At 34.8% G+C, this 71,747-nt stretch overlaps 6 protein-coding genes and 1 long non-coding RNA gene across 17 annotated transcripts; 6 read left to right on the top strand and 1 right to left on the bottom strand.

Annotated features, from left to right (window-relative positions):
• The first annotated feature begins 9,179 nt into the window (after window positions 1-9,179).
• On the top strand, window positions 9,180-12,960 carry LOC111912370 (uncharacterized). Its single transcript, XM_023908104.3, has 6 exons — window positions 9,180-10,588; window positions 11,393-11,448; window positions 11,548-11,778; window positions 11,856-12,150; window positions 12,281-12,477; window positions 12,555-12,960. Exons 1-6 carry the CDS (start codon window positions 9,467-9,469, stop codon window positions 12,706-12,708), a joined length of 2,055 nt encoding a protein of 684 aa, XP_023763872.1. The 5' UTR covers window positions 9,180-9,466; the 3' UTR covers window positions 12,709-12,960.
• Window positions 12,961-33,113: 20,153 nt separating this feature from the next.
• Window positions 33,114-33,929, top strand: LOC111912319 (uncharacterized). The gene has a single exon (XM_023908042.1). It carries the CDS (start codon window positions 33,114-33,116, stop codon window positions 33,927-33,929), a length of 816 nt encoding a protein of 271 aa, XP_023763810.1.
• Window positions 33,930-36,281: 2,352 nt separating this feature from the next.
• LOC111912369 (uncharacterized) lies at window positions 36,282-38,891 on the top strand. Of its 6 annotated transcripts, none has more exons than XR_006189074.2 (4): window positions 36,668-37,379; window positions 37,480-37,843; window positions 38,199-38,252; window positions 38,336-38,891. It is a non-coding gene; the product is annotated as an uncharacterized LOC111912369 (long non-coding RNA). The 6 variants fall into 6 exon arrangements; XR_002857140.3 differs by having other exon boundaries at window positions 36,668-37,554; window positions 37,646-37,843; XR_006189072.2 differs by having other exon boundaries at window positions 36,670-37,843; window positions 38,336-38,506; window positions 38,681-38,891.
• An 840-nt stretch (window positions 38,892-39,731) lies between these two features.
• LOC111912368 (uncharacterized) lies at window positions 39,732-54,910 on the top strand. 5 transcript variants are annotated; one of them, XM_052769237.1, is made up of 13 exons: window positions 39,733-39,943; window positions 40,297-40,502; window positions 40,585-40,665; window positions 40,759-40,841; window positions 40,917-41,032; window positions 41,119-41,229; window positions 41,363-41,448; window positions 41,531-41,690; window positions 41,757-41,834; window positions 41,938-41,988; window positions 42,520-42,657; window positions 42,808-42,883; window positions 42,992-43,166. In XM_052769237.1, exons 2-13 carry the CDS (start codon window positions 40,336-40,338, stop codon window positions 43,018-43,020), a joined length of 1,176 nt encoding a protein of 391 aa, XP_052625197.1. In that variant the 5' UTR covers window positions 39,733-39,943; window positions 40,297-40,335; the 3' UTR covers window positions 43,021-43,166. The 5 variants fall into 5 exon arrangements, with proteins under 5 accessions (XP_052625199.1, XP_052625198.1, XP_052625197.1 ...); XM_052769235.1 differs by having other exon boundaries at window positions 42,989-43,166; XM_052769236.1 differs by having other exon boundaries at window positions 39,733-40,012; window positions 42,989-43,166.
• On the top strand, window positions 47,695-50,920 carry LOC111912367 (ABC transporter F family member 4). The gene is made up of 3 exons (XM_023908100.3): window positions 47,695-48,057; window positions 48,276-50,478; window positions 50,569-50,920. The coding sequence occupies exon 2, from the start codon at window positions 48,299-48,301 to the stop codon at window positions 50,468-50,470; it is 2,172 nt and encodes a 723-aa protein (XP_023763868.1). The 5' UTR covers window positions 47,695-48,057; window positions 48,276-48,298; the 3' UTR covers window positions 50,471-50,478; window positions 50,569-50,920.
• Window positions 54,911-58,883: 3,973 nt separating the features above from the next.
• Window positions 58,884-62,385, top strand: LOC111912365 (uncharacterized). 2 transcript variants are annotated; one of them, XM_023908097.3, is made up of 11 exons: window positions 58,884-59,022; window positions 59,258-59,486; window positions 59,869-59,941; window positions 60,566-60,690; window positions 60,774-60,882; window positions 60,965-61,028; window positions 61,106-61,161; window positions 61,226-61,333; window positions 61,405-61,554; window positions 61,629-61,799; window positions 61,882-62,385. In XM_023908097.3, the coding sequence occupies exons 2-11, from the start codon at window positions 59,260-59,262 to the stop codon at window positions 62,113-62,115; spliced, it is 1,317 nt and encodes a 438-aa protein (XP_023763865.2). In that variant the 5' UTR covers window positions 58,884-59,022; window positions 59,258-59,259; the 3' UTR covers window positions 62,116-62,385. The 2 variants fall into 2 exon arrangements, with proteins under 2 accessions (XP_023763865.2, XP_023763864.2); XM_023908096.3 differs by having other exon boundaries at window positions 58,887-59,044.
• A 300-nt stretch (window positions 62,386-62,685) lies between these two features.
• On the bottom strand, window positions 62,686-64,461 carry LOC111912366 (DNA repair RAD52-like protein 2, chloroplastic). The gene is made up of 4 exons (XM_023908099.3): window positions 63,867-64,461; window positions 63,717-63,754; window positions 63,171-63,262; window positions 62,686-62,987 (listed from the first exon to the last, which is right to left on the bottom strand). The coding sequence occupies exons 1-4, from the start codon at window positions 64,271-64,273 to the stop codon at window positions 62,847-62,849; spliced, it is 678 nt and encodes a 225-aa protein (XP_023763867.1). The 5' UTR covers window positions 64,274-64,461; the 3' UTR covers window positions 62,686-62,846.
• Window positions 64,462-71,747: the final 7,286 nt, after the last annotated feature.

Below are 71,747 nucleotides of genomic sequence, written 5' to 3'. Positions count from 1 at the left end.
GGGCCCATGGCAGTTGTGGAAATGCGGTGAGGAACCATGAGCTTGTCATCTCGATGGTTGGATGGTGTCACGATGTATCATGAACCAGTGGCGGAATGATTCATACGGGAGAAACTCGGTAGTCAAGTTTTGAGGCTCTTAGGTCTCGGATCGTTAGTTTTCTTGGAATGTTTTGGTGTTAGTGAGTTGTGGGAGTTAGGAGACTTGGTGACCAGTTGTTTTGGATCATATGGGCAGTTAAAGGTTGCTAAGAGTAACAATTGTGCGTTAGAAGTTCTTACAGAGTGTTGCATTATAAGTATCATTGCTTGCAGACTGTTTATTAGGAGTTTGGTTACCAATGATGGGTATCGATTATGGAACCTCAAATCATGAAGTTCATTGTGAGTGTCTTGAGTGAACTGTCAAGTGGAGCTATACTTGAGCTGATAAGGGATTTGGATGCCACGTGAGAATTTTTGGATTGACCATCTTTTTGCTCGTAGGAGCAGTGGGTTGGAGATGACTTGTTAGGGAGTCAAGGGTGTATTTAAGGTTTTTGGTACAACTTCTGGATTTGGGATTGGTTGAAATTCGTGATCAATGTGTTTTAAGTATTTGTTTTGCATGTTTTGATGGAGTTCTTAGTCATGGACAACGGTTAGGTTCAACAAATGGATGAATGTCAGTCTTAGTATGGTTTCTAAAGTTTAGAACTAAAGGGATCCCAGTCCCAGGAAGCATATTGATGGATTTGGTTTGTGGTTACAGTTTTGAGACCCCCGGCTGTGTGGTTCTCAATGGAAGTTAGGTCTTAGAGTTAGGGAGAGAAAGATAGTCATTACGGTTGAGTATTCTCAAGTTATGGGGTTGTGTGTTGGCAGTTGTGGGATTCAGAGTGGTCTCTTGAGTTTTATTCATAAGATGCCTTGATGCGAAGTGGTTAAAGGGAGTTGTAGAATATGTTGGCGTTGTACGTGTCTCTCTACAACGATTATTTAGATGAGACTCGTGTTGGGACTCGCCATGTTTTCGAATGAAGGGTTCAACAACAATGATTAGTCAAGGGTTTTGTTTCCTAGTGGTATCAGCAAGGTAATTCGAGGTCGAAAGGGTTCCATATGGTTCAGGTTGTAAAGTGAAGTTTTATTGACTGTGTTCCGAGATGGTTTTGCCTGCTTGGGAGTCAGACAAGGTATTGGATTTCTGGATTTCAATCAGAGTTGTGATGGTTATTCTTCATTGGTAAAATTTAGTGGGTCAAGGATTCATTGTTAATCGGGGTACGTGAGTTTCACTAACATTGGGTTGATTATAGTATGAGAAGGCAGTCTCCCGTATGAGTCGAATTTTTAGTTCGGATCGGGTTTTGGGGAGGATTGTCTGAATTAGGGGTGCAAACGAGCCGAGTCGAGCCCGAGCTTGGCCAGGCTCGGCTCGGGCTTGTTTAAGTTATATGAGGCTCGAGGTTGAGCTCGGCTCGATTGGAGCTTTCTTGTACTGATCTCGGGTCGAGCTCGTAAAGAATTATCCAAGCTCGGCTCGGACTCCGAATAGCTGGGGGTGTAATAGGGAGTGATTTCGAGGATGAAATATAATTTAAGTAGGGAAGAATTGTAACATCCAAATTCTTGGAGGTATTTAAATTTAATGTATTTTGGATTTTAGGAGGGACCACGTTGTGGTGAAGGCATCCCATGACGTGGTGATGGTCGATGTATTGCAGATTTTTAATGACCGTTATGACGTGGCAGCTTATGGCCACGACGTTGTGACTGTTTAATGAGAAACTCTAATATTCAGGGTTTGCGCCCATATTTAAGGAAATGTGATGGTTGGGGTTGCTCACCCTCATCCTCCATCACACTCTCTCAACCTCAAAGCAAACCCTAACCTCCATTTTGATATTTAAGCCTTTTGTGTTGATTTTTGGGGATTAGAAGAAGAAGAAGGTGTCATTTGGACTTAGATTCAGCAAGCAACTTTTCTCGTCATCTTGTTGTGCATCTTCTAGACTATAGTAAGTCCTCAAATTCTATTTTTTTGGGTTTTTGTGCATAGATCTATGATTATATGCCTTATTCTTCATGTTGGGACTCATTGGAGTGTTGGGATTCCCATAAAGTTGTCAATTTTATGGATCCCCATAGTCCCTTTGTGGTTAAGATTGTTGGTTCTGGAGTTTTATAAAGTTTTGAACTCTTGAATGAGATTTTGGCCCATTTTTTACTCTATTTGACCTAGCTTGAGCTCAAGACATGCATTGGGGATGCATGTCTACAAAGCAACGATTTTTATAGTCAATTGGATGAGAGAATTCCATCTGGGAATATTAAATGGTTGGTTTATGGATTAAGAGCTTATTTGATTAAACTGATCTGAACCATCCCCACTGCATGACGAATGGGTCACCACGACGTGGCGAATGGTTGCCTTGCGACTGTTTTATCCGGTAGTCCCCACGACATGGCTAGAGTCTAGCCACGACATGGCGACTGACTAAGTTGACTTTTAACCAGGATTTTGACCAAGTTTTACCTAGGTTTTTCTTGGGTATTTTGAGTTGTAGTTTGAGGCTAGGTTATTGTTTGTTGTATAGGTGATTTGTAGAGTTAGCAGTTGGAGCTATGATCTGTTCACTATCCTTTTCAGATTGTCAAGTGAGTTTTCCTCATTGTACTTGTGGGTCGAAGGCACCAAGGTCGGTCCACTGGATTATGTATCCTAGTTATTGGATTGATTTTATGTTGGTTACATGATAGACTGGTAGATCGGTATGATTATCTTTGTTCAATGAGTATGTGTTAGACTGGTAGATCTGTATAGTTACCTGTGTTAACTGAGTATGCGTTAGATTGGTAGATCTATATGATTACATGTACTTGCTGGTTATTGATAATGTTATTGTATATGTCCGCATGTTATGGTTGTGTTGGTTTGAGGCGGTCTTACTTTGTGTTGAAGGCCAAGATACTCAGGGCGGTCTGGATAGGCTGAAGGTCCGAGAGGCGGTCCAGCCAGGCCGAAGGCCCGGAGTGCGGTCCATATAGGCTGCAGGTCTTGCGAGGCGGTCCAGTCTGGCTAAAGGCTCATTTTTACATGTTGTTACCTGTTTGGTTGTGTGTGATACTTTAGGAGAACTCAATAAGCTTCAGCTTACAATTTAAGTTTTATGTTTCAGATACTTCAGATGATCGAGGGAAAGCAAAAAGGCATAATTATACACATCCTTCAGTTTTTATGAGTTTCGATGTTGGGATACTCTGATTTGTGATTTTACACTTAGAAATTATGTTTTGTAAACATTTATAGTTTTGGATTGGTTTTTGAAAAATAGAAAAAATTTACCTTGATTTTTGGGATGTTACATTTCGGAATTGAGTTTTAAAAGTATTTATTAACTTATTAGTTTTTTAAATCTTCGTTAAGCTTAAAAGAAGTGTTTGAAAAATACAATAGTGTCTTTAAAGACAACTTTTTACTATCCTAAAAAATGAATTTTAAAAAAAGCACCCTCAACACTTTTGAAAAATAGTTTATAACTTCTTGACTTAAAATAATTATAATACCCCGTTAAATTAACATGCTCGTTTCCACCCTACCTTCTTCACCTAAGCATACATTTTTTTTAGTAATTTTAATATTTAAGATAATTCAAACACTTTTAAAAATGACTTATCAACTTATAGATTACTATCACCATATAGGTGAATCCAAACACTTTGTTTAGATACTCATATTTGTCAGCACATAATCATTTTTTTAACGGCATTGTCACCACATAATCTTTTTTTTAATGGCATTGTCACCACATAATCTAATAAACATTTTTATAAAAAAAATGTCTCTTTTGTTCAACTTTGACTTCAAATAATTTATTTTTTGTTATATAATTTTTTATGCAAGATATATGAATAAATTATTTTTTAAATGTATTTTCATTATTATAAAGTTCATCAAAAGTTATATAACATAAATAAAGTTCTTTTTGGTCAAAATTGACATGAAAAGACTTCAAAAATCAAACGTGGACAATAATTTTGGGACAGATGGAGTATTAAAATAACATCTTTTACTCTTATATAAAATTATGTTTTTAACTTTTAACATATTATATATTTAATTTAGTTTGAATATATTGTTGTGTATGAACAAGTGTCATTTTAAAGTCATAAATTTTAAATAATTTGTACAAAATATTTAAATTGTTAGCTTAAATATAATGTTAAAGAGTTAATTTAATTTGAATTTCAATTAAATTTAAAAGAAAATTCAGAGATTATTTTGTAAATAACTGAAAGTTATAAATTATAGTATTAAATGCAAAACCAAAATTGCAATTCCAAATTAACCAGAAGATTTTCTAAAACTATCTTTATAATCATTAAGAGTTCCACATAAATAGCTAAAAATTAATTTACAACAATAATAATTAAAAGTAACATTATATAATAAAATTATATTGTTTACTTTAAAAATAAAAATAATGTTTAATGTTTTAAATAATTACACCCATAGAAATTAAAATGTTAAACAAATAAAATTATTTTATCGAAGTTAACTTTAATGCCATTTTAAAATATAAAAATATATATATTTATAATTATTTCCTATAATTATATTATACGCAACGAACGAGTGTTCGCTTACTAAATATATATAAGTGGTTTGGGGACAGTTAAATGATACCGAATATTATATCAAGTAATACAATGGGTATAGCCTAACATCATAACCATCTCAAACACATGAAATTTTTACGAAAGATTCACATATCCGGTCTCATAAATTTTACCCGGCCTAAAACTTTCGGGTTCGATTTTTTCCGATCGGGATCAAGTAATGTTCGACATCCGTAATCAATGGTTCGGAACGCTCTAACATATTATTCAAGGAAGGTGGGGAAGTTGGTTTGATTTAGGTTTAGTTTTGGTTTGCTAAAGAAATGTGGATTTATGTTTGGTTTGATTTGAGAATTGGGTTTAATTTAGGTTAGATTTTGATTACATACTTTGATTTTGGTTGAAATTTAAGTATAAATTTATGTTGACGTTTGAAGTTTCAAATGAAGGCGTCGACGATGAAATGGATAAAACTAAAAATTAATAATGAGTTTTCCAAATAAACATAAGTCATGTCTAAATAATATGGGTTTTCCGAATATATATATATATATATATATATATATATATATATATATATATATATATATATATATATATAGTTAGGTTATTTTGTTTTTGTTAAGTATTGTGTGACTATGTAAATGATTCTAGGCCAATCATTTGTGGTAAATTAAGAAAATGATTTTCTTTTTACATTAAATAGAAAAAAATCAAATAAATGGGCTTTAATCAATTGACCGGTCAATCAAGGGTAGAATGGTACATTGTCTCGTCATCTAATTAGGAAACGGTGGATAACTATGGAAGTGATCAACCAATAATCCTAAATATCTCGCATACTCACAAAATTAAAAACCCAATTCCTTTGGAGGTTAAAAAACATTCTGATTTCTTGTAATCAATCTTCAAAATAGGAAGATCCTTTGAAGGTTTTTCGTATAAATATCGACATTTAACCCTAGAAGACGGAATCGGCATTTGAGGGCTTATATTAACAGTATTCTGCAACAATGAGGAGTACACAATCAAGTTCATTCAAGTCAAAGTTCAAGAACACAACAGAAACGACCTTGAATCTTGAAGATGACAATGATGATTTCGTTGCCGAACCTGAAGGTAACAATTTTTTTTGTGGTATTTAATGTTTTTTTAGTTCGAAAAATGTAGTATAGTTTAGGAAGTGTATTTGAAATCATTTATGCATGTATGATTTGTGGTCTGGAAGAAGAATGTGTCATTTTTTGGTATTTTCTTAGGAATCATTATTGTTAAGTAAAGTATGCGTTGAATTTTGAATATTATGATACAATGAAATTATGGTGTATGTTATCCTGCCAGAATGTTTTATTTATATGAACCTGAACATGGTTGTTATTCTGCTAGAATTAGTCTAATTGTTTTATTAGTTAAAATTATAAACTAAATTTCTCTATACAAGTAGTTAATTAGCATGTTATAATGATTTTGAATTCTAATGAAATCAAAGTTTGTAGATGATTAATGACTTAAACTGAAAAAAATCATAATTCTTGTATATGGAATAAGTTTACATGTGTAATATTCTAATAGAATGTAATATTGTATATGAGTGTGAATACCAGATCATATGAATCTGGTAGAATTCTAAATTAAATGTATTTGATTCTTGTATAATTAGTGTACTTGTGTTATTAGTTAAATTTGTAATGAAAATTTCTCCGTCTAAGTAGTTAATTAGCATGGTATAATGAATTTGAATTTTAATGGAATCAAAGTGTGTAGATGATTAATGGCTTAAACTGAAACAATCAAAAATCTTATATATTGAAAAAGCCTACATGTGTAATATTCTAAAAGAACGTAATGTTGTATATGAGTGTGAATATCGATTATATGATTCTTAATAAAATTTATGATGTTTTTGTAGTGTATTTTTATATTCTGTTAGAATTGATTATATTATAATATATTTGTGTAATGTTTATTTTTTATTCTGTTTGATTGTGTATTTTTATATTCTGTTAGAATTGATTATATTATAATATATTTATGTAATGTTTATTTTTTATTCTACCAGAATGTTTTATTTATATGAACCTGAACATGGTCGTTATTCTGCTAGAATTAGTCTAATTGTTTTATTAGTTAAAATTATAAAGTAAATTTCTCTATACAAGTAGTTAATTAGCATTTTATAAAGATTTTAAATTCAAATGGAATCAAAGTTTGTAGACGATTAATATATTTGTGTAATGTTTATTTTTTATTCTGTTTGAATGAGAATTTTCTGTGTATGATGGTTATGTTTTAAAACATTAATATCAAATATCTAATACTAAACATTATACTATCTATTGTGTGTTATATCAGAACAAATTCAGGATGAAGAACATATGAAACGAGAAAGAAGGTCAAAGAAAAAACTTGATAAATCAGATGAACGAAAGACAAGTCCTAAACCTTTAAATGCACTACTTTTGGAAAGAGAGATAAGGTCGAAGAGGAAATATGATAAAGTTCCAATTGTAAAAAATTTAAAGAATAAGGGAATTGTTGAATCTGTCAAAGAGGAACAAGAAGATAATGTTAGAAAAACAAATAAGGAATACCCATTTGGTTTAAGATACCTTCCAACCATAATGAAACGTGATAACATCACTGCAGCTGTTATGGGGATGTCGCCGGAAAAGAAACAAGCAATACAATAAGGGGTTTCATGTTTTTTTATGTAGATAAGGGGTTTAGTAGCAGGGTATAATGATTTTGTATTCTATTAGAATGAGCTTTTGTATATGATTTTACATTCTGTTAGAATCAAATTCTTAGACAAGGATATACTTGTAGAATTTGTTGTAGAATGGAACGAAGTATATGAGTGTGCAGTGGCGGATACATGCCTTTCAAGTGGGGTGTATGGCCCCACTTGATAGTGGCTCCCACCATATTTTATACTAAACAAACCTCCAAAAATTCCACTTTTTTACTAAAACCCCCTCCTTGGCACCCACTTATACAGAAAATACCCTCATTGATATTTGCTTTTACTGAAAAAACCTCAAAAATACTTTGCATTTTCAGAATTTTCCACTTTTATACATTTTTTATGTATAATGGACCCAGGTTAAGTTTTGTTCTGGATCCGCCACTGTGAGTGTGACATGTATAGTGGCTTATTTATATTGAGCTGGCATTTATAATATTTTGATAGAATTAGGGTTGTTCACTATTCGGATAAAACCGAATTATCCAATTGGACAATTTGGATTGGACTATTTGGTTCGGATATTCGGATTTTTGGATTGGTTTTCAACAAAACCGAATTATTATTTTGGATTTCGGATTGGTTTTTGTTTATAAATTAAGAACCGAATAGTTCAAAAAAACTGAATAAACATTTATTATTTATCTATTTATAATATATATTTATAATTATTTATTAATTTTGTATTTTACTTTTTCAAATATGTTCAAAACGTTTCACCCGATAAAAAAACATTAATATGCATTTTCTTTTGAAAGTTTTATATCGATAAAATATTTTACTATAATATATTTTCTTATTAGTTGTTTATAAATTTCAAATCAGAACTAAATTATTTGTTTTTGCTTCTTGTGTAAAGTTAGGTAATATTATAATTATATGTCGTTTTAAAATGTTTCGGTTTTTGAAAACCGAATTATAAAAACCGATCCAACCGAATTGTACTTGAATCGGATCGGATCGGAGTTGAATTTAGTTTGGACAATTCGGATCCATGTTTTGAAAACCGAAATCAATTTGGATTTACTTGATTGGATCGGATCAAACCGATCCATCCAAACGAACACCCCTAGATAGAATTCTAATTTGTAGTATTCTATTAGAATTACAATTATATGAAATTTTTGCGTATTTTGTCATTTTGTCGACATTCTGTTTGAATGGCAACTTTTGGGTATATTATAGTGTTGTTAATGAAATATATTTTAATTTTGTTAGAATAAAAAGAATATAGTATATTTAAAAAAATCAAAGAACAAAAACTGAGCAATACAATAAGAGAGCAAAAATGATTACATGGAATCGATTTTTGTGATCTGTAAGTGGAGAACGTTTCAAAGGACTATATAAAAGATTAAATTAATGATAATCACAATCAGTCATAATCATTTCCTAATATAAAGGGATAACAATCAGACTAAATAAAAAATTAACATGACAGATTACATAATTACCCTTACATATTTAATTAATCATTTAATAATTTGCTAAATTGTGATTGGTATATCAATGCATACAATATTTATCAAAAACATTTGAACCTAACTCTCTTTCTCTTTCTATATATATATATATATATATATATATATATATATATATATATATATATATATATATAACAAATTGGGCACATGCAGTAGTACGGGACGGAAATACCCATTCCCGCCCTGGTCATGAAAATAAAACGGGGTTTAATCCTACTCCTGTGTTGCCCTTGCCCGAATATTTTAAAAAAATTAATCTCGTATGGAATAGGAGTCTCGCGATTTACAAAAGTTTTTAACATAACTGCCCTTATAATTGTTATAGGAAGTGGATTTGAAATGTGATATTTATTTTATGATATATGGTTGTAAGAATAATTTATTTAAATGAAAGATTTGGGTTATTAAACTAATTACTCATCATCCGTCACCTAGTATCTAATCTAATCGAAGTACCGTCGCCGGACCCCGCCGGTCACGTTTGTCAGTTTTCACCTCCTTCTGCTGACCAAGCCTTCTTGACTCTCTCCCCCCACACGCTTCTTATATCTCCCCCCCCGATATCCCCGCCGCTCTCAAACAACTCTTTCACCCCTTCTCCGCCCCCATTTCATTCCATCATCAAGAAATTACTAGCCATGGGGTTACCTGAGGGAGGAGTGCAAATAACAACCGCTGTTGATATCAATCTCAATCCTAAATCGCCAGAGTTTTTTGATTGTGAAATAAACAAGAAGGTATCAAGCGGCGATGATTGCGGAGAACAGGAAACAGAACAAGTTGATTCGGATGATTCTTCTGTGAATGATTCTAGTAACAGTGATGGTGGTTCCGATGAGATTGAACAGAGAGAGATCCATGTAGATAACGAAGAAAAGTCAGGCGACGCCGAGGGTCTACGAAAAAACAGAAATGACGATGATGCCGAACCGACTGAGGTATTTCATCCAAATCCACAGCTTCCGAGACCTGAAGCACCACCAGGCGTCGTTGCCCTTGACACAGAGGAGGCGGAAAAAATACAATCGTCTCCGTTAATCAAACGATCAAACTCATCGCCGGAAAGTGCCGCCGCTGCCGTACAGATACCAGCGTTTGGTAAATTCTTCCGAGAGAAGAGCAATAGCTTATCGGCGGCGATCACGAAACGATTATCGTTATTAACAGATGACAACGACGACGCTTCGGAAAAGAAGAAGGTTTCAAACATTACGGAGTTTCATTTATCGGGACTCAAAGTGACAGTAAAGCTCAAAAATGAAAAAGAAGAAAAAGAACAGTTCAAAGGACGCATCACTTTCTTTTCGCGATCAAATTGCAGAGACTCGACGGCAGTTCGATCATTTCTCAGGGATCGGAAATTACGCTACGTGGAGATCAACATAGACGTGTATCCAACCAGAGAGAAGGAGTTATTCGAACGAACCAGAAGCACCGCTGTACCTCAGATCTTTTTCAACGAGAAGCTCTTCGGCGGACTTGTGGCGTTGAATTCTCTAAGAAATTGCGGATTGCTGGATGAGAGGATGAAGGAATTGCTTTGCCGGAAGTGCCCAGACGACGCGCCCGCGCCGCCGGTGTACGGGTTTGATGACCCGGAGGAGGAAAATCCCGACGAGATGGTAGCAACCGTTAGAGTATTGCGTCAAAAGTTGCCGATTCAAGATCGTTTGATGAAGATGAAGATCGTGAAGAACTGTTTCTCTTCGTCGGAGATGGTGGAGGCTTTAATTCACCAGTTTGACTGCGGGAGGAAGAAGGTATCGTGATTTCTTTGACTTTTGCCTCCTAATATTGCTTCCCTGCATCGCAGCCTATCATACGTTCGTATGTTCATTTCCTGATCATCGTTAAGTCGGCAACCGTTACCGATCTTGGTGATCACAATTTTTTCGAAATAATATTCTATAATTTGAAACAATCCCACCATTTTTTGAAATTGAATATCTATTTTTTAAACTATTTTTATAGAAAAATATTTAAAATATAACATTATCGAGGAGTATATTATTTTAATATACTGCAAAGTAGGTGATGATTGTCTCCCTATTGTCGTTAAACTTTGCATATTCCGAATTACTTAAACAAAAAGAAAACATGAGTACTCACCTACAAAATCTTGAACGTGATTTCTATATTGAAATACAAGTCTTTTAAAGGACTATTTCAAGATCAATAATATTGTTCATATGGTAACTATTACTTTACGAAATGACATCAAAAGGTATTTTTGGGATTACAGAATTGGTTTTTTCCTTTTCACCAAAGGGTAAAAAATGGTTATGTTTTATTTAAAAGTCATTAAAATCATCATTAATGACACATGGTTTCACCGCCCAAATTGATTCTTTATACTCAACATGAATCATGAATCATGATCTCATTGCATGCTGCTGGATCTTGTGCTTTTTATATAAAATAGCACAAACCATCATCAACTATATTGTATACATTTTATTTTATTAATTTAACTGAAAGTCTGAAACCAAATCATTTATTTATATTACAAGACATTTCCAATAAAACTATATATTATATTCGAGTTGTTTGTATTCTTTATATAGGCCGTGGAGATTGGGAAGCAACTAGCAAGAAGACACTTTCTCCATCACGTGTTCGGGTAAAAATCTCAATGTTCTTTTTCTTACATATTAAAAACAAAAAGTGTTGGCACTTAGCATTTACATGACCTTTTTTTTTTATGATATGTTGCTTTCAGGGAAAACGAATTTGAAGATGGAAACCATTTTTATAGATTTCTTGAACACGAGCCATTCATTCCACGATGCTATAATTTCAGGGGTTCCACAAATGACCTGGAGCCAAAATCTGCTACAACAATTAGCCTAAAACTTGCCAAGATAATGTCAGCAATACTTGAATCCTATGCCTCTGAAGATGGTTACCATCTTGATTATTTGGGTATTAGCAACAGCGAGGAATTCCGGAGGTATTTTTTAATTATTATTATTATTATTATCAACTGTGGATAAATTGCTGACTGGATAAATGATATTTAATTTACAGATTTGTAAACTTGATGCAAGAACTTCAAAGGGTGGATATATCGACACTTTCGGTTTCTGAGAGGCTTGCTTTCTTTCTTAACCTACACAATGCGATGGTGATCCATGCGGTTATCAGTATCGGGCATCCTGGGGCTTCTGTAATCGATAGGAAATCCTTCAATTCGGATTTTGTTTATGTGATTGGTGGCTCTCCATATTCGCTTACAACAATTATAAATGGTGTTCTTAGAAATAACCGAAGACCACCTTACACGTTTACAAAACCTTTTGGTTCTGGCGACAAGCGTTTAGAGGTACAAGTCCCACAAACTGTTAAAGCTGACCAACTAGAGCACTATTTTTTATTATGAGAATGAGATATACTTTTTGTACAATCGTATAGTTTTAATGCATGTGACCTTATGAGTTTTTTTGCTTTTGCAGTTGGCATTCCCACAAGTGAATCCGTTGATTCATTTCGGTATCTGTAACGGGTCGAAATCAAGCCCGCCCGTGAGATTCTTCACCCCACAAGGGGTAGAATCGGAATTAAGATTTGCCGCACGTGAGTTTCTACAGAAGGATGGAATCCACGTGGATCTGGCCAAGAGAACAGTGCACCTCACTCGTATCTTCAAGTGGTGAGCCACAACACATTGCTTCAATTTCAATAATTAATGATCATGGACTAATAATATTATTGTATCAAAATTTTCAGGTTTAGTGTTGATTTTGGGCAAGAAAAGGAGATGTTGAAATGGCTAAACGGGTACTTGGATGCAACCAAGGCGGGGCTGTTGTCGCATCTTTCAGGTGACGGTGGTGCTGTGCATGTTGCTTACCAAGACTACGATTGGTCTATCAATTGCTAATTGGACTCCACTCCCTCCCACATTCAGTAAATAGAAACCATAAAATTGAGTTTCGTTAAACAAGATTTTTTTTTTCTACAGTTGGGTTTGGCAGTTTATATAATAGAATTTAGACGAATGATATGTCTTTGTGAAGAAGATACGTATTTGTTATTGGATTTTATGGCATGCGTTAAAGTGTACTTTTTCCTATTATTATGAAAGAACCCATTTCAAAAGAATTGGAATGGAGTGGTCCTGTTTAAGATTGTATCTGTTTATGTATTGTTGGATAAATTTTTATTCTTTACTGAAAATACTTGATCGAGTACTTGTTATTTTCTTAATCGAATTGCCACGTGGCTTTGTGCTCGACTGCTGACAAAGACAAACCATGTATGGGCTTCACTACTCTCGAGGAGTCTCTCTTGTTGTTGACATGCGACCATTGGCACATGATGGTGACATCTCTTTGTCTAGTAGGTGGTTAGCATTGTCTCTTCTTGCATGGCATCCGGCTTGGTGTGTCGTCGTTGTCTAGGTACTTTCAAGACATGAACAAGAAAGCAAAATATTATAAATTAACTTTGTTTTCTCCATCTAACTCTTACCTACTGTTTTGGTCATTTGGTTGTTGCTTTCTCATATTCTCTGTTTTTGTTTGTTCAGACTCAATGATAGGGATGAGCAGTTTATCTCAAATCCTGATCCCGTATCGGAACCGGTACTGAGTCATACCGAATGTAAAAATATGGGACGGTACTTGGTACTCCAAATACATGAAATTCGGGAATTGGTACCGTCGGTACCGGTACTAGTACCAAAAACCGGTACCAGTACCGATGATGTTAATTTGGTTCGGTACTTGGGATTGACTTTCGACCAAATCCGGTTTTCGGGAAATCGGGAACGGTACGGGTCGGAACCGGTTCCGTCCCACGCTCATCCCTACTCAACAATGATGGTGTACTATCACCATCAATCCTTCCTAGTGATAATCACTCAGATAAAACACTTTGAAATGGTGTAGTAAAGCTGTTAAAAAAACTTATGGAGTACCATGAAATATTTGATATCGAGTCGAAGTAACTTATACAAGTGTTTACACCTCCTGAAATAAATTACTACACCTAAAATATTTGATGACACTAAAATAATGTAATGGTATCGAGATCCCCTATATATAAATAGGCAATTTGGCTTACAAAGTTATTTCTCATTAAAAAATCCTAAGAAATACACATGCTATTTTGTTATAATCTTTGTTTTTACTATTCAAACTTATTGCTAGTTTGATTGTTCTAACATGCTCTTCTTGTGATAAGATATTCAATGTTTACTGAATTTTAAAAGGCAGTTGTAGTTTACCAAGAATTAGGTATGTCACCAACAAATGCTTAAGAGTCATCCTTTTTTGTGGGAGTTTGTTTGGTTTGTTTGTCATATGAAGTTTTTATGGCCGGTGTCATCATAAGCTAGCATCATGGAAACAACATGGGCGTGCATATTTTATGGAATCTAGTGTTGTAAAAGAATGGTTAATACCTTAAAAGTCATTATTTATACGTCTTGGTTTCGATTTAACCTCAAGTTTATTTCTGTTCTTTATTTGCCATTATATTTTAGAAAATGTTTCATTTTCGGGCCATTGACTGGTCACCAACAGGTCATGATTACGGTTTTGCATTTTCCTCAATTTAAATTTAGCCCTCATATTTACGTATAAGTTTGTATTTAGCACCAATATTTTTATTGTTCCTCATTTGCCATTGTTTTTTAGAAAAAAAAATCATTTTAGTCCTTCGCTAGTCATTAATAAGTATTTTAAAATGTAATAACTTAAAATGAAAAAGGAAAAAAAGGAGACAAGAGTCGAAACTGCGACTTCTCCTTGAGGACCGGACGTGTTAGCTAGTAAGCCAGTGGTTCTCTTTTTGTATTATCAGTATTTGTTGTAATTAATGTATACATATATTTTAAAATGAAGGGAAAAAAGTCTAGTGTAAGTCTCAAGTCTGAGACATCTAATAAACGATGTGACATGCTAATCTTTGAGTCAATCAAAATTTTTATTTCTTTGTTTTCTCAACAAACATGTCATTAGAAATATTTGGTTTCTTAACAAATATGTAATTAGAAATAAGAAGTTGTTTCTTAGATGAGTTGTGAATGAATTAACAGTTTTGATTGGTTCAAAGATTAGCATGTCATATTGTTTATTAGATGTCTTAGACTCAAGCCTTATACTTGGTCTTTTTTCTTTCATTTTAAAATGTACGTGTACATTAAATACAACAAACACTATATATATATATATATATATATATATATATATATATATATATATATATATATATATATATATATATATAAAAGAGTCATTGACCTACTAGCTAACACGCCCCGCCCCTCAAAGAGTAGGTGCACTTTTGACTCTTTAGAAATATATGGTTTTTCAACAAATATATCATTACAAATAACCAATTGTTTCTTAGATGATTTACGAATGAATTGACAATTTTGATTAGCTCAAATATTAGCATATCATATTGTTTATTAGATGTCACGGTCTCAAGACTTATATTAGGTATTTTTCCCTCATTTTAAAATACATGTGTAGATTAAACACAACAAACATTGATAATACAAAAAAAAGAGTCATTGGCTTACTAGGTAACACGTCTCACCCTCAAGGAGAAGTCGCAGTTTCAACTCTTATGTAACAACGTAAATTTTCAAAACAAAATTTTCATTTTCAAAACCATCATTTTTCACAAAATAACATCAACATATTGTTTCAAACGTATTTATCACAAGACATCTCCCCAGAATCCAAAACATAAACTCCACAAGTGTGTACGGATCATGCCGGCGCCTTCCCGCGCTCATCACTGGTACCTGAAACACATCACACAACAACTGTAAGCATAAATGCTTAGTGAGTTCCCCCAAAATACCACATACAACACATACGCCACTCAAGGCTATAATATGACCCTCCACTCGATGCGTCTCAGCGGGACCCTCCAGTCCCGTAGCTCGTTGGACCCTCTGGTCTGGCCATAGCTCGTTGGGCCCTCCGGCCCGGTCTGTATCGTTGGACCCTTCGGTCCGGTCTATAACAACATACAACATACACATAGCACATAACACATAATCTCATACATAACACATAAGACCCTCTGGTCTACACAATATACCACTCTAGGTAAGTATAGTGAGAAGACTCACCTCGATGTCTCGGTAAATATCTGTCTCGGAATAAATGTGATCTAGCCTTCGCCTAATCACACAAAGTAATACACTCATAAATACAACTGCACTCAACCCTAAAGGTAAACAAGGTCAACGGTCAACTTTGACCGGACTCGGCGAGTGCACTAGGGCGACTCGGCGAGTCTATACGTGTCTACTGACTCTCTTGGATCCTCTCTTGACACGCCGAGTACTTCTTTGACTCGACGAGTTCCACCTGACATGAATCGCGGGGCCACCACGACTCAACTCGCCGAGTCTCAAGAACAACTTGGCGAGTTCCGGCTTGACTTAGTCCCCTGACTCCCCCTGACTCACTGAGTCGACCCCTCAACTCGACAAGACCACTCGCTGAGTGGTTACGGGCAAACTTCATGCTACTCGCCGAGTTTATTCATCAGACTCGGCGAGTTCATGCCATGCATAAACTCAAACTCACTTCTGAGGTCAGATCTGTTCCATACAATCATAGATCTGGCCTCCCCAAGCATGATAATCACGTAAAGTCCAAACCTTGGTGCTCAAACAACAACTATTTGCTCCTATATGATGTTTTAGCCCCATATCTCATAACCCTTGGTCAAAACTCCCTTGAATCCTCATAAAGCTTAAGGAATAAAGCTTCTCTGGACCTCTATGGATCCCATTTCAAGCCTCATCACAAATAGGGACGAAATGGACATCAAATCTAACCAACAAAGGGGTCAAGAAACCCTAAACCCCCATGTTCATCATAATAACAGAAAAGGGAGCCAAAATATACCTCCAAAATGATGCTCTGAGCTCCAAATTCGAAGGATGTCCACCTCCCTTGCCTCCTCTTGGCTAGAAACTCCTTTGCCTTGCCAAACAAAGCTTCAAAGGTTAACAATGGCCTCCTCTTTCTCCCAAAACGCTCAAAATCTCTTTAGGGTTTCTCTCTGGGGTTGGTGGTCGCAAATGACGACCATAAGCCCCTTTAAATAGGTCTCAAACCCTGGAAATTAGGGTTTCATTAAACAGCGTGGACTCGTCGAGTCCACTTTTGGACTCGCCGAGTCCAGACGCGAACCCGCGCACAAAACCGCGATCCTACTCGGCGAGTTTAGACTCCAACTCGCCGAGTCTCCTCACATCATTCAAAAATTAAAAGAATAAAAATAATACCTGGGAATCCGGGTGTTACAATTCTCCCCCACTAGAATCAGACTTCGCCCTCGAAGTCTCACTCTGCAAATAACTCTGGATGCTACTCACGCATCTCACGCTCCGGCTCCCAAGTTAACTCTGACCCTTTCCGATGCTGCCACTGGACTTGCACCAGTGGCACCTCTTTATTCCTCAGGACCTTGATCTTTTGATCTCTGATCGCCACCGGTCTCTCAGCGTAATTCAGACTCGCATCCACCTGAATATCTTCTAGTGGCACTATTGCCGACTCGTCGGCTACACACTGTCGCAACTGCGACACATGGAAAGTGTCGTGAATCTGACCCAACTCTGCTGGCAACTCCAGACGATAGGCTACCCTGCCTACCCTAGCGACCACCCTAAAAGGACCAATATATCGGGGCCCTAACTTGCCCCTCTTCCTGAATCGAATCACTCCTTTCCAAGGAGAGACCTTCAGGAGCACAAAGTCGCCGACCTGAAACTCAAGCTCGAACCGGCGTCTGTCCGCATAACTTTTCTGACGACTCTGAGCGGTCAACAACCTTTGTCTGACCTGTTGGATCTGCTCTGTCGTCTGAAGCACGATCTCGGTACTACGCATCACGCGCTGCCCTACTTCTCCCTAGCAGATAGGGGTCTGACACCTCCTCCCATACAACAGCTCAAAGGGCGGCATGCCAATGCTCGAATGATGGCTGTTGTTGTAAGAGAACTTCGCCAAGGGCAAAAACGTGTCCCAACTTCCGCCGAAATCCAACACACATGCTCGGAGCATGTCCTCGAGCGTCTGAATCGTCCGCTCACTCTGCCCGTCGGTCTGGGGGTGGTACGTAGTACTAACATGCAGTTTTGTTCCCAATTCCTCATGAAACTTCTTCCAGAATCTGGAAGTGAAACGTACATCTCAATCTGAGACAATCGAAATCGGCACTCCATGCCGTGATACCACCTCTCTCACGTACATCTCCGCCAACTTCTCCACGGAAGAGCTCTCACTGATGGCCAGGAAATTATCACTTTTTGTCAACCTATCCACAATCACCCAAATTGCATCGACACCCCTCGCGGTTCTTGGCAATTTGGTGATGAAGTCCATGGTAATCTGTTCCCATTTCCACTCGGGAATCTCCAATGGCTGCAACTTACCATGTGGACGCTGATGCTCGGCCTTAACCCTGCGACATGTCAAGCATCTCTCTACAAACCATGCGACATCCCTCTTCATACAGGGCCACCAATAATCCTTTTTCAGGTCCAAAAACATCTTAGTGGTCCCGGGATGGATCGAGAATTTCAATCGATTAGCCTCATCCATCAAAATGGTACGCATCCCGCCCACGGACGGTACCCAAATCCAACCCTGAAATGTCATAAGCCCCCAGCTATCGGTAACGAACTCCGATACCAGCCCGACAACTCGTTCCCTTTTCTGGCTCTCAAGCTGCACAGCCTCAGCCTGGGCCCCTCGAATAGCATCCAAAACCGGGGTCATCACTATCAATCTCAAACATACATCTCGCAATGGGGCGCTCTCCGCCCTACGGCTCATTGCATCGGCTACAACATTAGCCTTGCCCGGGTGGTACAGGATCTCACAATCATAATCCTTGACCACGTCCAACCACCTCCTCTGTCGCATATTCAGGCTGGGCTGATCCATCAAATACTTCAAGCTCTTGTGGTCCGTGTATATCGTACATCGAACCCCGTACAGGTAGTGTCGCCAGATCTTGAGAGCGAACACTACCGTCCCCAACTCCAAATCATGTGTGGGATATCTCGACTCGTGAGGCTTAAGCTGCCTCGATGCATATGCTATCACATGCCCTCTCTACATAAGCACCGCTCCCAATCCGGATATCGATGCGTCACAATAAACCACAAAATCCTCCATCCCTTCCGGAAGGGCTAACATTGGGGCTTCGCATAACTTCCTGCGAAGTGTCTCGAACGAGGTCTGCTGCTCCGGACCCCAAGAAAACGCAACACCCTTCTGGGTCAACCTGGTGAGGAGCACAACGATCTTGGAGAAATCCTTAATAAATCTCCGATAATAGCCGGCCAATCCCAGAAAACTCCTGATCTCGGTACCTCCCACCTCATAACCGTCTCAATCTTGGCCGGGTCGACTAAAATCCCCTTCTGGTTAACGAGATGCCCCAAAAACTAGACCTCTCGTAACCAGAACTCACATTTGGAGAACTTGGCATAAAGCCTCTCCGATCTCAAAACTCTGAGGATCTCCCTCAAATGCTCCTCATGCTGCTCTCTGGATCTCGAATACACCAGAATGTCGTCGATGAACACGATCACCGAGCGATCCAACATTGGTCTGTACACCCTATTCATGAGATCCATGAACACCACTGGTGCGTTGGTGAGTCCGAAAGGCATCACCACGAATTCGTAATGCCCATAACGAGTCCGAAAGGCTGTCTTCTGTATGTCCTCCTCCCGCACCCTCACCTGATGATACCCAGACCTCAAATCGATCTTGGAGAACCAAGATGCTCCCTACAGCTGATCAAACATATCATCGATCCTTGGCAACGGGTAACGGTTCTTGACCGTTAGCTTATTCAGCTCACAATAATCGATGCACATCCGGAGCGAGCCATCCTTCTTCTTGACAAAAAGGATAGGCGCTCCCTAAGGCGAACTGATTGGCCTGATAAACCCCTTCCCCAGCAGTTCTTGAAGCTGCGAGGACAACTCCTGCATCTCCGGAGGCGCAAGGCGATACGGCGCCTTAACGATAGGCGCAGCTCCTGGAACCAACTCAAGACCGAACTCTACCTGCCTCTCCGGAGGCACACCCGGCAAGTCCTCTCGAAACACATCCGGAAACTCACGTATTATCGAAACCTCATCAACTGATCTCGGTCTCTCAATATCAGCCCTCGCATCCATCACATATGCCACAAAACCCCTACAGCCCTGCTGTAGACTCTGTCTCGCTCTGGCGGCCGAACAAAATGCTGACCCTGAACGTGTACCTTCGCCGTACACCGAAAAACTCCCCCACTAGGGTCTCGAATCGACACCAATTGACGCTTGCAGTCTATCACATCTCCATAACGGCTCAGCCAATCCATACCCACTATCACACACACGTCCCCCCATCGCGACCGGGACCAGATCTATCGGAAACTCCACACCGAAGATCTCAAGGACACATCCTCTAATCACATCCGAAGCATACACAGCTCGCTCATCAGCTATGGAAACTCGCAGAGGCCAATCCAATGCCTCTCGACGGGTACTAATATGTTGACTAAATGCTATGGAAGCAAACGACCGACTCGCACCCGAGTCAAATAACACCAATGCAGGCACAAAATTCACAAGAAAAGTACCTACGCATATGATCATATAAGCATAAAATCTCAACTCAAATAAAAGATGAAAAGAAAATACATACCAGCCACAACATCAGGCGTTGCGCGGACCTCCTCCGCGGTCAACTGAAATGCTCTCCCACGAGCCCTCGGGGCCTTGGCCTTCACCGGCCGAGTCTCGGTAACCCTAGCAGCAGGCGCAGATCCCTACGCTGATCCCTGTAGAAGCTGCGGGCACTCGGCCTTTTGATGGCCGGTCTGGTTGCAATGAAAGCAAACCGAGAATCCCTTGGGGCATTCCCTCACGATATGCTCCTCCTTCCCACACTTGTAACATACTCCAGCCCTGCAAGACCCCTCATGACTCTTACCGCACTTCCCACAAGTGCGGCCCTTCGCGCCCCCAGATCTCGAATCAGCGGGTCTAGCCCGCTTGGCTGCCGGCTGAGACTGGGTCGGCCGCCGATCCATCCTCTGAGACTCGGCCTCCTCCCTGGCCTGAGTCTCCAGCTCGATCTCCCTCTTCCGGGCATTTTCCTGGAGCTCAGCAAATGTCCGGTATGTCGAGTTCGCCACGAACTCTCGTATATCTCTCCTCAGAACACCAAGATAACGGCTCATACGAGCCTGCTTCGTCGACACCTGATCAAGGCAAAACATCGCCCTCTCATGGAACTTCCTGGTGATGACAGTCACTGAATCAGTACCCTGCTTGAGGGTCAAGAACTCCTGGATCAACCGTTCCCTCTCTACTGGGGGAACATACTCCTCTCGGAACATAGCGGTGAACCTCTCCCAGGTCACCTCAGAAATCTCAGCCAAAGTAAAGTTCGCCGTCACGAACTTCCACCAATCCTTCGCTCCCAGGCGGAGCTGGTTCAAGGTGAACCGAACCCTCAAGTGCTCTGGACAAGAGCACGTATAGAAACATCCCTCGATGTCAGAGATCCACCTCAAAGCGGCAATCGGGTCCTGCGTCCCGTCGAACTCTGGTGGCTTCGTGTTGCTGAACTCCTGGAACAACAACGAGTCACCTCCCTGAGATCTGACAGCAGCAACAGCAGCAGTACCTGCAGCTGCAGCAGCCTCAGTCAACGCGGCGTACTGCTCATCAAAAGTCTCGATCAACGTGGTCTTGATGTCTCCAAACATCTTAGGAATCTCAGCCCGGATGGCAGCAGCCACCTCCTCATGAATCATCTGACGGATCTCCTCGTCGCTGACACCACTAGTCTCAGGTGTGTGTCGAGTCCCAACCATGATGTCTCTGAAATACAACAAAAATTATCATAGATTTGATCGAACATGCTCATACTCGATGACGCAACCCTACTTGTCCTCCGTCGTCTAAAAGATTCTTACTTGAAATGCCCATTGATCCGGTGTCTTCAGTAGTACGGGCCCAATACTACTGACCACACCGCACCAGCATTCACTTCAAGTCCTCCTCCTTGGATCTTGGATTACAAGTACTCTATTCTCATGAGCTCCTAACTGCTATCACTCGCTCTCAAAGCATCTCAGCAGTAGAAAACTCCTAGGCTAAGGCATCACAAATCAGGCCACTCTAGTCCTAATATGTATACTTAGCGTACTCTAGCATGCATAATATAACATATCTCATAACACATAAAGTAAGGGTACTTTTGGGGAATTCGTCGCTCGGGCGCTGGCTGATCGTACACACGGCTCTGCTCTGTTCGTCTCAAAACTATGTTACTCTTTTTAAAAAATTTATTTTATTATAAAAATTCTCCTCAATTCCTCGGTTTGAGTTCAGATACGCCCGAAGATGCATCCGAATCCCTCAAACCAAGGCTCTGATACCAACTTGTAACAACATAAATTTTCAAAACAAAATTTTCATTTTCAAAGCCATCATTTTTCACAAAATAACATCAACATATTGTTTTAAACGTATTTATCACAAGACATTTCCCCAGAATCCAAAACATAAACTCCACAAGTGTGTACGGATCATGCCGGCGCCTTCCCGCGCTCATCACTAGTACCTGAAACACATCACACAACAACTGTAAGCATAAATGCTTAGTGAGTTCCCCCAAAATACCACATACAACACATACGCCACTCAAGGCTATAATACGAGCCTCCAGTCGATGTGTCTCAGCGGGACCCTCCAGTCCCATAGCTCGTTGGACCCTTTGGTCCGGTCATAGCTCGTTGGGCCCCCGGCCCGGTCTGTATCGTTGGACCCTTCAGTCCGGTCTATAACAACATACAACATACACATAGCACATAACACATAATCTCATACATAACACATAAGACCCTTTGGTCTACACAATATACCACTTTAGGTAAGTATAGTGAGAAGACTCACCTCGATGTCTCGGTAAATATCTGTCTCGGAATAAATGTGATCTAGCCTCCGCCTAATCACACAAAGTAATACACTCATAAATACAACTGCACTTAACCCTAAAGGTCAACAAGGTCAACGATCAACTTTGACCGGACTCGGCGAGTGCACTAGGGCGATTCAGCGAGGCTATACGTGTCCACTAACTCTCTTGGATCCTCTCTTGACACGCCGAGTACTTCTTTGACTCGACGAGTTCCACCTGGCATGAATCGCGGGGCCACCACGACTCAACTCGGCGAGTTCCGGCTTGACTCAGTCCCCCTGACTCTCCCTGACTCACTAAGTCAACCCCTCAACTCGACAAGACCGCTCGTTGAGTGGTTACGGGCAAACTTCATGCTACTCGCCGAGTCTGTTCTTCAGACTCGGCGAGTTCATGCCATGCATAAACTCAAACTCACTTCTGAGGTCAGATCTGTTCCATACAATCATAGATTTGGCCTCCCCAAGTACGATAATCACGTAAAGTCCAAACCTTGGTGCTCAAACAACAACTATTTGCTCCTATATGATGTTTTAGCCCCATATCTCATAACCCTTGGTCAAAACTCCCATGAATCCTCATAAAGCTTAAGGAATAAAGCTTCTCTGGACCTCTATGGATCCCATTTCAAGCCTCATCACAAATAGGGACGAAATGGACATCAAATCTAACCAACAAAGGGGTCAAGAAACCCTAAACCCCCATGTTCATCATAATAACAGAAAAGGGAGCCAAAATATACCTCCAAAATGATGCTCTGAGCTCCAAATTCGAAGGATGTCCACCTCCCTTGCCTCCTCTTGGCTAAAAACTCCTTTGCCTTGCCAAACAAAGCTTCAAAGGTTAACAATGGCCTCCTCTTTCTCCCAAAACGCTCAAAATCTCTTTAGGGTTTCTCTCTGGGGTTGGTGGCCGCAAATGACGGCCATAAGCCCCTTTAAATAGGTCTCAAACCCTGGAAATTAGGGTTTCATTAAACAGCGTGGACTCGTCGAGTCCAGACGCGAACCCGCGCACAAAACCGCGATCCTACTCGGCGAGTTTAGACTCCAACTCGCCGAGTCTCCTCACATCATTCAAAAATTAAAAGAATAAAAATAATACCTGGGAATCCGGGTGTTACATCTTACCTCCGTTTTTTCTTTTTTCATTTTAAGTTATTACGTTTTAAAATACCTATTCGTGACTGGCTAATGGGTAAAATGAAAGCTTTTCTAAAATATAATGGTAAATCAAGAACAAAAAATAAAATTGGGATTAAATCGAAACAAAAATGTATAATAATGGCTTTTAAGGTATTAACCCAAAGGAATTGGAATGAAAACCTCTTTTAGTGAGGCGTCAGTTTGAAATGTTCAGATTTTTAAAAAGCTAGCTATAAAATAATTCTTGGTTTGAAAAGGCAAACTAAAATACTCAAAACCAGTTAGCTTAGACTAATCGGTATGGGTGGATGCTATAACACCAAAAACCTGTCACCTCAGATGCCACCACAACACTATTATACAATAAATAGAAATTGGGTGTTCACATGTTATAACATGTTGTTGAGAGAGAGAGAGAGAGAGAGAGAGAGAGAGAAAGAGAGCGAGCGAGAATGTGCGGAAAGCAAACCACCAATGAAATTAAATTTATTCCCATTTCAAAATGTTAGAACGCCAACGAATTATACACTAACAAGTTTGGGGGTGGTGTTCCTTTTGCTTTAACGCCATTATGGAGGTGTCATATAGACTCCTCCACGACGTTTTTGGCCCACACCCAACCGTCTTATAATTTAAGTGTGCAATACTAATCATATGTCAATGTCAATTAAGGCTTTATGATATTGATCAAGACTTTACGAAAACCAATCGCTTCTTGATCTTTGAGCAATATTCCAGCAGTCAAAATATAATTGTGACATCGAAATTTAATCTTAAGTTCATTCATCTTTATGCATTGCATTGACATGTTATTAGTTTTCAGTTAGGTTAAGTAGTTCTAAACATCCCGATAATCTCAACTCGCTAATAAATCGGTAAAGTTTGGTTGAAAAAGTTGAGTTTGTTTTGAAATTTAATTTTTATCAACATGAATACTACAAGATTAAATGAGACATTTTCTCTCTCTCTCTCTCTCTCTCTCTCTATATATATATATATATATATATATATATATATATATATATATATACACACACACAAACACACACACTATACTATCATATACTATAAAATAAATTTTTTTATCATATTCATTTGAAACTCTCATGACTTTGCAATTTATTTTTAATGATAATTATAAAATTGGTTAATATTGTTAAATAAGTGCAACACCTACATTGTAATCCTAAATTAATTAAACATTAATATTAAAATATCATCTTTTACTTTTACTTATAAAATTATGTATTTAATTTTTAACATATGACATTTAACTTATTAGTTTGGATATGTTTTTGTATGTAAATAATATCATTTCAAACTCACAACTTTTAAATAACTTATACAAAATATTTGAATTCTTGATTTAAATATAATGTTAAAAGGTTAACTTAAATTGAAATGTCAATTAAACTTAAAAGAAAATCTATAGATTATTTTGTAAATTGTCAAGTTAATGCAAAACCTAAATTGTTATCCGAAATTAACTAAAAATATTTCTAAAATTATTTTTATAATTATTAAGTGTTTCCAAATAAATAACTTACAACATCAAACTTACAAATAATATTATATAAAAAAAATATATATTATTACTTTTAAAAACAAAAACAAAGTTTGATGTTTAATGTAATTACGATGATAGAAATTTAATATATTTTTTTTTAAAAATAAATAATCACAACAAAAATTCTAAATAACATTAAATCATATATTATATTTAATTTTGTTTATGAGTAACCTGTGAGTATATGACATTGAGACGATTGAGATTATATTGTCTTGATAAATGTCGACTTTATCATATTATTCAAAATAATCAGAGTTTTATATTAACATGAATTATTATACTAATGTTAATGTAACGCTCGTAGATCAGGGCTAGTCAATTTAGAGACGATAGGCGTCAAAAATGAATTTTTGATGAAAGATTATTTAGAATGAATAATCTTAACTAAGTTGTAATATATGTTACAAGGATTCCGTACATATATAGAACGCCAAAATCTGACTTCGTATGAGGAAGTTATGATTTTCTGAAGTTTCGACTTAGCAGTATGCAGCCTGAAATACTCGATTTGAGATCCAACGGTTTTTAGCCGAAACAATCTAAACGAGAATCGAAGATCTCGTTGTTGGTATTGAAGCGATGAAAAGTTAGGCGAGAACGGACGTCAAACAAAGAAGTTATGAATTTATAACGAAGTTTTCCTGTCCGGGCCTACTAAAAATAATTAATAAAAATAAATTCAAAATTAGCCGACGGAGTCTAAACGAAAGTTGTAGAGCGTAGTCTCACCTACGCGTGGATATAAAGAACGTCGAAAACGGAGTTCGTATGAAGAAGATATGAATTTTCGAAGTTTATTAAATAATTAATAATTAAATTTAATTATTAAATCCCGGTATTATCCGAAGACGAGTCATCGGACTCATCCGAAGTACGCCCCGCATACACCGAGGTATGTCGACATCCGCACTCGAGTATTTCGGATACGTAAGCCATGACGATCCGAGGCGTACGCCCCGCGTACTCCGAGGTTCCAGCCTCTATAAATAGGATCCGAAGGCAGCCGACTCATTTGCTATCTTTCTCTCTTCTCTCTCCCGTTTTACCTCGATTTGCGTGCCAGAAGTACCCCGAAGCCCCGGTAATATTCTCGAGCCCCGAAGCAAGTCCCGAGATCCCGAAGATCCCGAGAAGTGCGATTCCCGAGCCGAAGCTCTGCCCGAGAGAAGTTCGATTTTTTTGAAGATCTTCCAGATCTGCTGAGGATTACTACTTCTGCAAGTCGTAGTGTTGTCCGATCATCTTCTGATCAAGTGAGTGTATACTACCTTTCATAAACACGATAATAATACAAGTATGGTTTGAGTGTATTAAGTATATTGTGGTTTATATGTGTGAGTGTGTAGTTACTTTCTTCTAACACATAAATATTAAGTATTTTCTATAAAATACGTGCTATGTGTATAATATGAAGTTGTTTATATGTGTGGGTGTATAGTCCCTTTCATAAACACGGGTATAATACAAGTATTGTTTGAATGTATTAAGTATATGTTTGGGAAAGTGTGTGGTTACTTTCTTCTAACACATAAATATGAAGTATTTGTTATAAAATACGTGTTATGTGTTTATATATTGTTGTTTATTTGAGATGAGTATGGAATGAATGTTTTATATAGTTTTTAAATGAGTTAAACTATATATGTATTTAATATCTACAAATATGTTGGGTAGAACATGGATAGATGAGATAGTTGGTATGTGATAAAATGATGAGGTATGAAAGATGATTAAGAATGATATTGGTAGATGCACCAAATAAAGAATGTCATAAACTAGCATATGCGCTTGAGAATAATATCGGTAGATGCACCAAGTAGTGAATGTCGTGATCTTGGCAGATGCGCCAAATAGAGATTGTCATAACAATAGTAGATGCACTTATAGGATAATCTTGGCAGATGCGCTTATAAGATAATGTCGGCAGCTGCGCCTAAAAGAGAATGTCATAAACCTGGCAGTCGCGCCTCATAGTGTATGACGTAATCATGGCAGAGACGCTTAAAGGATAATGTTGGCAGATGCGCCTTATGTAGCATTGGAAGTTTGTGCTAATTCCTTAGGTCAATCCTTAGGAATGAATGAATGACGGGTAGTTGAATTCCTAGGGTAAAATCCTAAGAAAGATAATAGGGATGAGTAATTGATTTGATTGTTTAATGGTTGAATATAATAATTATATTATTGTGGGTTGAAAACCCTATATGCTCACCAGGCTCCCAAGCCTGACCCACTCAGTTTTCTTTGCATTACAGGTAATGGCACAAGAGTATAAGTTGGTGGACTTGACGAGAGATTTTGGATTATAGGCCAGTAGTTATGAATAACTGTTGTAAGGTCTATTTTGTTCTGTTTATGCTTTTGGTCTGTATTTAACATGACATCCCGAGATTTTGTTATATAATGAAAATACATTTCTTTAAGGAAATGCTTTGATAATTTTTATCATATTTTGTTTTGGGAACAAATTCCACAACTGTTTTCTTTAAAAGATTACTCTGATTTTATAAAACAAAGCATAAACAAATCGGTCTTTTCTGGCCGTGAAAATGGGGATGTCACAGTTAACAACATCATTCTTATATTTAAAAAACTTATATTTATAAGGGAAAACTATAATAAAGTCCCTACATATTGGTCTCATAATCAATTTAGTCCTTATATATATTTTTTATTCAGTTAAGTCCCAAATACCGGTAATCGTATTCAATTTAACCCTTTGACGCGGTCAACAGGTCATCCAATTTTCAAAAATTATATTTTTGGCCCAGATTTCAAAATTTATTACAAATCTGGTCCAAAATTTACATTTTTGACCTATATTTTAAATTTTGTTACAAATTTGGTCCAAACTTTACCCTTTTTTGCCCAAATTTTAGAATTTTATTATGAATTCATCCTAACTTTAGTTTTCGTTACAACTTTTTTTTTCAAAGAATAGTTTCTAATATGTTTTTTCTTTATAAAATCATATTTATACAAAAAAACGTATTTTCACTTAAAAATCTTATATTTTCTATATAAAAACTTTTTTTTAAAAGTTTTTTGTATATGAAATATCTAGTAATAAAAATAAATATTTATTAAGTATATAAATATATACAAATCGGTTTTTATAAAACTGTATACAAAAACGTATTTTACAAAAAATGTATAAAACACCTATTTTATCTATATTTTTTTTATAAAATCGTGTTTGTTTATATTTTTTTTTATAAAAACATATTTGAATAATTTTTTATATAATATGTGTTTGTGTATATTTTATAAAATGTATACAAACACGATTTTATAAAATATATACAAACACGTAATATATAAAAAATCATTCAAACATGTTTTTATAAGATGTATACAAACACAATTTTATAAAGTGTATACAAACACATATTATATAAAAAAAATTATTCAAAGACATTTTTATAAAAAAATATAAACAAATACGATTTTATAAAAAAATGTAGATACATACCTATTTGTGTGAATATATATATATATATATATATATATATATATATATATATATATATATATATATATATATATATATAAGGTGATAGGTGTTTGTATATATTTTTTTATAAAAACAAATTTGTATATATTTTTATACTTAATTATATATATTTTTATAACTAGATATTTCATATAAAAAAAATTTTTAAAAAAAGTTTTTATATAGAAATTATAAGATTTTTATGTGAAAATACTTTTTTTTTTTGTATAAATATGATTTTATAAAGAAAAAACATATTTGAAACAATTTTTTGAAAAAAAAAAGTTGTAAAAAAAATTAAAGTTAGGATGAATTCATAATAAAATTCTAAAATTTGGGCAAAAAAGGTAAATATTGGACCAAATTTGTAACAAAACTTAAAATTTGGTCCAAAAGTGTAAATTTTGGACCAAATTTGTAATAAATTTCAAAATTTGGGTCAAAAATGTAATTTTTGAAAGTTGGATGACCTGCTGACCGGATCAAAGGGTTAAATTGAATACGATTATCGGTATTTGAAATTTTATTGAATAAAAAAAATATAGGGACTAAATCGGATCATATGTAGGGACTTTATTATAGTTTTCCAAGTTTATAAATATTTCAAATAGTTATTTTTTTACACAAATTTATATTTATAAGACACGAAGCTTCTTTGATTTCATGATTTGTTTTAGTGGTGGAAAATGGACTGGAGCCCACTGGTAAATAAGGAAAAGGATCGAAGCCTGTTATTGGTTAAAGCCCCACCCATACTTTGACTTGTAGTTAATTGGATTTCTTTATTGCGTTGTAATTTACAATCATGAAAAAATGTTTGGTGTCAAAATTTCAATTATAAGGTTGTGACTTGTGAGAGTCTATTATGAATATTAAGGTTATTATTTTGAAATACTATTTTCAGTTATAGATTTTTTTTAACACCGGTTCTTTGGTGTGATCCAATTTGGAATCGGTATCTAAGACTATGTTTTGTGTATTAACTGATAGTTGAAAAACTAGTTGTTATATGAAAAAGTAATTGATATTGAAAAACTAGCTAATAAAAAAATAATGTTTGGTAAAATTAACTGATAAACTAATTGAAATATATAAAATAACATTTAAAGAATATGTTTTGTATAATTAATTAGTATATTTGAAAAAAAATTAAAAAAACTACTGAAAAAATAATAACTTTTTAAAAAACTAACTTATAAGCTACTTTCTGGTTTTCCATACATGATAACTTAAAATAAATAAATAAATAAATAAAAATAAAAAATAAGATAATTTATCCGCTAGCGGTGGTGCATAAAACACGGCCTAAATAGTCATTTTTAAAAATGTTTTTCAAAATGTATATATTTAATTAGATAACCTTACGATTATATTTAATTTATGCTCTAAATTAAAACAATTTAGGCTTTTTTTAGTAAAAATGATGATTGGATTATCCGATGTCAAGATGGAGTTAAAAAAAAAATAGATTAGTTTATTTGGTATCAAAACATATAAGTTGATAAGTTATTTTTTAGTTTATTGTAAATTGTGCTTATTTATATTTATATATATATACTAATTTTGAAGTGCCAGTTGAACAATACCTTCTTGTGATTGACTGATTTTTTTTCTCTTTTGTTTTCTTTTTCTTCAGCACTATTTCTATTTTTTTTTACGGTCAAACATGTTGTTCATCACGTACACAAGTCGACTTCTCCTTTACCGCCGCCACTTTGATTACTGTAATTAATCCACGTAACAATCCACCACGTCAAATATCTACACCTTCCCATATTTTGCCTTCAATCTTCATCTTCTCTCATATGCACACCCATTCCACCGCTTCACCGTTCTCTCTCAGTTTACCATCCACCTCCACTGGGGTTGGTTAATTCATTTGATCAGGTGATATGTTCTTTCTAAAACCCTCTTTGTCTCCCACCTTTTAGTCTTCCCACCGCCTCCAACCCCTTTGATCATCGTTGTACCCGTTGTTGCTTTCCTCAATCTTTGCAAAGTTGGGGTTGAAGACGATGGAAAAATTGCCTGTTAAGAAGGAAGATTAGAGAGTTTGGGAGTAATGGTGGTGTTCAGGTTCTTTGATACGCTGATTGACATCAATTACAATAGATTCCCCTCGGATAACCAATAGTTCAATCACTAGTATGAGCGGATGGAAAGTAGTTCGCCGAAAACAGAGGCCGACGACCAACCAAGAAACCACGTATTTTGCTACGAACATGCCAAAGGAAGCAAAGAAAGGAGAACTGTGGAAAATATTCGAGAAATATGGGAAACTTTCAGACGTATACATGGGGCAAAAGCTGGGGAAGAATAAAAAGTACTATGCGTTCATTAGATACAGAGGGGTTGACAATGTAAAAGAGCTAGAAAGAAGATTAGACGGTGTGAAAGTCGGAGAAAATATACTTGCAGTCAATATCGCCCTACATGAGAGAAAGATACCAGTAAGTAATCAAACCCAAGGCGAGCAATATAGGAGGAGCAATGTTGAACGGACATCCATGCCCCCAAAATCATGGAATTAAAACAGGGTCTACTCTAAAGGACCATCGGTCATATGCCGACATATTGAAATCGGTAAATGCAGCACAAACAGATCCCCCTGAACCATTAATCCCGGTACCCGTCATCCTCCACCCTGAACCGGCCACACGTAGTTGGCTGCGAAAAATATCACTAGTTGGAGAAGCAGCATCGCTAGATCACTTGGGCAATCTCCCAAAACTCCTACTGGATAAGGGGGGGGGGGACATGTGCTGAGGTGAAATACATTGGAGGCTTAAGAATCTTAATGTTGTTCGATCACTCCATAGCTGCTAAGGAATTCATGTTTGATGATCTTAAGTGGAAGGAATATCTAAAGTGGGTGCGGTGGGAAGATCAAGTCGATTCACATGAAGAACGTGTTGCATGGATTCGAGTTACGGGGCTTCCACTACACCAGTGGGGGCAGCGTAATTTTTAGTCTATCACTGATGGTTTTGGGAAGACGATTACACCATTTGAAGATATTCCCCACAGAGTGGATCTATCCCATGCTAAGATCGGGCTACTAACCTCCAGGAGGACTCGAATTAACGATGAAATACAAGCATCGTTTGAAGGTAAAGTATACAAACTTGGCATCATCGAATTTGACGAAGATTCGTTTCTTTTCAAATTCGTTCCCTCTGAAGATGGCAACGAAAAGACGGTATCAGAAGATGAGATGGCTGAGCAAAACGATGAAAGGGAAGAAGGGGAGATAAGGCCGGAAATCAATGAATTGGATGATCAAGAACCGGGGAAATCTAGGGTTCCAGCGAGTGAACCTACCAGGACGGAGATGGAAGTCGAAGAGGCTCATTGTGAAGCGACGGTTCAAACGAAAGTTCCGACAGAAGAAGCTGAACCGACACCTCGAAATATGGAGTTTCAAATGACTATCAGTATGATGGAGCAAGCTAGCCATGGAAACGACGCATGCCAGCTGGACCCTGGCTCTCCAAAGTCAAAGATAATACTCGACGGGCCTGGCAACGGCCTCCCCCCACTTGGCTGCTTTGGGCCTTTTCCATCTCCAACTATTTGCAACGAAGCCCACACTTTCATAGTGGGTAGGTCCAATGGGAAAAGGAGAAGAATGTTAGATACAACTCCTAGTATTAGTCCAGTGTTTGATTCGGGTGATATAGATCCGATGCCACATACTGTCCCATTGCCGGATTCTCCTCGTAACTCTCCAGTAGAAAATCAAATTGACCTCAATACCCCTCCTATACAGCAGGCTGTGATCATAGATGAATACCCCCAAAACCCCCGGCGAGCCGAACTTGTAAAAACAACCGAGATAGGAAAAGAACTGGGTTTCGACATAAACCCTGATGACCCTATTCTTCAGGAAGCCATGGGAGAGGAAGGTGAGCACCGTGAGTTGTAATGAATTGCCTAAGTCTGAATGTAAAAGGGATCGGCGAGGCTCATAAAGTCAGATGGATTAAAAGACTTAAGGTCCAAAATCGGATCTCATTCCTGGGAGTGCAAGAAACTCAAATTACAAACATTGAAGCAATTGATGTTCGTGGGTGTTGGGACTCAGAGGAATTTGGCTTCTCGGCAATGCAATCGTCAGGAAAATCGGGGGGATTGTTGAGCATGTGGGATGTAAACATCTTTGAGGTGCACGAAGTTATAAAATCAAGCCGGTTCTTGATAACAATTGGTGATTGGGAGGGAATCCCAGATAACACGATATTGGCAAATATATATGGTCCTCATGACCTGGATGAGAAGAAAAGATTATGGGATGAGTTGCTACAGATTAAAAGGGAGAGGCAAGGAACATGGATTTTGTTTGGAGATTTCAACACAGTTAGAAGAAGAGAGGAGCGTCTTAATTCTCATTTTTGTGCTTCCTCTGCGTTTTATTTCAACAAATTCATCTCAGATGCAGGCCTTCACGATATCAGATTGGGGGGGAGTAAATACACCTACTGCTATAACTCACTCAACAAACTCAGCAAACTCGATAGATTCCTGGTATGTAACAACTTTGTCAATATCTTTCCATTTACTTCAACCATTGCCCTGCCTAGGGAGCTGTCAGACCATAGCCCGATAATCCTTCAAACATCCTTCGCGGATTTTGGAAAACCCCCATTCCGCCTGTTTAATTCATGGCTTGACCGAGAAGGTTTTGAAGAAGTAGTTAAAAGCACTTGGAAGGAATTTGAGGGTTATGGAGCTCCGAATATGTATTTGATGGCAAAAATGAAATTTCTAAAAAATAGGATAAGGGGCTGGCGGGCCACAGACCACCCCAAGGAGGTGAATGAAATACTGGAAACTAAAAAAAGAATACATGAGCTCGATCTCCTAGCAGATGATCGACTACTTTCAGAAGAAGAGATTAATGAAAGAAAGGCAGGATTCTAAAAATTGGTGGAAATGGATAGATTCATGACAAGTGACATCAAACAGCGGGCGAAAATTAAATGGGTTATCGACGGGGATGAGAACTCTTCTTTCTTCCATGGCTTTATTAACAACAAAAAAAGAAAGAACGGGATTGCCGGGCTGCTTATCGACGATCAATGGACTACCAACCCTGAAAGAATAAAAGCAGAGATCTTTAACTTCTATCAATAGAAATTCCGAGAAAGGTGGCCATCCAGGCCAAAGTTCAATAGCTCCAGATTTTGCATCTTGGATCCATTGACAAGCTCAAACCTTGAAGCCCCATTCACAGTTGAGGAGATAAAAGAGGCAATTTGGTCATGTGGAAGTGACAAAAGTCCCGGTCCGGATGGATTTTCCTTTAAATTCCTTAAGAGAAACTGGGAATTAATGAAGTATGATATAGTGAACATAGTTAGATACTTTGAAAAATACGGAGTCATTAATAGGGGCTGTAATGCCTCATTTATCACCCTTGTTCCAAAAATAAAGGACCCGCTCACAATCGGAGACTATAGACCAATAAGTCTAATTGGTAGCATGTATAAGATAATTTCAAAAGTTTTATCTATTAGGCTGAAAAAGATCATTGGCGAGTGCATTGGGAATGTTCAATCGACATTCATAGATGGGCATAACATTCTTGAAGGTCCACTAATAATCAACGAAATGTACTCGTGGGAAAAAAAATCAAAAGAAAAAATGCTACTTTTAAGGTAGATTTTAATAAAGCTTTCGATTCGGTCAATTGGGAGTATCTTGACCATGTCCAAAGACAAATGGGCTTTGGCGAAAAATGGAGGGGATGGATACATAGTTGCCTGAAATCTGCAACATTGTCGGTCCTAGTTAACGGATCGCCAACTAGGGAATTTGAAATGGGGCGTGGAATAAGGCAAGGTGACCCGTTATCCCCCTTCCTCTTTCTAATTGCGATGGAGGGGTTGAATATTGTAATGAAGGAGGCCTGTGCAAAAGGTATATTCACAGGAACAAGAATCCCCAATAGTAACCTTACCCTCTCTCACCTGTTCTATGCAGATGATGCTCTCTTTGTCGGTGAGTGGAGCGAGGAAAACATAAATAACCTCGCTAGAATTCTCCGCTGCTTCCATGTATCGTCGGGGTTAAAAGTTAATTTCAATAAGTCACGAGTATTTGGAATTGGGGTGGAAAAACAGGAAATAACAAGTTTAGTGGAACCGCTTGGGTGTAAGCCGTCCGACTTACCATTCACATATCTCGGTGTGCCTGTAGGGGCGAATATGAAATTCAGAAGACACTGGGCACCTGTGATAGAGAGATTTCAATCCAGGCTGAACCGTTGGAAATCTAAGACCCTATTAATCGGGGGTCGACTAACTCTTATGAAGGCTGTTCTCGACAGCCTTCCCATCTTTTATTTCTCACTGTTTGTTGCTCCTACAGGTGTTATCAAGAAACTGGAAAGCATAAGAAGAAGATTCATATGGGGAGGTGCGGAGGACCAGAAGAAGATTAACTAGGTGGCATGGAAGTCGGTGACTGCTCCAAAAGAAATCGGCAGATTGGGGTTGGGTTCTCTCAAGGCGATCAACCTCTCTCTAATCACAAAGTGGATTTGGCGGCTGAAGGTCGATAGCTCGGGCTTATGGTGTACGATTATTAAAGGGATCCATAATCTCTATAATAAGCCTGCACATCATATTTCTAAAAAATCAATACCTGGAATTTGGAACCGGATTGCTGGAGTACAAGATGAATTGAAGCTATTTGATATTGATATAGAAGAATTAATGGTTAAAAAAATTGGAGCTGGAGAAGAGACCATGCTTTGGCTTGATAGATGGATTGGGGATTCGACTCTAAAGACATCCTTCCCTGAAGCATACAAATTAGAACGCTACAAACACTGCAAAATCAGTGATCGTTTACAAAATGGTGACTTGATCTGGGATTGGAAATCAGCACCAAGAACTTTGGAGTCGGTTAGTGAGACTGCCCTGCTTGTCTCCATAATTAGTGATTTCCAAACTGTGCAGGGAAATGATAAGTGGGTGTGCACCCTAGCTAGTGATGGGGTATTCCACGTTGGTAGACTTAGAAAAAAAATTGATCAATTGAACTTACCTACGGTGGAGACTACACTAAAATGGATTCATGAAATTCCATTGAAGGTCACCTGTTTCATGTGGAGGGCAAAATTGGAAAGAATCCCAACTGCTTGTGCTCTCCTCAAACGCGGTATCCAGATCACTTCCCCAATTTGTTCTTATTGCGAGAATGCAGAAGAGGATACATCCCATGTGCTTTTTCGATGCTCAATGGTTGTAAGGGTATGGGAATGGGTGCTTAGCTGGTGTAACCTCCCAAATATTCACTTTGAATCCGTTGAGGAGATGTTGGCATTCACAACGCAGTGGGGTTCATGTGAAATGAAAAGGAGAGTTTTAATTAGTATTTGCTATGGGACTACATGGTTTCTTTGGAAGGCAAGGTGTGATTGGGTGTTCAAAAAATTAAGAACATCCCCTGCCAAAGTGGTTGACTCGATAAAGTCCACGGTGTTTCTTTGGATGAAATATAGGAGAAAACATTGCACTTTTCAATGGATTGATTGGTGTATCAATCCTTTTATTTGAATGTAATTTTTCTTCTTCTTGTACTCTTTGCCCCTCCTAACGTCTTGCTAGGGTGGTGGTTTTTCTAAATAATATTTGCCGGTTCAAAAAAAAAAACAGACTCAACTAATGTCACCACATTTCCCAGGTCACATAAATTTTGGGACGCAGAAGATCGCTTCGAGAATTGTTTAATCGATTTATTGTTAACATAAATGCTTATATCCACTGTTCATCTTGGTCCAGGTGATGACTTCTAAGATTGTGCTTCCGTTCTTCATCTATTTCTCTTTTCTTTTGCATATGCGGTAGGTGTAAGGAATGATTCAAAACCATAGAATGCAACTACAAAAAATAAGAAGCCCTAATTTTCAAATCGCTCAAATCAATCTGTCAGATTTGCAGCTCATTACATTCTAGGTTAATTTCTTGAACTCAATTTTTTGTATTTGCAATATATTACCATAACCATTTTATAAATTTGCGTCCACAACTAGAGCTTATCATCCCCAAATTTTCCCTGTTTATGTGCTCTGAATCTAGAAATTGATCTTAAATTAATTAACTGTTTTTAAAGCAAGCAAATCTCCATAAATTCATTGATTTGTATGACGGAGAGGCTTTATTAGCTTAAATTATGTGAAACCTCTTTATATATAAATTGAATTATGGGATTTTAGAAGCTACATACTCCAATTCAATGACATATTAGGATGACCCGGTGTATTTAATTGCTTACAATATTTAAGAGCTGGAGTGTGTATCTCTGGTGGTAATTGTAGATTTGATCATCCAATTTACAATGGCCAAGTAAACCAAAAGTGTGCAGGTAATCCATGATGTATTTTCCAAATATCAGACTTTGGTTTTTCTTTTCTTCCAATTTTACCCTTTTACCTGATTTTCTGTTGTATGGAGTTTTCATTCAGAGTTACACTCCACATGAATACATTTTTGAATTCATGCATCCATGTTGGTTTTCTGTTTCATAGTATAATCATCAGGTTACTGTCTAAAATTTGGAAAAAATTCTTAATTTTTATAATTCTTAACCCTTTTTACTATTCAGATAGCATTTTAAATTTTCGTTTGCAGTACCCAATTAGAAGTTGCTAGGTTTAGCAAGTTGTGAATGTTAATGGGGCTCAAGAAAACAAACGATAAAGTGAATTATATTGGATTTTCATGGAAACTCATCAGGCAAAATACTAGATATCTGCTTAAGGTCAATGATCAGAGAGATCTCTGCACTTTTGGAGCACTCTTACCAATCAGATTGATACCATTCTTGAGGTATGGTTGAATTTTTTTTAATGGGAGAAGATGATGTTTAGGGTAATTTTTTTACTTGGATTCAACGAATACTCATACTCTCAGTTATTATCTTTTTTTTTCTAACTTGTAATCATTATTTTTTACTTTGTTACCCATTAACTCCTGTCATAACATCAGAAATCATTGACCTTATTGTGCATTATGAAGGCTGGTAAACTCTTGAAGCAAAATAGTGTAGTTGTCAAAACTTGATAATTACCATTTTATATCACATGGACCAAATTCATAATTTTCCCTTATATCTAATTAAAGTTTACAATATTGCTAAATGGAACTTTTTTTCTGAAGGAATATTGGTTTTATTTTTAACCAGATACAAAGCCCTAGATTTTTTTTTCCATTCGATCTCTCTTGAAAAGGGCATTAGGTAACATGTTATTAGATCTGTTACTTTCTTGGTCTTTTGTTTTATAGTAATGTAATCGTTTTAACAAATTTGTTTTAATGTAGTGTAAGATGGCAAATTAAATCGATAAATGGAAGCTATGAAGGACAACAATAATCTCCAGAGCATTGCCAGTTGATGGAACCACTGATTTGGATTGGAAAGCAGAACTATAACTAGAACGAATTACATAATGTTTTATCCATGTTATTAAGTGCATAGCAGCTTGCTTTTTGGTATGATGGAATAAAGGAAGGATAGAATTTTTCATTCCATTGCTAGATGGAATTGAATGGATCATTTCGTTCTTTCCATGTTCCCTACAAACTCAAAACCTAAGTACATTGCTATTATATGACTTCTTTATGTTTAAACTAATTTATTCAATATTATGTTTCGGAGAACTCTAGGTGGGGGTAAACTGTGGGAGACACCGCTTCACTCAGCTTGCCTTAATGGCCAGAACGTTGAAAAATGAAATTTGTCTCACACTTATCCATCTTTTAGGTTATTAACACATTGATCATAGCAGGATCAGTTGTATTAAAGCTTAAACAACTATGTTAGATTTATGTATTAGACTAATGTATTTCATATAGCAACTACATGAGATCTTTTTCATGTCTTTAGTGTGTCCAACCCCGCAAAGCGGGGATCTTCCCTAGTATATAATAAAAAGTAACTTATCAAAAACTTCATAAATAATTAAGGAGAAAGTAACTAATCTAAAATTTATTATTTAAGTCAATAAATTTTATAAAATCTTCCTTTCCAAAACTTTAGAACTCTTTATTGCCTAGGCCTTAACGGAGAAAAAAATAGACAAATTTGTTAATCTTGTTTTAGAAATTAGACAAAAAAAATCACAAAATGACTCCGTTTTGTTGTATTTTCTTAGGGACCCCTGCGGAAATATTGGTCCAATAGTTTTTCCCTGTATAATAAACCTAAATTTCATATTTTCACTTTATCTTTTTAGAAAACTTCAAACATAATTCTTTCAAGGTATGATCAAATACTTAGATTTATATAACATCGATATGGATTCAAAGTTCATATTTAAAACATATTGATTTCATATCCATAGACCATACGTTGTATGACGAAAACCTATGAAAATAAACAATTTTGCAAGAACTCCTAATGAAATATGATATTTTGGCAGGAACTAGTTCATGCAAAAATCTTGGGTTCCTACTAAAAAACAGGCGAAAATTCTATAAAATATACTGTTTTTGTTTTTATTGTGAAAATCTTAAATCTAAATAATACACAAAAATTTTGGGAATTTTTTTTGGAAAGAATTTTAGAAATAAATAGTAGTTCTTTTGGTGGGTTAATTACTTAGATCACGGCCCATCACATAGCAGACCCCAACCATTTTGCAGGGAAATGAAGTGGCCCAACCCGCAGAGTCCTTGTGAAAATGCAGGTTATTTTTCTCCCAAACACCCCTAAAGTTGTTACCATGTTATTGGGGGTCATAATCCAAGTGAAAATCTTTCTCAAACTTAAACCTATCTCTCGGATTGTTTTGAGAAATCGAATCCGGAAGGGATTATAAAATTTTAATTGCCTTATTCGTGAAAAATCTTTGCTATAATAAATTAATAATGAACATAACCCTCAAATTCAGACCCATATCTCGGCTGCCGTTGCATTTGATTTCAAAGGTACATCGATATTGAAAGATCACCCATTCTTTTATCGTTATTGTTCCTAATTGGGTCGATTTCCAACAGGTTAAACTCGTTCTTATCAATATCTCATAGTTAATATCTTAGATTTCTCCTCTTACGGCTGCAACTCAATTAGGGTATTCGTAATTGTAGCAGTATCTCTTGATTTGCAAATGTTTTGGAAGTTAGACTTCGTTATACATATATATGGGGCTTCACTTCGTAATCAGAACAATTTCTGTTAGTTTTTGTGTTGTAACGTATTGCCACATTACCAAACTAATATCAAGTTCTGTATTAAAACAACTTACTGGTGTTAACATATGCATATCTTTAATGGTGTACAGGATTTGAGAGTTGTGCGCAGCTTAATTCTCTAATTCAAGATGGGAAGAAGAAGACAGAATTCCTATCAAGATACAGAGATTCGAAAAGGTGGAAATTTTGCTACAGATTTTGACAGTGACAGAGATATCAACGAATGCACAACTGCAAGTGCTCAACTAGGGTCAAAGCGTTTGAACCACTTCTTAGAACAGTTATATGAGAAAAGGTTACTTTTTAAGATAACTATTAGAGTGTAAAAAGTTTATGTTCTATGAACTTAATTGCTGATGACTTATCTGACTGTTTAGGGGGTCTGTAAGGGAGGCTGCACTTTCTTCAATAATCTTGAGTTATAGCCTTGGCTATCAATACCAATTTTCTGAAAAAAAGTTGGTACTTCTTCTATCTATATATAAAGCTATATAATAATTTGTAGTTAGTTTAAAAGGAAATTGAGACAAAAGTTTCTTCTGTTTTTGCAGCTTCACTGAATTACTTTACCAATGCTTGAAATCTTTCAAAAGGGATTCGATTAAAGAGAGTTGTTTGGCTCTTGAGGTTCTAGGTAATTTGATCTATATGACTGAAATATTTTTTTTTATTTTCCTTTATCCACTTTGGAATATTTTTAAACCATCAGGATTACTAGCTATCACCATTGGATGTGGAGAAAAGAGTCGTGAACTATATAAAGAAACAGCCCCAGTTCTTTCAGAAGCTCTTAACACCGAATCTCAACCACAGAAGTTAAAACTAGTATGCCCCTTGTATTCTTATTATTTATTTCAAATCCTTTGATTTACTATTTTACTTATTGTTACTAATTCAAGACTTTGTGGTAGATATTGGATAGTTTGGCTATTATCACATTTGTTGGGGGAAATGAATTGGAGGAGACAGAAAGATCTATGCAAAGTATTTGGGATTTCATGCATTCAAGACCAGATTTCAAGGTATTTTCATGATAAAAAATTACTAGATCTTGTATACTCTTAATGGAAACTTAGGCAAAATGTTCATTACATGTCATATCTTTCTTTCATTCTTTGGAAATTGGATAATTGTAAAATTTGGAGTTGGAAACAGGAAGCTCAAAGTGAAGCAATTTTGTGTTGGTCCCTCCTTCTTAGTAGCATGGATAGTTGGACTCTCAGTTATAAACATTGGCGAGGGTAATTAATTCAATAATATATATATATATTTTTTTATCAGATCAATATCAGTATTAGTATTAAGAAAGTGTTTTGTATATAGGGCGATTCCTTTCTTCAAGAAGTTACTAGAATCAGACAATGAATCCACTGTCAAAGGAGCTACGCAAGCATTAGCCCTAATATTTGAACAAGGGTGCCTTGAGAAGTTTGAAGGTGACACGTCAGCAATGGAGGAGATAAATGTTGAGAAAATTGTGGAGGTAAAGTTTCCATCTTTTTAAGTTACTCTATAATTATAATATGATCTGTTTTTTAATAAATGATAGGATGGTCATATCCCGGAAATTTCTGTAAAGATTGGTAAACAAAGATTAAAAGTCAACACGTTACCTCATCAAATCCAGGTATATTTGTTTTAGCTAAATAATATTCCTAAAAATGTTTTTTTTTTCCTATTTTCTTCAGTGTATAATTTTTTTCCCTTTTGTATCTTATCATCTTATGCAGCTTAATTTTGTGAAGCGGTTGCTTGGTTCTGGTTTCATTGTACATATGAGGGTGGAATTTTCTTTACCCTTTTTGCTTTATAATTTATTAATGGGAAATTTCTAGAAAAATCCTTATATTTTGGCCTCATAATCGATATTAGTCCTTATATTTTTTTTATTCTATAAGTCCCAAAAAAGGCAATTGTTTGCATTTTGATCCTTTTACTCGGTAAACCAGCCACCAACCGAATATAAAGAGACTTTTTCGCAGATATGATCAAAATATAAGGATTTTATATATATATATATATATATATATATATATATATATATTAATTATTTTTCTGTCACTGTGAAAAAATCCTTATATTCTGTTGGTACCCGGTTTACCGAGTAAAATAATCAAAATGCAAACAATTGCCAATTTTTTTGGGACTTGATAATATATATATATATATATATATATATATATATATATATATATATATATATTAAATCGATTGTGAGGTCAAAATATAAGGACTTTCCTAGAGATTTCTCTTTATTAATCATTTCTATCTTATTTATTGAAATATATATATTTTTTTAATTTGCAAAATAGGAAAATGATCTTCTACATGATGTGTTCAAGTTCAAACCAGAGAAAAAACAATTAGGCAGAAATTTATATGTTGCTGAACGTGATGAGGTTTCTGTTAATCTTTTTGTTCCCCATGTAAGAAGTGAAGACAGCTTTCAGGTCCATTTTTCTTTGTTATCAGTTTATTCTTATTTATATATATATATATATATATATATATATATATATATATATATATATATATATATATATATATATATATCTCATCACTTGAATGGTTGTGCTAACATTTTGTATACATTTCACCAGCGAATTCACAAGTCGCATAACTCAATTTTTGTCAAGGCAAGGACTCAAATACGAAACAAGCATCGTGATATTAAAGGTTCCTTGTTATCATGAAAAAAAAATTATGAAACCGAACTTTTTTTTCCTCTTATTTTTTAATTTCGGGGAAATTAATTCTTAATAGCGTACTACCTTTGTGCAGCAGGGGAGGAACAAGGGTGTTTTCAAGATTGATGTTAGAATGTGAAAGACACTCCTTTTATGAATGTATGGAGTCTTCTATTTTACTGTTGATATAAATGTATTTTTTTTATCATCATTGTTATTGAATGTCTTAGTTAATTTATTTAATTAATTCAAATATTATATTTTTTAAAGTATTTGTTTGTATACCATAATTTTTCATTTAATTATATATTATTAGTTTATAACCGTGGGAACCACGGTTACGAAATTAATTAAACTTTTATAATAAAAACTCGGAATTATTAATCAATTATTTTAAATAAATTATTAATTAAGAGATTTTTTTAGTTATATAAAATTATAATCGTTGATTCAAATAAATACGTACGTGAAATTATAGCACCTTATAACTTGTATTAATTTTATTTTTTTATTGTAATATTATTAATTTAATATAATTAGAGTGAAAATTTTAAAATTTGAAATTTGAAATAAATAATCAATAGGTTGACAAGAGACATAACATTAATTAGGAGGCTTAATAAGATGTCATATGGACAAAAGAACTATTATTTTATTAATATAAAGAGATTGGATATGACAATTACATTTTAGATCATCAAACTAATAGATTATGCAAAAAATCCCTACAAATCAATTCAATTCTTTACTCAAAACATTGTCAAACTAATCACAGTATATAAGATCCTTTTAAAATTCTATAACATTCTTTTTCTTCTTTGAAGTACATGTAGTTTCACCAACAACATCACACATTGAGTTTTGCCTAGTGAATGAACAGTGTTTTTGGTGGTTGTCGAGGTCAACAAAATAAATACTCTTAATATTACACACTAAAATATTGTATAGTTGTAAATGGATTAATCTGATGAGATTGGTTAACTCTGATAATATTGTTGTACAAACACTTGTAAAACTAGAATACAATAAAATTTGGGGATTTTGATCTTTTGAGATGTTTAAAAGAAAACTAGAATTACACTAAGATTTAAAAACACAATACAACAAAAGCAAAGTTTGATGTAAAATCAATAAGAAAATGATTGTTGGCTTTGAACTTTCATTACTTGAACATTTGGTTAAATAATCATGAGAATACCAAGGTGCAATATTTGTGTTCAAAATCTAACTTGGCTATAACAATTTATAAGCATAACTTGCCTTAACTCTTCTTTTGTATTAAAATGACTAGAGAAACTCATAACACATTTCCTAAATCAAAGTCACAACACTAATAAAAGCATTTAATTTTGTGAAAATCAATTAGCATTAGGTTTTAAGAGTCACCAAATCCAAAGAGTAATATGTTGCTTTCATTACTACTATGGAGAAAATATTTTCTTATTCTAAATGAAATGAAAACAAACATTTAAACTAAATGTTGCTTGTTAAATTGAAGACTCATTACGTAGCCAATAATTACAAAAATAACATTTACATATCAATATTCATGACTAAAGATATATAAATATGAAGGAAGTTTTCATAAATAATATAATCATAGATATTCAACACGAGTTCATTGAGTTATTCAAAATAACCAAATCATTAAAGCAAGTACATCCAAGTCAACCAATGATAAATCTAGCCTAGCATGGCTAAGATTAAGGAAAAACAAGATAGTCTAGAAATACCAAATATTGTTCAAGATGAAAGATGGAAAAGACCACAAATCTTCAAATCTTCTAGAGAGCAAAAAATATGTGTTCTTGCAAGAGTGCTTCCTCATTTCCTCTTCAAAAGTTCAGTCAATGGGTTTCAAACCCAGATGAAAAAGATGCCCCAAAAAGCACACTACCCACGCGGATGGGTTGAGAGTAAACGTGGAACGCGTGTAAGTGTTGAATGGGCCAATTTAGTCCATCTTTAAATGTGTCTCTTTCTCCAATGCTTCAAATCTTGATCCAAGCTAATTGCAAGGTTCTTGACAGCCCAAATATGCCTTCTAAACTCTTTCAAGATGATCCATTGTTCCTTGATGTAACGCTCGCAGATTCGGACTGGTCATTTAGAGATAATAAGCATTAAAAATGACTTTTTGGTAGAAGATTATTTAGCATACATAATCTTTACCAAAGTATAATATATGTCACAAGGATTATATACATATAAAGAACGTTGAAATCTGACTTATAATGAAGAAGTTATGACCCGTTGAAGTTTTGCGACAAAACCGACACGGTTCCGCGTATCATAAAAAGTGAATTTTCGACGAAATACTTTTTAGCCTTAGCAATCTAAATAAAAGTCGTAGTATATGATAAACCGAGAGTGTGCATATAAAGAACGTCCAAATCTGACAATAAGCCCAATTGCACCACTTCAAGCCCACAAGTACACCATAAGCATCCAAAGGTCCCGTATTCCCTCCATCTTTTGTGTTGAATAGTCTTTGATAAATCCTGCAAATAAGCTCAAAAGACTAGAAAGTACCCGATAAAGATGAACAAATAACAAAAAAAGTAAAATCCACATGAAGACTAGCTAAAATGAGATGCAAAGAGCTAAATAAACTAGGAAAAGAAGTAAATAAAATGAAGGTATAAGTTTTCTCATCCCACATTGGTATAAGGATGGAAGTATGTATGTCTCTAACTTTATAAAAAGAGAATAAAACCTTGGTTTCAAAGCATCCCAACCCGATACATTTAAAGTTTTAGTTCTTTCTATTTTTTTCTTGTTTTAGATTGTTGAAAGTGTTAGTTAACATTTTGGAAGGTGTGCATGTAATTTATGAGAGCTTGAGATATTACTCTATGTGATTATAACAATTTATCATATAGTGAATTGTCTTTATAAAAGCTCGTGCAATTTATCATATAGTGAACCGTCTTTATAGAAGTCTGTGGTTTTTCTCTGGTTTTGGAGTTTTCCACGTATATTATTTTGTTATGTTGTTTTCTTTATTATAGTTATGGATAGGATTGTTGGGGATCCTTGATGCCATTTTCCCAACATACCATCCATACATTGACGTATTGCACCTTCACCACCCACACAAACAAGGAGAAAGAGAAAGGGTGACTCTTTTGGCGCTTGAAACTTTCAGAGTTGTTCATACCTTTCTTAAGTTTGTTATCATTTACCATTTTATTTGTATACACAATTGTCCGTAAAATAATCGAGATATAGGCATTCGCGTGCTTCCGTACGATTTCTGTTTAACATCACACTTCTTGTTCGTAGAATGCATGACTTCATTTTCTTCTTGTAGTTCATTAGTATAATACTCGTCCATCATGGTGATGAACATATCATCATAACCGGATGACAAGTCAAACAGATCCATAATAAAAATATGTTGAAAATTTATATAAAAAGATTGTAAAATGGTAGTGGTGTGTAAAAAAATTATGTGGTATATATATATATATATATATATATATATATATATATATATATATATATATATATATATATATATATATATATATTGAATAATTGATCGTTGAACGGTCGTTTGAATCAATGGAATTGCGTTGCTTTGTGTCAACTACTCCATATCTTGCCACACAACGTAGATGGGGGTATGTTCCAAGCAGCTCAACGGTGTGGAAGAAGGCCAATTCAACCTCTTACACAACGTTTAAACCATATACCCATCGGTTTAAGTGATAGTATAAATTTAGGATGAGTATAGGCGGGTACTCGCCTCATTTCGTTGGAACTGAAGACGGAACCGGAATCTGCGGTTCTTGTGAAGTTAGAATCGGAATTGGAGCTGGTCTAGGCAGTTCTTAAATTTTTGGAACCAGTTCCGAAACTGGCGGTTTCTGTTCCAGGACCAGGTAATCCAATTACGTCATTTTTTTTAATTTCGTTTATACAAAATAATTTTAGCCATTGAAACAAAAAGTAAATAATATAACTAATTCATTACGATACAAGTTACAAACGACAAAAAATAATTGTTTTAAATGATAATCCAAATTGCTAAATATAAGTCATAAACAAAAGTTCATGTACTTTACCATCAACATTTCGTTAGTATTATTTAACATTAGATATTTTCAAAGGATATTATCATGATGTATGTTCAAATTGTTTTATGGTTATGTGTTCGCGTTCACATTCACATAATACAATTAGTTTTGAAAAAAAGTTACAAATATGACTTATTAACATTTTACCTTTAAGATCCTATTAGATAGTTTCAACAAATGTATTAGTTATCAACGTTGTTACAATCAATTCGTTTAAGTATTTAGTATTTTTAAATTTTAATATTTTGAAACCAGTTCCAAATAACGGTTCGTAAAAAATAGAAACCAAATCCGAAATCGATCCTTGGTGGTTTCTGCTTTTAGGAACAAGAACGGTTCCGGTTCCGGTTCCAGTTACATAACTGACGGTTCCGAGACGATTCTGATTATAAAATCGAATATTGGTAATTTGTGCTCGCTTAAAAACAATAAATGGGTTTCTTATATGTAAGAGAATAAAAAAGATTTGTATTTAGAAATACTTGGCAAAAAAGATAAAAAAAATCCTTTTCTTTTGTTTAAAAAACTTATTCTGATATATTTTTTTTTTGCGATTACGGTCGATGTAATCGTCTATTATCATACATAAAGAAAAATAAATAAAAAATAGTCTGTAAGAAAATAAACGTCATAATATTTTTTTTATGGTATAAATCGACCTCTGAGATATTCTTACTTAGAAATTATGTGAACTACAAATTGAAGCGAGTTAAAAAAAAAATATCAATTTAACATCCGAGGTGTAGTTTGCGTATTTATTAAGGAATGGATACCCTCTTTCCCCTCTCTGGTTAGGGTTTCCGATCTTCTTGCCGTATCTAAATTCTTGTCTAGACACTTAGGGTTCCATTCCATACTTCCATTTCTCTTGTTTACTCAGCCGGCAATCATACATCTCGCCATATCTATCCGACGGTCCGACGGCACGACGCAACGACGCCTCCAGCCCTCCACTGATTCGACGCCTCTTTCTCCGACCGTCCGACAATCAGCCATCCACTGATTCGACGCCTCCAGCTTTCCAGTCCCCGAATCAACGCATCCATCCCTCCACTGATTCCGTTCCCTCAGTTTTTTTTAGGTTAGTTGTAACTGATTCTTCTTCAGAATTTTTGAAATAGTGTCCACTTCAGAATCATATGAAAATTTGCCTGCTTCAGAATTTATACTTGAGTATATGAAAATTTTGTTTGGCCGTATCTGATTTTTGGCCGCTTGTTATTGAATCGAATAAGAAATTAGAAATGAGTTAGTAGTCTCGAGGTTGTTCTAATTTGAGTTTTTTCACCTTGCATACAGATTTGTGAAAGTTTATTAATCCAATGGGAAAGAAAAAAACCGATGAGGGTGGAGAGAAGGGTAAGCAAAGCACCAAAGAAGGAAAGAAAGAGAAGCTATCAGTGTCAGCCATGCTTGCCAGCATGGACCAGAAACCTGATAAAGCAAAGAAAGTAACCTCCTCAAGCTCTACCACCCGTAATCCTAAAACCAAAGCACCTCCAAAATTACAGTCCTATGCAGACATTGATCTACCTCCTTCAGATGATGAAGAAGATGATGATGCAGAGTATGAATCTGGAGAAGAAGTTCAAAAAGGAGGACCCAAAAAGCCCAGCAGGAAAGAAAGGGCTAATGACAGGAATCTTGAAGTATCAATAACCGAGAAAGATTTAAAGAAACGAGAAAAGAAGGATATGATTCATGCCCAAGTAATTGAACAAGCCAAACAAGAAGCTTTAAAAGATGACCATGATGCATTCACAGTGGTGATAGGTAGTAGGGCCTCAGTTCTTGATGGTCAAGATGATGCAGATGCAAATGTAAAAGACATAACAGTGGATAATTTCTCAGTTTCTGCACGAGGGAAAGAGTTGATGAAAAATGCATCTGTGAAAATCTCTCATGGAAAGAGATACGGGTTAGTTGGACCCAACGGAAAGGGAAAGTCAACCCTCTTAAAGCTTCTAGCTTGGAGAAAGATTCCTGTTCCCAAGAACATAGATGTTCTTTTAGTCGAACAAGAAATAGTTGGTGATGACAAAACTGCCCTTCAAGCTGTAGTTGCAGCAAATGAGGAGCTTGTTAAGCTAAGACAAGAAGTCGCCACATTGTTGGAATCACCCGAGGGCGAAAATGGAAATGAAGTCGATGATGACGCGGGAGAAAAACTTGCTGAATTATACGAAAAGTTACAGATAATGGGTTCAGATGCTGCTGAAGCACAAGCTTCCAAGATTCTTGCTGGATTAGGGTTCACAAAAGCTATGCAAATTCGTGCCACAAGATCTTTCAGTGGTGGGTGGCGTATGCGAATCTCATTGGCTCGTGCTCTTTTTGTTCAACCTACTTTGTTACTACTAGATGAACCCACAAATCATCTTGACCTGAGAGCTGTTCTTTGGCTGGAAGAATACTTATGCAGATGGAAGAAAACTTTAGTTGTTGTTTCACACGATAGAGACTTCTTAAACACTGTCTGTAATGAAATAATCCATCTCCATGACTTAAAACTCCACATGTATCGTGGAAACTTTGATGATTTTGAAAGTGGGTATGAACAACGTCGCAAAGAAATGAATAAAAAATTTGAAACTTATGACAAACAGGTCAAAGCTGCTAAAAGAGCCGGGAACCAAAAACAACAAGAGAAAGTCAAAGAGAAGGCAAAATTTGCAGTCAAAGAAGCGAAAAAGAAATCAAAAGGGAAAGTGGATGAAGATGAAGAGATCCCAGAAGCCCCACAAAAATGGAGAGATTACACAGTCGAGTTTCATTTTCCCGAACCCACCGAGTTAACTCCACCATTGTTACAACTAATTGATGTTAGTTTTAGTTATCCAGAAAGAGACGATTTTCGATTATCTGATGTGGATGTTGGGATTGATATGGGGACACGTGTCGCGATCGTGGGGCCCAATGGTGCTGGAAAGTCAACTTTACTCAACTTACTTGCAGGTGATTTGAATCCGACTGAAGGTGAAGTGAGGAGAAGTCAGAAGCTAAGAATCGGGAGATACTCGCAACATTTTGTTGACTTGTTGACCATGGGTGAAACACCGGTTCAATATCTACTCCGGTTACATCCAGAACAAGAGGGGTTTAGCAAGCAAGAAGCAGTTCGTGCTAAACTTGGTAAATTTGGGTTGCCAAGTCATAATCATTTGACTCCAATTGCTAAATTGTCAGGGGGACAAAAAGCGCGTGTTGTTTTTACATCGATTTCAATGTCAAAACCGCATATTTTGTTGCTTGATGAGCCTACAAATCATTTGGATATGCAGAGTATTGATGCACTTGCGGATGCGCTTGATGAGTTTAGTGGTGGGGTTGTTCTTGTGAGTCATGACTCGAGGTTGATTTCTAGGGTTTGTGATGATGAAGAGAAGAGTGAGATTTGGGTTGTGGATAATGGGGTTGTGGACAAGTTTGAGGGGAGTTTTGAGGAGTATAAAGAGGAGCTTCAGAAGGAGATTAGAGCTGAGGTTGACGAATGATTGATGTGGTATGTATCTAATCTTCTCTCTACCTTATGTTTTAATCATTGTAATTGCTTTTATTTGAGTCTCTGATGGTTTTTGATGTTCATCTGCAGGGAACTTGAAGGCATCTTGATTATAATGGAGCATTTCTTTGGTGGTTATATATTTGCACTTTCATATGGAGATTTTGAGGCCTCTATTAAATATGCATTTTTTTGAAACTTTTTGTTAAGTATTTGCGAATTGTTTTTATATGATACTGATACCTAAGTGTTGCTTGTGTTGAACACGTAGGACATGATTACATTTGTTCTATTGTGCTTTTGTGTATGCTTTATAGCTTAATAAGGTCAACATGCCCACAATGTTAATTCCTTTTTAAGGCATTTATAATACTTTTAGCATGCAATGTCAACATTGGATTATGCAAAATGACTTTCGAGTAAATACCAATCTTTTGGGTTTTATGATTGTGTGATTTCTTGTTTGAGGATGTTTGTTAGATATTAAATTGGCACCTTTGACGAGGAATATGTATTTTGTTTATTGAATGTCGTTCAATTGTGGGTAAAAACATGGATGATTTATTCAAATGAGGAAATTTTGTGCCTACTTAAACCTTGGTGTTATGGTAGTGGAACCATGAGAAGAGCTTTTTAAAGACATGGTGAGCAAAGTATTCTTATACTGGAGCTATGTTATTCCTTTTATCTATTTATAGAAGATTATCATACATAAGTTACCTTTCCCTTTCCGTTTTCTCTAATGATATGTATTCTTGTTGTTTTTCTAGGGGACCAGAGTTTTGTCAACACCTATGATGCACAGATGTTTGACTTTATATGATTGCTTATCAAGGTAGGTAGTGTTTTCTTATTTTCTTTCTAGCAAGCGTTTTATGTATATATGATACTAAAAAGTATTTGGGAAATTATTCATCTAACAATATTAACTTTTCTGGTTTCTGTCTTGTTTATGAAGTAGATGATTTTGTTTTCAACTTTACAAAAAACAAACGGTTGCATTTAAGATCCAATAAGAAAGTTTCAGGCTTGGTGGATAAGGTAAACTTTTGGTCTATATTCTAATGTCACTAAATAGTAACCAAGTTTCTGCTTTCTTCTTACCTAATGGTAAAGGTAAGCTACCTCTAAACTTTTTTTTACAAGAGGTTTTACCATTTTTTGTTCAAACTTCAAACATCTCTACGAAACCTTAAATTGTTTTTTCTTTTATAATAAGCTTGAAATGCCAACTCATCTTTATCTGCAATATCATTTTACCGCCTGTTTACATTATTTATATTTTTTGATTTTTTATGTGTATTTTTATTTTTTTATATAAAAATATATGAGATGTTGGAAATTTAGTAACATTTAAATGTAAAATATTTCTTACTAGTTAATATAAATCTAGAAAAATAAAATTTTGTATCAGTTACATATAAAACTTTTTTTTTTCTAATACTATATAAGATCTAGTAATGTCATTCTTTATTAATTGTAAGTAGTAGTAAAGACTTCGCAGAAAACAATGTGAATGTTGTTTTTTCATTAAAAAAGCATAACTATATTTTTTACATTATCCTTATTTAAAGAGTTTTTAGTTTTATTTGATTAGTCTTTTATAAAATTTAAGGTTAATTTTATTTGATTAATAATATTTGGACAGATCTTTCTCTCCAACAGGTGTAGTAATCAAATTCAAATCAATCATCTGTCCAGATGTTGTTTGGAATTCCACCTGTTCAAAACAAGGGGTAAGAAACCTTATATGAACTAAAAAAATCAAATTAACTTCTTAATAAAATGAGTATGTAACATAAACAAACCACACTGAACAGATCGAGTAGATCCACATAACAAGTCTTTGATCTGAAATGTTTCTTTAAGATTCTGGAAAATATGGTTGCCAAGAAATTTACAGCAATCATACCAACTTTGGGTAATCTAAACGAACACTGTGTATGGGATTCATCCTTAATGTCATCAAGTACAAGAAAATATGCTTCAAGCTGCAATCACAAGATACAACGAATGCTATCATCTAACATGACTAAGTTGATTCTTTTTTACTTAATGAGCTTAATGCATTAACCACTTAATCTTGACATCTCTACCAACCGTTCTCACCTTGCAATTGATGAAAATTGCGGAAAAAATAGAATGTATGGGTAAAATGGTCATTTATTCTCATTCATACCTTTTCACTTTATCCGTTTATCGAAAGAGACATCGTTACCCATTCAATCACTTTACCCATATATAACTTAGCTGGAAAAAAAAAAAAACCCCTTAATAGTTATTTGGAAAAGAAAATCCATGCATAGGCACAAATTAATAGTTTTTGGTGTTTATATGTAATTACCCATTCAATGCACCAACCAAGGGCACATGCAAGAAAAACTTCATCTTCTGTTAGTTATTCTCCTTTTAGAAGCTTGTAGCTGTCCACAACAGAAAGGCCTCTATTTAACTTTTCTGCATAAACCATATTTTGTTGTAAGATACACAATCAATTTGCAACAGGTTAAGCCTACCTTTAGACAAAATTTCTTATGGAGAAACATTTTTTTACCAAAGTAAGAAAAACAATTGTTAAAGTTGTTGGATATGGCTATTAGTTTCTTGCTATGAAGATCGCATAATAGAATTCAAACATTAAAAGGTGGAGCTCAAATACACAACTACATAAATGACAAACACAAGAGCTTAAATAGTAACATGTCCCTCTAAATATGAAGACGACTTAAAGTTAAACAATGAGCAAGTATAGTATATCATTCAATAAGCCAACAAAAAACATTACCATAGTTTCAAAGAAAGAAAACTAATGTTTAGTCCACATAGTTGATCAGAGATTAGGTTTTGTCAAAGAAAACAGAGATAGATGAATTCTATCTGATTTCTGCATTTGAATAATCAAAATTTCATCAAAAACTTAAAAGTTTATATTTATTTATATATATTAATATATTTGAGCCGAATATATAGATATAGATTTAGAAGTTAGAACATGAACCGTTTAAACTATGTACTCAGTGTTATCATCTCCTAAGTGATTAATCTCACGCAAATCTTCTAAAATTTTATAAAATATTTTAAAAACAGATATCCAAGTCAGCGACGGGACAAACTAACGTCCACAATCAACGCATTAATGCATACAAAAATATTACATGCATAAATAAATAAATCAAACAACTGGATATTCATAGAAAGTAACTCTGTTATAACATGATTTGTTTAACGTCTTTACTAAACGATATTTGTATAACTTTTAGGATGGCCATATATCCCGGAAACTGGAAAGTTATGTAAATAGTGGTAAACAAAGATTGAAAGTCAACACATTACCTCAAGAAATATGGGTGTATTTATTTGATCTGAATAATATTTTAAAATAGTATTTGATTGTCTACCCTTTTGCATCTCATGCAGCTTAATTTTGTGAGGCGGTTGCTTGGTTCGGGTTTCGTGGTACACCTGAGGGTGGGGTGTTCTTTACAGTTTACCCTATATATATATATCTATCTATTCATTATTAATTTTTATCTTATTTATTGAAATTATTTTTTTAATTTGTAAAATAGGAAAATGAACTTCTACATGATGTGTTCAACTCCCAACCAGAGAAATAACAATTACGAAGAGAAATATATGTAGCTGAACGTGGTGAGGTTGTTATTAATCTTTTGTTCTTTATGTAAGGGGGTGTTTGGATAAATTAGTTTATAGCTTATTATAGCTTATTAACTTATTAGAATAAGCAATAAGCAAGGAAGAGAATGCTTATTAAAATCAGCTTATTTAGTTTATCCTTATTACAATAAGCTGATTTTTAAGGATTCATATTCAAATACTTAAACTTAGCTTATTATGATGGGAATAAGCAATAAACACTCTTTTTTCCCTATCCAAACACCCTCTAAGAAGTGAAGATGCCTTTCAGGTATGATGAGGTTGTTATTTATTTTTTGTTCCTTATGTAAGAAGTGAAGATAACTTTCATGTATATTTTTCTATCTTTGTTAGCGATTCATTCTTATATTTTTTATATTTATTATTATTTTTTTGGATTCATAGTGCCTAACATTTTTTATGTACAATTACATTACAGCGTATTCACAAGTAATAGAACTCGATTTTTGTCAAGGTAAGGGCCAAACACACATATAAACGGTAACATGTTGTTTCGCGCTCCTCGGCTGAGGCTGAGCATCGCAGGGTGGCCAATGTCAGTTGTTGAGGCTGCATACTACTTGAGTTATCTTATCTATTATCTAAAGCAACTGTTGTGTTTTGCGATAATGTGAGTGCTATGTATTTATCCTCTAACCTTGTATAACATCAACGTACCAAACATGTGGAAATAGATTTACATTTTGTTAGGGAACATGTTGCTATTGGACATGTGCACCAATTTGCAAAAATATTTAATAAGGGCCTTCCTACACACTTATTTGTAGACTTTCGGGACAGTTTAAACATTTGTAAACCCCATGTTCAAACTGAGGGGATGTGTTAGTGTATTGTCTATTTATAAATATGTATAGTGTAGGGTCCCTTATGTAACTTCATTATATATATATATATATTCCTGAAACACAAAACCCTAATCAGGGAGGGTTTCCCACATTCAAACAATATTTTTTGTTAAATTTAGGGGATATTAAATTTTTGATCTATTAATGAATTGTGTACTACTTTTCTGCAGGAGAAGAGCAAGGGTGCTTTGGAGATTAATGTTAGAATGTGAAAGACTCTTTTTATGAATGTGTGGAGTCTTCTATTTTATTGTCAATGTAAAACCAAGTTACGCAGTAATTCTATTTTCGATCATTATTGTTAGTTTATACCTTAATTATTTCATTTAATTAATTAAGATGTTATTCTTTATGCTTTTACTTGTATTATACGAGAGTTATTTTTTCAATATCGATTTGCATATTTGTTTAGTAAAATCTTTTAAACATATTGTCGATATTTTATGAAGAGAGGGTGATAAATATTATGAATAGTTTGATTGTGTAGAAAGAGTAATAATAGTTGTTTAAAACATCAATTTAAGTAGATGGTTACGAAAAATCACCTAATGTGGAAATAGTTACAACGGATTTTGGATTTCATGTTTTCAATTTTGGTATACATGTTGTGAAGTGCTATATTAGACACTTATCATAAATATTCTGAAATGTTTGTATATTAAGTTTGTTTGTTGATGTTAGATTTTGGATTTCAGATATAAATGAAAATATATAGAGAATTCAAGGATTGTATATACAAAGAGTTTCCAAAATCTGTGATTTCGATCGTATTATCTGGGTGCATCATAAAACCGATTTGGGATAATTCAATAAATTGGATTTGGAATTACAAGTCTATTACAAATCATAAACACATAAATACATTGTAAAAGTATTATATTTGTTAGAGACAATTTTCAAAATGAAGAAGCAGTTTTCATGATTTATATCCACCATTCTGCAATGCTCAAATCTTCTCTCTCTCTCTCTCTCTCTCTCTCTCTCTCTCTATATATATATATATATATATATATATATATATATATATATGTGTGTGTGTGTGTGTGTGTGTGTGTGTATGTGTGTGTGTGTGTGTGGAAGACAACGATTTTAATGGAAACAACGCTCTTTTTGTAATTTATGCAAACCTTGCGTTTTTGGTTGGAAAAATTAGTTTGGCCTTTACTTGTCTATTCAAGTTGATTATCACACACAAAAAAGTTATCTTTCTGCCAAATGGGTATTTGGCAGTATCCATTGGAGGGGCACTGATCACGTTCCCCCGTGTTCTAGAGTCTTAATTAGCTATTTGATCGTGCATTTCATACCTCTGCTTTAAAATATAATCAAATATAACTAAGTTTGTCTTGAATACAATCCTAACTACATTGAATGTATTGAAGACATTAAAATCACCAAAGAGTTGTTGATATTTATGAATTTTTTGTACTATGTATATATAATGAGCAATATTTACAATAATGTATTCCATCTCTAGTTATTGATCGGGAGAAAAAAACTTTTATTAGATTATTTTGTCTCTTTTATATTTTAGTTTTATGAATTTGTGTAAAAAACTGAATTTAATTTTAACATACTTTTTATGTTTTCACTTTTTATAGCCATGTGATGTGATGTTCATGTTTCAGTGTTCGTGTTAAATTAATTATGATAAGATTATGGCAAATGATGGGTATGTATAACTAACAATGTGTACACATGCAATTTACATTAAATATATGGTATAATTATTTAATAGGGTAGTGTATTTTTTGATTTGTAAACATTTAATCACTGTGTTTTTTTGTCAATATTTTTTCCATTGAACTTGTTGAATCGTTCAAAAAACATCTTTATGACCTGCAATTGTAGGTTTAGTCAGTTTCCGACGAGACTCCGATTATCTTCTCCGGTGATTATGATTTTTCCGACGGTATGGGTTCTTGAACGATACACATTTTCTATATTTTTATTCTCTCTTTGTTATATTTTATCTAAGAAAGATTAACACACACACACACACACACACACACACACACATATATATATATATATATATATATATATATATATATATATATATCATCTTGAAGCTCGTTAGACATGTAAGTGTGTTAATCTTCAAGGAACCTAAAATACAAAATCAATTTCTTCTTTGTTCTTGGAAATCGATTTCTGGGTTTGAGAAAACCTTCACATGTGACTTAGGGTTGTTCTTTAGTTCGATTTTTGGTCATGTGTTTCTGGAAAACACACCCAGAGCAATATGTATGGTTTTATGTGTGTGTTGAAGATCATGTGTGTGTTCATCGAATCTGATTTTGTGTTCATCTAATATTTGAAGAAACAACGTACAAAAAAAATGCAGATGAAGAATGACTTAAAAGGGAGAAAATGGTGGCTTGGATCTGAATATTTTCTCTCGTTGGTTTGTGTTCATATGATATTTGATGAATATGTTGTAGTAGGTGGCGATCGATGGTTGCTTGGTAAAACAAATCCATATCCATGAACTTCTAGGTTTTTGTAGATGAATACATACATACATGAACTTCTGGTTTTTTTTATCAAATGAATACATACACACACATGAACAACAGCCCGGAGAATCGCCAGAAAAATTATGAACGTCAGAGTCTTGCCGGAAAAGATGACTGGAGCCTCGCCCGAGTTGTCAAATACGTCGAAAAGCAGTTAAACCTACGATTGAAGGTTATTAGGATGTTTTTTGAACATTTCAACAAGTTCAATCGAAAAATATAGACAAAAAAATTTGAACGACTAAATATGTACAAATAAAAATAGATGAGAAATTTTGTGAAATGACCAAAGAGAAATGGTTGTTTGAAGAAAAAAACCAAGAATTATGAGTTTTCAAAAAATGACCACGACTTCCGTAGAGAATGTCTCTGTAGAAGTCATTTCGCTCTGAGGAACAAGAAAATTCTATGAGGAAACGACGTGGCGGGGAAAAAAGACAAAAAAAATATATAAAATTTTAATTTTGTAGAGGGTGCATCGTTCCACAGAGATGACCTATGTGGATCTTTTCTTCAGAGGTACTCGTATGAGGAATTGTTCTTCGCTAAAACATGACTTATTTATTCGATGATTTCTAAGTCTATTTCTTAGAAACATAGTTTTATAGTTTAAATTGTTATTTTGAATCAATGATTTGTACTAAATGTTGATGCCTCGTTAGATTTAGAAGAAAACAAATACCATTACCGTTATTGGACCATGTTTTAGCAAAGAACAATTCCTCAGAGATACTCCTCTGAAGAACAGATTCGCAAAGGGCATCTCTGTGGAACGATGCACCCTCTGCGGAATTAAAATTCTATAATTTTTTTTGTCTTTTTCTCTTGTCATGTCATTTCTTTAGAAAGTTTTTTTGTTCTTGTGGGTTAAAGGACTTTCGCAGAGGGTCTCTCTGAAGTCGTGGTCATTTTTCGAAACTTCTGATTATTGGTTAGTTTCTTCAAACAATCTCTCATTTTTTGTCATTTTACAAATTTTCTCAAAATAGATTATCCTTTTAGGTTATTATCATCAGTAGACATGCAATGTGAACATTTGTTTGTTATGATTAAGGAAAAAAATTACACCCCGCTTCCGAGTTGAACTTAAGGAGAGAAAAGAAAGGAAATGGGAGGAAATAAGAGGAAAACAAGAGAGATTGGTGCTCCCTCCTAACTTTCCTTCCGATTTAGGAGGATTAGGAAAGAAATAACAAAATGTTTAATTTTCCTTTCACTTCTCTCAAACTCGAATCATAGCACAAAAGACAAATCTCTTTTCCTTTTTTTTCTCTTCTTTTCTCTCCTTATTTCTTTTCTCTTCTCTTTCTTTTCTTTACTACAAGCGGGGTGTTGGTCACCTAGATTTAACCTTCCGTTGTTCCCGTAAAAATATCGTCTAGAAACTGTTGCATGCACGGCACTTTTTGTGGACTTTTCTAAAATATCCGTTCCGAATTAGGAGGTTTGCTAATTGCAAGTTCTCCAATAGTTACTCCAACGACTGATGCTCCGGTGATTAGGTCATATTTTCTCTAATTCCAAGTAATTTCTATTCCTAATTCTCAACTTTGTTCGATAATTCTTGTTACTTCGAGCTCCATAAGTTGTTCAATTACTCAATTCGTTGTTAGTTGTAGATACATGGGTCAAATTTGTAAATGAATCCTTGAATTTGATTTTGGAGCTCTGAATTTGAACCCTAAAATTTGTTTGATCATATTTAAAGTTCACGTTCTTGGTTCTGATGGTCCATAGGCATGGCTACCTGCGTGTGGATGCCGCATTGGCAATTTGCCTCTCCAGAAGTTGAGTCTAAATTGTGCCGGAGTCACGTCCGATTACATGGTATTCATCATTATCCTCAGTCATCTGTCGGATTTCGCAAACTCAATAGATTTAAGGTAGTTTGTCGCAATTCCAACGGTCAGGACAGCAACAACCAATCAGGACGAACTGGAATCCAGCTTTACAGTGAGATCGAGAGGTATGCACTGCAGGTCCTTTTGAATTTTGATTCTGCCCAACCCTATCATCATAATTTTCCTTCATCTCATCTCTACTCTGTATTCTGTAAGGACACCAACTGTGGTTTAGAAAAAGAAAGGGAACAGTGGGGGAGCTTTTTAGAGAGACAGAGAAAAGAATCAAAAATATATATCCAACTTGAATAGATGAGTTATTGCCCAACTATTAGTAGCACCCTCTGGATGTATTTCACTTTTTTTGAATCCTTTGTAAGAATTGCAACTTAGATCTAATTAAACACATAGATTCTGGTTTCTATTGAGTTGTATGTTTCATGTCATGTGCTAAATATGTACACAGTATGTTTTCATGATAACCATACACATCATGTGCTTTTGCAGGTTACTCACTGAGACTGTGAAGCAATCTCAAGGTGGGTGGGGTAGTAGTTCAAGAGATTGGCAGGAAGTTGAGGTATAGTTCACATATTGCTATAGCCTATAAGCATTCTACTTGTTATTCTTCTGGACTTTTTCTCCCTTTTTTGTTAGTTGTTACATTGAACATAAACAACAATTTTCCACCAAGAACTTACAATCAACAATTCACACATGATTCATATACTGAAAATGTTCATGTTTCATCAAATTTTGTGCTTATGTTTGGAAACCAATATCCCATGTTCTATTTATAACTGTTTGTAATAATAATGTGGACACCTTTACTAAATTTATGAGTATGTTGTGTAGTTTCAATGAAATCATCTTGTGCATACACTCATCAACAAAATGGAGTTATGGAATGCAACAACAAATGTATACTTGAACTCACTTGTACTATGTTATTCACCATAAATATCCCAAAAGAAGTAACTTTTACTGCATATTAACCTCCACCTTCCATTGATTTAAAAACCCAACCTAATCTGGTTCTTTTGCCATTATTTACGGTTAAGTCAAACTTTCAATGCAGAACAAATAAACTTCTTTTGTTGTATTAAATGAATAATAGTAATCAACAAGAGAATTAAATGTAAGTGATGGTGATTTTAGTGTCACCTATGATCATTTATTTGGTTTGTGATTTATACAATTTCAGGGAGCCTGGGTATTAAAACCAAGAAATTCAGAGCCAACATCTGTTGTGCATTTTGTTGGTGGCATATTTGTTGGGGCAGCTCCTCAGCTCACTTATCGCTTATTTCTGGAACGCCTTTCAGAGAGGTAACTGCTCTTATTATTATATTCATTAAACATAAATATGATTTTAGAATTATTTAACATTTCTTCTTCTTGTTGTTGTCCAGGGGTGCATTGGTAATTGCAACACCTTATGCTAGTGGCTTTGACCACTTCTTCATAGCAGACGAAGTTCAGTTCAAATTTGACAGGTGTCTTAGGGCTCTAAATGAAACAGTGAGCGTTTTCTTTTATGTATATATAAAGTTTGTTTCCATTTTCTTTTGGCTGAATTAAGGTTGGTATACATATAATATAGGTGAGGGATCTTCCATCTTTTGGAATTGGACACTCTCTAGGATCCGTCATCCACCTTTTGATTGGTTATTTTTCTTTTTTCTTTTTTTGTTCATCTAGAACCAGTGACAAATTGACAATCAAGTAAGTTTGTATTGATCAGGTTCCAGGTATGCTATACAGAGGTGTGGTAATGTATATATGGCTTTCAACAACAAGGTACTTATCTCTTAATTCTTGCAATTATATCATAATATCATATTTATACTTACTGGTGTTTCAGGATGCCAGCATGGCTGTCCCATTGCTCTCACCTGTTCTTTTACCAATGGCTCAAAGCATTGGACCAATCCTCTCACAGATTGCAGCATCACCAACTATCCGTTTTGGGGTAACAATTAAGAAACACTTTTTTTTCTTTGAATTTATAAAATGACTGATTCTTGATATGTATACACACAGGCGGAAATGACTTTAAAAAACTTGGAGAACCTTAGCCCTCGCATTATGAAACAAGTTATACCATTGATTGAGCAACTTCCTCCTTTGTACATGGAGTTGGCTAATGGAAGAGACAATTTCACTCCAAAACCAGAAGAAACTCGAAGACTGGTATCTATTAATTATGTGAATGTAAATGTAAATCCTTTTGTTGAAAGTTGAAAGATTATGAATTTGTTGTGCAGATAAAATCATACTATGGAATCTCAAGGAATCTTTTAATTAAATTCAAAGATGATACGATTGATGAAACCTCCACCCTAGCTCAGGTGCTTAGCTCAGAGGCTGCCATTAGTTCAGTGCTGGATATGTCAATTCGTTCACTCCCTGGTGATCATGGACTTCCTTTACAACAGGTTTGGTTGTTGTTTCTCTTTGACTTATTGACTTAATAATATATCTTGTGTTGTAATTTGTAAACCTATTTGCATTGATCAGGCTTTGCCAGATGTCCCACCGGGAATGGTGGATGCTGTAAACAGGGGTGGAGAGCTATTTGCAAATTTAACTGCAGGGACACCATGGGAAGCAGTTGCTAAAGAAGTAGGTAATTCACTGGGTGTAGACTCTCCAACTCTTCGTGCAAATAATTCAAAGGAGTTGGATTTGCTTGCTGATACAATTACTGCTTGGATGATTACAAACACTGGTGCTAAACTTTTGAAGCCATAGGATTAGAATCCCACCAAAAGCTAAGATGGGAGTATAATACGCTCAATATTTGTAAGTTTGTAAAATGAACATAGACTCGTGAACACCATCAAGTGCATGGAAATGCATAGAAGTTGATGGTAAAACACATGCCAACATCGCCAAATGTTGTAAAATACAAATCTTTGTTATATAATGATAACATCATTTTAGGTAAGGAAAACATGATTATATATGTACTTTTCATACATAAAAATTTTATATAGCACACAACCGTGTATTATTTGCTTATATTTAGAGTTTGTTCTATTTCTGGATGGAAGTAAATGGTTTTAAGTTTGCTTGTTATTTATAGGCAAGAGCATGTGTATAACATATCCTATTCATGAAACTTGTTTGAATGTTTGCTTGTAAGCTATCTGTTATTGTAAAGTTGCTTGGAAGCTACTTGCATATGTGCTTTTGAAGTATTTGTGGGTATGCTTTGCTTGTAAGCTTACTCCGTCAAAAGAAAACTGGGGTGTTACAATTCATTTCTCATCCAAAACAAAATTAAAAAGATGGGAAGTTGTCTATACAAAAAAAAAAACATATTTAAGCAACATTTATTACATCTTTAACATAGTTTACCCCTTGAAAGGTAGTAGCATGGGAAGTACTCAGATATCCTACCCTTTTGATTTAAAAAAGAAACATTTTAGCATATATTATTATTCAAGTTCTCTCATATGAAAATTCTTTACTTCATCTAATTAATCTTCATGGTACAAGTATAACCCGAGTCCAAATCGAGCACATGCTTTGCAAAAAGCTATTTCTTCAGCTGCAGCAACAGGATCAGTAATCTGACCATTTGGGGTTGAAGACACAGTTCCAGTTGATTCTCGGTGTGCCTGGTATTGCACAAACAACAGTTCAAAAGTGAGTCCATGTCCCACCTTTTGGGTAGGACAAATAATTGTAAGCCAAAGTTTAATCTTAGTCCAATGCATACCAAACACAGTAAAATCAAATAGTCTACATGTAACTATTATATTATATAAATAAATGTAGCTATTTTGATGATTTAGGTATACCTCGCCATCAGTTGCACGTACAGTGACGCGATACACCACAGTCACACTTCCAGTATCTGAGAAAATTACATCACGTATTTCTCCACACCAACCTGAAAATAAATAATTATAAGGTAAGTTAGGTAACAAAAGATATATGTGGAAATACAAGTTCATCAAACAGATAAACTACAATAATAACAAACTCAAGTAGATTACAATGCAACCCTTTAGTTATGCTATGCCATAAACACTTTTAAGATGCATTTGAACTAATGAAAACCTACACCTGGATAAGATTATATAATATCAAGTTTATGTTCTGATGCTCATGGTTTGAAATTCAAGATTTGGAAGCAAACTAATGGAGATCCCTCATAGTCATACATCATTAATTGATCCCATATCTACATCTGATTTACTCCTATGTTTTCTCTCTTTCCCCTGGCATTTATAATTTTCTAGCATCAAAATTGCCAACCAGGTAGTAGCTTTATAAATGAGAATTGAAATTGGGAAAGTGACACATCTTCCTGAAAAAGGAAATGCAATGTTCAAGAAAAGCACCTGGAGCATAGAAACTCAACATCCTGTTGGCATGGTACCTATAAGACATTTTCAGATCGCCAAAAAGAAATCAGATTAAATGAAGAGAGAGGAAGATAGATACAGAAATTGGTGCTTGGAGAGAGTTTGAGTGAGTGTATTGAAATGTACCAAGGGATGGACGCCGCCTGAATACTATCAGGATATTTAACGATGATGTTATCAGGGATCCGCTTATTGAGGTCTCGAAGAATCTCAGCTAGAGGACGAGTGATGCATGAGGAGGAGGGATTGTCCAAGGGTACGACATAATTCGAGCTAGGCACTGATGATGCCGCCTTGCCCTTGCTATTACTATTACCATCGCCGCCGGTGCTACTGTTGCTACGATCACCCAGTGCAGACACCAAAACTAACTTACTTCTTCTACCACTTCTTCTAATGCTCAATTTAGAAACATTTTCGGAACCCGCTGCTCCGCTGCGCGAATTGAATGTGATCGCCACCGGAAAACGAGGAGCTACAATCGCCGGAGACTCCATTGGGCGTACGACGAACATGCTGCTCTGGGAGGCCATTTTCTCCGGCCAGAGAGACGCTCCTGGTTCTCCTTGACTAGAATTGAACTAGTCGAAGAAGGGTGGATTTGGTTTGGGATTTGCGGCTTGCAGAGACAGGGCGGGTAGGTGAGAGCTCTAATAGTACACCGGTGACCGGTCACACCTTCCCATGAAAGTGCAAGTTGCCAAATTCTTCTCTTTTTCCACGAACAAATACCAAATTATGGAATTTACATTTTTTTTTCAAATATTAACCTAGGTTTGAGAATAACAAAAATGGCATTGGATATTGACTAATATTTTTCTTTTTAAGTTCCCAATTAAACCCACCGTACATTGTACATCAAAGAATATATACCAGGTAAATACTAAATAGTAATAGGAAAAATATGTATATATTGTTTTATATTTTTGCGGTTTAATATCAAACTAGATTATAGCCCGCGTTAAACGCGGGAAATGCATAAAAAAACCTATAATTATTTATAGATATTGTATAATGATTATAAAAAAATATATGGTTATTGGTATTATTGAAATGTGTAGAAAATACATTGAAAATGATAAATACATATAATCAATGAAAGATCTCTTTGTAGACATCATTTTTTGTTTTATTAGTTGAACGACTTTCTTTGTCTCATATAGTTATGATATTTATATATTTATAAGCATTTTAATTAGACGTTCCTTGCATAATAATGTTACCTAATTTAAACATATATTGGCAACCAATATACCGTTTTTTCTATTGCATTAAATATTGACAACTATTTCATTTATTCAAATAAAGTTATGTAATATAATTTATAAATTGTTAAATGTTATATAGATTTAATTTTAGTATATCATCAATGGATATTCTTTTCTAAATCATGATTTGTTTATTTTAAATTGATTATAAATATAAATGTTAGCTTTTATGTTTGTTTTTATTTATTTAGTGTTCGCAAGAACTTTGCATTAGTTTTGGTGCAACTTTGAATAATTTTAGTATCATCAATGTAATTTGATATATCTGTCAATTATATGAAATACCAAATAATGACATTTCATTACTATTGTGATAATTTAGTTTATATATTGTATTTTCACTAATCTTAACGATCTTATTTTTTCTAATAACCGTAACGCTTTTACTAAATGTACTTTTTACAAATCTCATAATATCTTATAATTTTGATCTTACTTTATAATTTTTCATAACTATGTTATTTTCAAGATTGACTGTTTTAATAGTGTGTTTTTTTTTCAGTCTATTTAATTTTATATTTCATTGTACAACATCATCGTTTGTATGTATTCTGAAATTTCACTTTAAAAATGCTTAATGTTTACACCTTGATATTAATTTTTTTAATAAACTCATGTAATAATTATGGAATATATATCTCATTTTAATTAACATTCACTTCCTTTATTATATCAAATTCCTCATTAAACGGATATACTTTTGGAAAATAATAATTATAATAGGGAAACATTATCTAAGACGTAAATGTTTGATATACTTTTGGAGAAAAAAAAATCAGGATCATTAAAAAAATTATATAAAGAAAATACAAATTTAAATTTGTTGAAATTATGGATGAAATTATTGGCGAAAATTTATTTTGGAGGGAGTTGTATTTTGTAAGATATAATAATATTACAAAATTTGAAATATCTATATTTGTTGTGTAAATTAATAAATTTTATTGTTACTATACAAAGATAAAAAAGTATGTTGATATGATATACAAAAACATAATAATTTCAATGATATTTTAAAATCATGCCAAAATTAACCGGATTCTTATGACATAAAAATTAAGAAAAATCATAATCATCTCTAATATATAAAAGTAACATTTCCGTAATTAATGTCAGTTCCCAAGATAGTTAATTTTTGTTTTGTTAAAGGTACCTAATATCTTTTCATGTTTATTTGAAAAGTTTCAGAAAAGTAGTTAACTGATTTCATGTAATTTGTGACAAAGAAAATCGAAATATATGAATACATACATTTGATATAGGAACAAAAAATAATCGAAAAAATATAAAAAGTGAAAGAAGGTACTGACCTTCTAGCGCACAAAAGCGGATGTTTATAGCAGAGAATGATGATGGAAGTTATAAGCAATATTAACGATGTTGTAGGAGAAAGTTTGAAGAAAAGAAACGATTGAAAATAAATGTGAGTCGCGGATTCAATGATGAATCCTATATGTATGTGATAATTTGAATATGATTTTTCGGTATTAATGATTTCCTAATAAAAAAAGATTTTATATTAATGGTTTACTAATATAAACGGATTTATATTAATGGTTGATATTAAGGCCTTGATTGAAATGATTTGTTAGTAATATGTTTTTAAAATTGACCATATTAAAATCTTCATAGCTGAAAATTCAAGATGGAAAATATGGAAAGCTTTTATTGGAATTAAATACATTCCATTTCAACGAATGTAAGTTATTGATTGATGATTGGAAAACATTTATTGGAATTAAATACATTCCATATGGGAAAGATGATGTCAGCAATTTGATCTAAGGGTGAAAAAAATAAAATTGAAATACAATCAATGGTCCAGATTATTTAAGATGATGTCATAAGGTTTCTCTTTTAGTAATATTTAAGATTGAAATTTGTTTACAAAAAAAAAAAAACAAATTACTTGCTAAAACTTCAAAAAAATATTTTTGGCTGGTTTTGTAAATTTCTCCGATATTCTATATTTTTTCGTTAATTTAGTAAAAAAAAGACTTATTTGAAGAATGCGGTATTTTTAATAAATAATAAAAATAGTGAGATTTTTCTAAAGATTACAATTAAACTAATGTATATTATTGTTAACAAATCTTTTATAAACATAACATATTTTTTTTATTATAAATAAAAGAAATAAAGTTAATTTTGTAGTAATGAAAATATGAACTAAATACCCCCCTCCCTTCGATATTGTTTTCTGACAACTTCAAACTTTCTACGTTCCTCTTATGTATAGTTGTAGATGTCATGATGAGATGCATTATGTGGGTGTTCCTATGATGTTGATGTTCATCTTATGTTCTATAACTTAACTATCATCCAACCTTTATACCATACCTATTAACAACTATCATATAACACATATCCATCATACTGAAAAGTTAAACTTGAATGATAATTTAAATGGAAACGAGTAAATAGTGATTATGTATCTAAAGTGTCATTCAAAGTCCACATAGTTCATCTAATCATGACACATACATCGATCTATAAGAGGAACGTAAAAGGTCTGAAGTTGTGAGCAATCAATATGGGAGTACAGAATACTTAGTTCGTCTTCTCATTCATTTAAATTATCAACAACTGAATTTCTTTTGTTTATAATTAAATATGTATGTTGCATTTATAACTGATTTGTCAATACATCGATTCAAGGGTAATTTCAGAAAAATCATAATATTTAGAATTAAATCGTAAACTTGTCGAAAATATTGAGACTTTATCAAAGATTTTCCAATAGTAATATGTGTATTACTCTTTATTATTAAACTAATATTGTGTTTTAGTGACGATGGTACAAGTTATGTAAGAAAATGGAGGCAATTTTAGAGAGACTTTGAACCGAAAGCTTTCTTAATTTTCAAAATGTCATAGATTCTTTTGGAAACGACGAATAATATTAAAAGGGCAATAGGCTAGCAAGAAGCTAGCCGGGTAGGAAAAAAGAGTTTACAGTTACACATTACAACAAAAAAACGGAGAACAACACCGATTAGTCCATTTACAACTATAATGATTCCCTTTATATTTGTGTCATGAAAACTTCATCGAGATCACGCCATCAACAGTCGAGGCAGGAGGATGAGACACATTATTGAATATTTTGTTATTTTTTGTCTTTCATATTCACCACAACGTTCTATAGCTAATAGCAATTTACGTTTTTTTTGGACAATTTTCCCACCGTGCACCCACCAAAGTCTTGAAGCTTCCGTAACATTAGTATGAACATATTACTGAAAATGTCATCAAATATGACCAACAAAGAAATCTACATGTTTATCAACACCATATGCAACGATGCAAGAAGTTTTCATTACCATAATTATCACAATCAGCGATTAGAAAAATCATTAATTTTTTATTGTTATCCTAAATAAAACGTTTTAATTAAGTCGAATGAATTGAAAAGTAATTTTTTTTTCATGCCCGAGTAAATAAAAAACAATTTAGATTTTGGTTGTCATGCAATCAACCTATTTAAAAGCAATTAATAGAATCAAATAACTAGTTGTAATATTACCAAGGCATAGCCCATGAACATTAAATAGTTTTATATAAAAGTTTGTTGGCAACTTTATTTATATATATATATATATATATATATATATATATATATATATATATATATATATATATATATATATATATATATATATATATAAAAGAATGAGACCCCCACCTCGCAAGTAGCTAGGGGAAAGACTCATAAGCATACATATAATTTACAAACATAGAAAGGATACCAATTGATTCTCTCTCTCTCTCTCTCTCTCTCTCTCTCTCTCTCTCTCTCTCTCTCTCCTCTTATGTTTTTTAACCATATAAATGTTAAGGATCGGATACGATCTGCAACCATGGTTGGGGAAGATCTATGGTTTTTAAAGATTCTCTCATTACACGCCCTTCGTATGCAATTATGCATGACATCATACCATAGTAGATGATAGTGAACAACCTTTGCTTTTTAGGGCAATGACCTAATGTGGTAGCATAATTTAGGAGCTCCTCTACTTTTGTAACATGATTAAAATTCACACCACACCATCTCATGCTCAATTCCCTTGTTGTTAAATTGACGCTTGACAGGTACATGATTTGCACATTCATTTGTATAGTCGCAATAACCATAGTTAATAGATGAGATATTAACACCCTTGTGTGCAAATTGTAACACCTTATTTCGAGTTGTTTCATAATTCGGGGCCATGACCCGAATATCAAGTATCATACGGCTTCATGCTTTGGGGAAAGAGAGGTTTAGACCCATTTGGATGTGGGTGATGTAGATTATGTGATCCAAGAGTTCGGTTTGTGCTTTGGCCTTTGGAGCCTAAGGGTATAATGGTAAAAGTGATGTCTGGGCTTTTCATTAATTTAAGGATTTAAGTTCGGAAGGGTTTAAGGAAAAGGATAGTTGATAGGAATGTAGGGATTCTCATTACATTTTTGAGCATATAAGGAACGCCGAAAATGGATTTTCGATGCGGAAGTTATAGCCAGTAGAAGTTACGAAGATTTTGGGATAAGTCGAGTATGTTGCGCGTACTGGGTAGGAGTGATCGCGGATGACCAACCTGGTACGTTGGGTGTACCAAGAGTGAGTAGGCTGGGATGTAGGGTCGAAAGTAGATAGTGCGAGTCGAAAGCTGTTCCTTTCGGTTTATCTCTGTAAGTGACGAAAGTTGTTCAATTTCGACATGGTATTTATTTACAAGGCATAATAGTTTCGATATGTCAAATCTAGTCCTTGTATTTTTTTGTACATCTATTGTACCTTATAAATAGGGTAAGCTTAACACTCAAAAAATCAAAAAAATTTAAAATTTTCAAAATTCAACCATTCATCATCATTGTTTGCAAAATGGTCATTGTATTAAACTATTATTTCAAATCAGAATTTTTCCCCAAGATCCAATGAAAAAACAGGAAGTTGTGTACAATCACGCATTTGCCTTCCCGCGATCCTCGGAAGTACCTAAAACCACAAACTAAAATTGTATGTCAAAACTTAGTAAGTTCCCCCAAAATACCACCACACATCAACATCACTATGCACGGTGTGCCTGCTAGGGGTGTTCAAAACCGGATATCCAAAAATTCGGATATCCGAAAATTCGAATAGTTGGTTTTTGATATCCGAATTCGTATCCGTACCCGAAATTTCGGATGCGGATTCAGATATTAAACTGGATATCTGAATTTCATTAATTTTAAATAAATATCCACGTCTGAACATCCGATCCGTAAAATCACCGCAACTCTTAAAATTAATAATAGCAACTATGTTAAATCTTGCGACATGGATGGATATCGATAGCAACAAATAAATATATGTAGCATTTACTTAATAGTTTTTGATTATAAGCCAACGAACCAGGATTATAACAAACAAATATATAACGATTGTAAATGGAAAGGTTTGCAATAAAAGTTTGGAAAGAATGGTCACTAAAAAAGTTGAAAATGGTGGGGAACATTAGTCCATTAAGCATGTCAATGTTTCTAATTTCTCATTTTAAAAATATTAAAAAATAAAGAAAAAATATTTTTTTCGGATATCGGATATCCGAAATATCCGAAACTTTATAAATTCACTATCCGTATCCGAATCCGAAAAATCGGATATCCGAAATTTCAGATAATTTCGGATCGGATATTTCGGATGCGTATATTTTTGAACACCCCTAGTGCCTGCTGTGGTGGTGTACATGTCCATCTCAGCATCATGCCTCGTACACCTACCGGTCTTATCTATTTATAGTATGTATACTCTTAGGTTTTGAAATTAGTTTAGGAGACGAGCTATTCAAGCATTAAAATATAATTACTTATCTTCTGAGGATTTTATAAGTAAATACTTTTGTATCAAATACATCTATAGGATTGTCAACAACCATGGTTGGCACAACCGAATTTCTATTGATAAGGATGACAGAAATTTAAGATACCAGAATTTGCTATTAGAATATGTCACTGGAATTTCGGATACAAATTCGGATATCAAAATCTGGTACCTAGATTCGGCATTTGAACAACCCTAATAAAAATAACCATTTAGGTTTTATATGATAAGTATTTTCATTATGTAGCTGATTTCATATAAGAAACCGAATCATTAATTTGGAGACAAGTAGATCCTAGTTTGATATGTTGGCCTAATAAAACAACAATGATTAGCCTTAATTCTCTAAGTTTCGTAGAAAAATATCTAATATGTATAAAAGTGTATACAATATTAAACAATAATTAGTGAACAGATTGAGGTGATGGATTTATAGTAATGTTCGTTCTGATGCGGCCAACCCCTTTCCTTATGTTTTTTCGACATGAAAATGTTAAGCTCTTAAGATACTTAGGCGGGACAAAAAAACCTTGAGTTCAACAAAGTAATTCACACTCATCTTGTAGCACCTGGTTCCTGGTACGTAAATCTTATTTGAGTATTTCTCTTCTTTTAGCCTTGGACTCGGCGAGTCATAGGTCCGACTCGCCGAGTGGATGCGGGACCCGGGACACGTTTAAGTTGGCGACTCGGCGAGTCACAGCTGTTGGATGAAACCCTAAGTTTCAGGGGCTTGCACCTTATTTAAACGACTTATCTGCCCCAAGCCAGCCCCCATTCACCCCCCAGAGCTTCCAACCCTCGTTCTAAGTTGTTCATTTAGAGTTTGAAGCAATTGTTGTGTGATCTTGAAGGTTTTGAGGCAAAAGGGAAGTAGATCAAGAGGAAGGG

Source organism: Lactuca sativa, chromosome 3 (assembly GCF_002870075.4).
Source record: "Lactuca sativa cultivar Salinas chromosome 3, Lsat_Salinas_v11, whole genome shotgun sequence".
In the NCBI taxonomy this organism is placed as follows: domain Eukaryota; kingdom Viridiplantae; phylum Streptophyta; class Magnoliopsida; order Asterales; family Asteraceae; genus Lactuca; species Lactuca sativa.
This window is presented reverse-complemented; position numbering and strand designations above follow the sequence as displayed.

What these genes read in the sequence shown, in the direction of transcription:
- LOC111912370 (XM_023908104.3), top strand. Translation starts at nt 9,467, where the DNA reads ATGGGGTTACCTGAGGGAGGAGTGCAAATAACAACCGCTGTTGATATC. An exon ending in AACAGCGAGGAATTCCGGAG is followed by an intron (nt 11,779 to 11,855) that starts GTATTTTTTAAT and finishes TTTAATTTACAG; the next exon opens with ATTTGTAAACTTGATGCAAG. An exon ending in CTGGCGACAAGCGTTTAGAG is followed by an intron (nt 12,151 to 12,280) that starts GTACAAGTCCCA and finishes TTGCTTTTGCAG; the next exon opens with TTGGCATTCCCACAAGTGAA.
- LOC111912319 (XM_023908042.1), top strand. Translation starts at nt 33,114, where the DNA reads ATGCAATCGTCAGGAAAATCGGGGGGATTGTTGAGCATGTGGGATGTA.
- LOC111912368 (XM_052769235.1), top strand. Translation starts at nt 40,336, where the DNA reads ATGGGAAGAAGAAGACAGAATTCCTATCAAGATACAGAGATTCGAAAA. An exon ending in GAACAGTTATATGAGAAAAG is followed by an intron (nt 40,503 to 40,584) that starts GTTACTTTTTAA and finishes CTGACTGTTTAG; the next exon opens with GGGGTCTGTAAGGGAGGCTG. An exon ending in CAAGCATCGTGATATTAAAG is followed by an intron (nt 42,884 to 42,988) that starts GTTCCTTGTTAT and finishes ACCTTTGTGCAG; the next exon opens with CAGGGGAGGAACAAGGGTGT.
- LOC111912367 (XM_023908100.3), top strand. Translation starts at nt 48,299, where the DNA reads ATGGGAAAGAAAAAAACCGATGAGGGTGGAGAGAAGGGTAAGCAAAGC.
- LOC111912365 (XM_023908097.3), top strand. Translation starts at nt 59,260, where the DNA reads ATGGCTACCTGCGTGTGGATGCCGCATTGGCAATTTGCCTCTCCAGAA. An exon ending in GAGATTGGCAGGAAGTTGAG is followed by an intron (nt 59,942 to 60,565) that starts GTATAGTTCACA and finishes ATACAATTTCAG; the next exon opens with GGAGCCTGGGTATTAAAACC. An exon ending in ATGGACTTCCTTTACAACAG is followed by an intron (nt 61,800 to 61,881) that starts GTTTGGTTGTTG and finishes TGCATTGATCAG; the next exon opens with GCTTTGCCAGATGTCCCACC.
- LOC111912366 (XM_023908099.3), bottom strand. Translation starts at nt 64,273, where the DNA reads ATGGCCTCCCAGAGCAGCATGTTCGTCGTACGCCCAATGGAGTCTCCG. An exon ending in CAGGCGGCGTCCATCCCTTG is followed by an intron (nt 63,755 to 63,866) that starts GTACATTTCAAT and finishes AATGTCTTATAG; the next exon opens with GTACCATGCCAACAGGATGT. An exon ending in TACGTGCAACTGATGGCGAG is followed by an intron (nt 62,988 to 63,170) that starts GTATACCTAAAT and finishes GTGCAATACCAG; the next exon opens with GCACACCGAGAATCAACTGG.